General features: G+C 41.9%; 2 protein-coding genes and 1 pseudogene across 2 annotated transcripts; all 3 read right to left on the bottom strand.

Moving 5' to 3' along the window:
- Positions 1-28,583: 28,583 nt before the first annotated feature.
- LOC100195675 (T-box 15) lies at positions 28,584-29,720 on the bottom strand. The gene is given in 1 exon segment (NM_001140704.2): positions 28,584-29,720. A coding segment is annotated over 1 exon segment (369 nt). The 5' UTR covers positions 29,440-29,720; the 3' UTR covers positions 28,584-29,070.
- Positions 29,721-37,733: 8,013 nt separating this feature from the next.
- On the bottom strand, positions 37,734-38,323 carry LOC123729592 (tryptophan--tRNA ligase, mitochondrial-like; annotated as a pseudogene).
- LOC106582036 (tryptophan--tRNA ligase, mitochondrial) lies at positions 38,121-55,866 on the bottom strand. The gene is made up of 6 exons (XM_045704895.1): positions 55,808-55,866; positions 49,971-50,295; positions 40,054-40,135; positions 39,338-39,420; positions 38,327-39,227; positions 38,121-38,219 (listed from the first exon to the last, which is right to left on the bottom strand). Exons 1-4 carry the CDS (start codon positions 55,864-55,866, stop codon positions 39,410-39,412), a joined length of 477 nt encoding a protein of 158 aa, XP_045560851.1. The 3' UTR covers positions 38,121-38,219; positions 38,327-39,227; positions 39,338-39,409.
- Positions 55,867-72,089: the final 16,223 nt, after the last annotated feature.

Consider the following 72,089-nt stretch of genomic DNA (forward strand, 5'->3'; position numbering starts at 1 on the left):
AACACGTTCTCTCCATCCTTCTCCTCTCCTCACCCTCTCCTCCTCCTTCTCCTCTCCTTTCCTCCCCCTCCTCCTCTCCTCCCTGAATGTGGACTAAAAACTAGAAACAGAGAGGAATTATTTTCTCATACTTACCTCGGCAAGAGGTGTCTATCCAGAAAAGTTCTTAAGTCAAATTTGATAGCCGGCTGTAACTTTACATTCCTTAATGAAATGAGATAAAAAGTATTTTAAAGCGTTTAATGTGTCGTTGAATGTGTCGCAGTTGGCAATAAATCAACGTGTTGCTTTAGTTGGACACTCAGTGCTCAGATCTGCATCTTGATGTGTTACTCTCAAAATATATTCAAGATGTAAAATAAAAAAGGTATGCAAGGTATTTGAAGGTATTGGAATCTCAGTTGTGACATACAGGTGATTTAGTTTTGTAATACACTTGTCAGTTGAACAGTAACACACTGAGATAGTGAATCTGCTGACAGTTAGTGACTCATGATGGGCCAGTAACACTTAACAATCCACGGCAAAGAGGAGAATAAACACAAGAGGGCAATAGTTTACCAGAAATCTTAGCATACTGTCTTATATACCCAACCAGCAGTCCGGACTATAAAAAAGAAAAACTATCCTAGTGTCCCCAATCAAAGCGACGTTTTTTTATCCCTTTTTTTGCACAGTTTCAATAATGGTCTTCAGCCAGACTTGCCCAGTAGGGTTCCCTGGGGACAGATTGCACGTTCTGGGAGTATGTAAAATGTCTGAAATCTGCTCTGAGAGAAAGATCAATGACAGCAGAGAGGATTATGGGATACCTTCCAGTCAGCGTGCTGTCACTCAAAAATGGCCTCAAAGCCCAGCAGGCACTGGAACCCTCTCAACTTTGCTAGAGTGTCTCGTAAAATATCCAGCCTGTCAGAAGTGTTTTTGGAATCTTAAATTGTTCCAGTTTCATATTTTACTATATGGCAGGCATACATCTATTAATCAATCAATCAGATTGTTTGCATATTTCACTGCTAATGAAAGAAGCCTAGATGAAAGGATGTGAGGGGGTTGTTATTCAAGCCGTTCTTTTCCACTTCAGAACTGATCTGACATTGGAAGACAATGTTTTGATACGGTAGTGCTGTGCTATAGCAGACTGCGGTGTATTATATCCTATGCTTTGTAGATTTCTACTCTGTGTTCTTCTTACCATGTACGTGCCTTTCCTCTGTAAAGCTAAGGTAAGTTTGCGGTGAAGAGAAGTTGATTTTAAATGCTCCTGGAACCGAGTAGGGGGATATCAGACAAATAACGTAAATAATTATTGCAAATAATATTCAGATACATGGAGTTATGCCAAATTATGAAATCATTGCTGCTCTTCTCTCCAGTACATCTACTCATTACTGTGGTCACGGTTGGAAAACAGGTGTTTCCAATAGAGCCCTGTCTCCACAGTCCCGGACCCCCTTCATTTTCTGATGATGGTTCAGATATGATATTTCATGGGTAGAACCGTACTCATGATAGGAAGTGATTGGGCAGGAACGTTCTCCTCTGAGGACATCCATGTAATGGATGCTGATTGGCCTGCTAAATCACTGTGGTCTGTAAGGCTCTAATGAGGGACAGCACAGATCAAGAATAGAATCATCATAAATACTGTATGGTTTCCTTCTCTCTCTCTCTCTCTCTCTCTCAAACGTTCAAATGATTACGAGCTACTTTTCTCTGGCAGACAGAACCAGCAGGACTGGGCTGTGTTTTTTCAGTTTGATAGATGTGTTGTTGAGTCATTGATTAAAACCAACGAGAGCAGATGTCTGTTTACAGGACCTTAAGCTTGTGAGAATAAGATCATTCTTGAATACTGTTCCTTAAATACATGATATACTGGTTAATCATTTTCTCCATCTTTACTGTTACATTCTTGAATAGTTATATAGCATTGCAGATTTCCAATGTTAAAGCCACAGTTAGTAAGATGTCCTGTTATTTCAACTAATTAAATAAACCTGCTTGATTTTGAATAATATATCATGCTGTATATTCAGTGCCTTCAGAAATTACCCCTTGACTTTTTCCACATTTTGTTGTGTTACAGCCTGAATTTAAAATTGAATAAATTGAGATTTTCTGTCACTGGCCTACACACTATACCCCATAATGTCAAAGTGGAATTACGTTTAAGACATTTTTACAAATTAATTAAAAATGAACAGCTGAAATGTCTTGAGTCAAAATATATCCAAGCCCTTTGTTATGGCAAGCCTAAATAAGTTCAGGAGTACAATTTTGGTCAACAAGTCACTTAGGTTGCATGGACTCACTCTGTGTTCAATAATATTGTTTAACATGATATTACCCCACACTTACAATTATCTGTAAGGTCCCTCAGTCGGGCAGTGAATTTCAAACACAAATTCAACCACAAAGGCCAGGGAGGTTTTCCAATGCCTCGCAAAGAAGAGCACCTATTGGTAGATGGATACAAAAAAAAGAGTAGACAATGAATATCCCTTTGAGCATGGTGAAGTTATTCATTACACTTTGGATGGTGTATTGTGTCAATACACCCAGTCACTACAAAGATAAAGACATACTTCCTAACTCAGTTGCCCATAGAGTAAGGAAACCACTCAGGGATTTCACCATGAGGCCAATGGTGACTTTAAAACAGTTACAGAGTTTAATGGCTGTGAAAGGAAAAACTGAGGATGGATCAACAACATTGTAGTTACTCCACAATACTAACTTACATGACAGAGTGAAAAGAAGGAAGCCTGTACCGATTTTTTTTAAAATCCAAAACATGCATCCTGTTTGCAATAAGGCACTAAAGTAAAACCGCAAAAATGTGGCAAATAAATTTACTTTATGTCCTTTATGTTTGGGGCAAATCCAACACAACAAATCACTGAGTACCACTCTTCATATTTTCAAGCATGGTGGTGGCTGCATCATGTTATGGGTATGCTTGTCATTGGCAAGGACTAGGGAGATGTTGGGGATAAAAAGACATGGAATAGAGCTAAACACAGGCAAAATCCTATAGGAAAACCTGGTTCAGTCTACTTTCCAACAGACACTGGGATTTCAAATTCACCTTCCAGCAAGAAAATAACCAAAAACACAAGGCCAAATATACACTGGAGTTCCTTACCAAGACTATGTTGAATGTTCCTAGGTGACCTAGTTACAGTTTTTACTTAAATCGTCTTGAAAATCTATGGCAAGAATAAAAATGTCTGTCTAGCAATGGTCAACAACCAACTTGACAGAGCTTGAAGAATAAAAAAAAAGAATAATGTGCAAATATTGTACACGTGTGCAAAGTTCTTAGAGACTTACCCAGAAAGACTCACAGCTGTAATTGCTGTCAAATGTGATTCCAACATGTATTGACTCAGGGGTTTGAATACTTATTTAAATGAGATACTGTATTTTTGTATTTCATTTTCAATCATTTGGAATACAAATTATTAAAACATGTTTTCGCTTTGTCATTATGGGGTATTATGTGTAGATGGGTGAGAAAAATATATATTTAATCCATTTTGAATTCAGGCTGTAACACAACAGCATGTGGAATAAGTCAAGGAGTATGAATACTTTCTGAAGGCACTGTATACCATATATATACATATATGGTAGAATATCATAGTAATCAAGTTATATTTGCATGGGAAAATGTCAGGGGATGCATTTACTCTATTGCTTGTGTTTTTGTTAGTGGTCCACTTTTTTAAATATATGCACATCTTACAGAGAGTGACAGCTGTAAATGAATCAAAAACATGTAAATGAATTAAAATGTTTATTGAACTTTTGTGTGCTTGGCACCTGTATTTACAGTTTTTTAAAAGGCCTTTCAAAATAATAATTTTGCTATTTCCATTTTTTCTCACATTTGTTTTCATGATAGATTGGCCCATATAATTGTATTATTGCTTGGCACTTAAATACAATTATCTACAACACACCAAAACATACTATAATTACTCTGTATTCCTATTCTATCTTTATAACCTTTCACACAACAACTTTAAAGCTTATGGTTTTTGCTTGCATTCGCCATCTTATATATGCTTTTAAAAAGGTAATCCACTCAAAAATAGTGAAGCCATTCCAGTCTGTGAGGGAAGGAGTTGATAAGATTGTGGTGATTTCACTGTATTTCACTATATGTTCAGTGTCCACTTGAACAGAGCTTCTCGTCCACCGTGTCCACTGAGAGGTGCAGGGCCAACAACTGGACCCCACTGTCAGACAGACATAGTTCCTCCCTCACCCTGACCTTTAGTTTTTTGACTTCATCCTTCCAGCATGTGCTGTATTATATTATATTCACCCTCTGTGCCTCATCCATCATCCTCCCATCATCCCCGCTGAGTGGCCAGAGGGGAAAACCTTTATAGTGAAGTCCTTCATATTGATCCGGCACTGTCAATGTCCACAACCCTCTCAGTTCTCTCCCAATGTTGCCACAAAGTTATGGCATAATGTTGCATAAATGTCTTGTTAAAACTAGAGCAGTGGAAGTGGAGGTGAAGTTTCTGGATCACACAGAGCCCCTGTCACATCCTGTCCGGGACTGGATAGAGTCCATAGCAACAAGGCTGAGTTACTGTAGAGACTGTCATTACTATTGCACCATAACAGATTCATGGGTTCACTCCTGAGAATCCCTCGACAGTAAGAGTATGTGGTCTCCTCTCTTTCACGTATCCCCCTGTATGTCCCCATGGTTGGGGTTAGTGTTCTAAACAGCCACATGTGCACTGAGAGTACAGTATATGGTTCCACTTCCCCTTTTTAACACTATTGTGGTAATTAAATAACAGTTCCACCTCCTTGTTTAAAGCATGTGAGGTGAAATAAAAAAAATAAAAAACACAATGAGATGAAAAGTCTGTTTTTTGAAAGGTTCACTTTGTACCTCAGTATTACAAACAACACTAAATGTAAAATGACTCATCAATAGCATATCTTAGTAGAAGAGAGAACTTCTTCAAATAACAGGACAGTGAAAATTGGTGTCAGAAGTGGGATCTCAGTTTTTACACCATGTGCATTGACATCTGAGAGGAGGAGCCATACTGACGGCCATCACAGGAGCCAGCCCCCTGCTGGCCAGCGGAGGGGTTGCCAATCATGTGCATGCTGTCCATGCCACCGTTGGACAGGTACTGGCGCTCGGCAAACACCCCGGCAGAGGAGGAGGAGCACAGGAGGCCGCCCTGGGTCTTCTCAGGGCTGGAAGCCAGGCGAGGGGAAGTGGGGAAGTTGTATCCATACAGGTTGTAGGGGTTGTGGAGTGAGAAGGCGTTGTAGGATCCCTGCTGCACATGGTGGTGGCCCCCGCTGAACATGTGGGCAGAAGAGGGGGAGGAGCCTGAGGAGGAGGAGGAGCCAGAGGCAGAGCTAGCTCCACCCTGCATCACATACTGCAGCTGGGAGGCCGGAAATGAGGTCAGCTGACCTCCGTAGGCATCCATCTTCCCGCCACCGCTGCTGCCAGACAGAGGGCCATGGCCACCCCCTTGCATGCCTGCAGCGATCAGGGAGGACGTCCTCTGGGGCAGGAAGGATTCAGACTGCTGGGCGGAGGCCACAGCGCCTCCTGCTGCTTGGAGGCGTCCATAGGAGCTGTCGGCCAGTCCCCCGTAGCCCTGCAGGGCCGCCATGTTGCTGCGGGCGCAGGCCGGATACTCAGACAGGCCCATACTGCACAGCTGGCTCTCCCTGCAGCCCACGTTGAAGGTGTTGGGGGCCAGATGGAAGGTGGGCGGGGAGCAGGAGGGGGACAGGAGGTGGGCCGTGCCAGAAGGGGAGGGGGCTCCTGTGCTGGAGGTGGTGGGAGAGGTGCCCGTACTTCCTCCTGAAAAACACACAGGGACACACACACTCAACGCAAAGACAGTGAGACAGAGCCAACGCTACGGAGTGAAACAACAACAGAAGCATTGGCCAACAATCACACTCAGAGTATCTCTCATTTCAGCCATTCGACCTATCGCCGCCAGAATGTCTCATTCCAGTGACTGCTGCCGTTTGATCTTAACCGGTCAAATATGAGAGCCCTGTTTAAGGCTGGTGCATAAGCCACTTAATTCACATGTATTAAAGATTTTGATATTACACTTACTGGTCAATTTCAGCTGACTTTACCACTTTCATATGCTCAACATCTGATTTTAAGGACTAATTGCATGACATCATTACTTTTTTGAAATAGTAGTATTTATTGGATCCTAAACCCTAAAATAACAGTACTTGTTTCTGAGCATAAATGTGGCTTCAGTTTGATACAGTACATATCTGGTCAACAGAGCTCCGAGCTTGCCCCTTTTCTCAAAGAATCATGCATTCATAATTTAGACATGTATGGATGTAGAAATATATATTTTTTATCTTGGCACAGGTTAACATGCAATAAGTCAAGCTTTTGGAATTGGCGGATAGCTGTGGGATATCACTCACATATTTCTTTATTGATGAGAATTTGGCCCGCATTAATTTTAATGTTAGAGAAATTCAGTTTGAAACCAGCTAAAGAAAAGAAAAACTTCATGACTCTCTCTTGGCCAGGGTTCTGATTCTGACTGCACCATATGCCTTCGATAATGTTCAGCTCAGTTCTGCAGGGTTCTGTTGGCCAGGAGAGGGGGATATCATAGTGATGTCATGTTTTCCTCTCTGGTCGGGCAGGGGTTAGAGCAGCTTCAGCGTTGCTGAGGGGAACTGTTGATTACCCCGCTGGAAGGGCTGTTGATTACCCCGCTGGAAGGGCTGTTGATTACCCCGCTGGAAGGGCTGTTGATTACCCCGCTGGAAGGGCTGTTGATTACCCCGCTTGAAGGGCTGTTAATTACCCCGCTGGAAGGGCTGTTGATTACCCCGCTGGAAGGGCTGTTGATTACCCCGCTGGAAGGGCTGTTGATTACCCCGCTGGAAGGGCTGTTGATTACCCCGCTGGAAGGGCTGTTGATTACCCCGCTGGAAGGGTGTCTGGTGGCGCTGAGGGGAACTGTTGATTACCCCGCTGGAAGGGCTGTTGATTACCCCGCTGGAAGGGCTGTTGATTACCCCACTGGAAGGGTGTCTGTGGCGCTGAGGGGAACTGTTGATTACCCCGCTGGAAGGGCTGTTGATTACCCTGCTGGAAGGGCTGTTGATTACCCCGCTGGAAGGGCTGTTGATTACCCTGCTGGAAGGGCATCTGGTGCCGCTGGGGGGGACAGGAGTGGAGGTGGGGGGACGACACACGCTCTAGCTCCGAGCCCTTACGGAGCGCCCAAAGTTAATCAGCGGCGTGAGGACTCTAATTAACGTCTAATCGGTTTGGAGGAGTTTGTGATAACAAACAGATGTCGACACAGACAAAATACTGAGTGGTGTAACGTCATCATGACCTCGGAGGAAGGAGCGCTGAAGAAATTGGCTTTAATGCATCGGGGCCTGTGATACGAGCCATGACCAAGACGCTGAGCTTTCACTGATTCCACTCATGTCACAAAGCCGTCCAAAAGCAACAGGGTTCATTTAATAAAAAGTTCAGCAGATTCCAAGTTAGGTGCCAAAACAGGTGGTGATGACCAGACTGATGAAGATAATTGATGTGTTGTGAGGTAAAGGAAAGATATGAAGTGACAGTGAAAGAGTGTATATTGTAGAAGATTGTAGAGATTAGGCCATAGTTTAGAGACAGTTGTACACACCTTGCTGTTTCTGCATGTTGGTGAAGTCCTCAAACGTGAGTGTCCTCACAGGCGGTCTCCAGAACGCATAGGTCTCCATGATTGCCTCCAGACCAGTCCTGTGTGAGAGAGAGAACGAGAGACTGAAACAGTGGAGAAAAAAAAAAGAGGGTCAGTGTGAGGGACGGATACATAAAACATAACAAAGGCGGGGTAGGAGAAAGAGGAAGGAAGAGTTGTGATGGCAAAACAGATAGTCGAAGAGAGAGAGAGGGACATAGAGAAAGGAAGGAGTGTAAGTGAGAATGAGAGAGGGGGAGGAAGAGAAGGAGAAGTAGAGTCAGACTGGGAGGAAACTGGAGCCATTAAAATGTGCAGGTTTTTACTGTGATCATAAATCTGAGTGACGTTTCATCTAGAATCTGTACACGGTTCTCCTTACTGCATGATTTACTCTCGTGTGCGCCGCTGGGCCCTGTCCCAGGGAAACGAGGGCCTGTCCCGACCATGTTATTTTAGGGCCAGTAACTCCAGGGCCATTCCAGCTCATTTGCGCGCTACGCTAATCACACTGGCCCTGGCCATCAGTGCGCTCATTCATAGCGCTCAGAACCAAAACCCAACAAATGAGCTCTGCCCTGTTTTACCTCATAAAGTCAAGTGTCACCAGTCAAAAAATCTGATTGACGACAATCATAATTTAATGCCTGAGAGAGCTCTATATTAAGATATAAATTCATAGAGGGGAAACAACTCAGTAGTTAATTAACGAATTAGCTTGTGTCATATGTCCTCGTTTTAATTCATTTCAGTTCGCTATAATGTGGAATAACTGACAGCTTAACAGTGATGTAGTAAATTACTATAATGCATTGGTATGAGTAGTTAGGGGATATGTGTGAGGATAAATACATTTTCTGTCTATAAATATCTTATTTCTACATAATCTTTTCATCTGTAGTTTTCTGCAATGAAATTCTAATGCTAGTTCATAAATCATGCACTGTATTGTTTGAAAAATGAAAAAATATGTCTCAAATAACTGTGCCGATAATGCGCTCCAGATGGGAGGGGAGCTTTCATGTGCTGAGGGTCTGGTTCAGTGTTTCCCCTGTTACATATGATAATCCGGACTGAGAGAGAGAGCGAGAAAGAGAGAGAGAGCTCTCCCCTACCCAGAACCTGTGGTTCTATCTCAGATGTAGTGGGGTTTTCTTGGCTGGGGAGAGAGTGACTAATTTTATATGGAGCAGCATATGGGATTAGGAGGTATCTCCAGGGGATTGTTTCCATATTAAAGGCCACGTTGGACAAAAGGACAGATTTGCGGCACACAGCATGGCGAACACGGAGACAGGTTGTATTACACGGACCTCGGGTTAGTGGAGGAATGTATACCTGTTTCTACCTGAATCCCGAAATCCTTTAGCAAATGGGTTGCGATCAATCTTTAATCTAGTTATCTGCGGGAAAAAAAACATGACAATCAAAACAAATGACATATATATATGACCGATGCACATGTTGGAGAGGGGGAAAATGTATCAATATAAAGATTTCAAAGAAATCAAAGGGGAAATTAAGGAATGTATGAATAAAGGAATTCATGAAAATCTTTTTTTATATAATAATAATAATAATAATTGGTCATTTTCCATTCATAAACTGAATTTAAAGAGGAACTGACACCATTTTAGCACAATACATTTCCTTAAAATATGTTTACATCCTGTACACCCTCGGGAAGAATATGGTGATTTTTTAAAAACATTTTGTGACAAGCGAGCATTTTACATTTTGATACATTCATAGAATGTTTGGGAATTTGTGAAAATTCTATAGTAATATGAGTGGGAAAGCTGCCGTGTATTTGAGCAATTAATAGACACCGCAGTAAATAAAAAGGAATAAAAACTTATCAGTCTTGTCCAGGCCCAGACTCTACACAGACCATAACCAATCAGAGCTACAGTTGGCGTATATGCAAATAATCCATTGCCATACTGGGTTATGCCATTCACTTTTAACGGTATGTTTACAGGCAGCTACAACAACACAACTTTAGAAAGAGCCAGATGAGCTAACATGAAATCTAGTGAGGGATAAATGTACAGACAAAAGAGGAAACCAGTATCTTTGGATAAACTGTCAAATGTTTCAGCATGTAGTTGCGCTGATATGATGGGGAATAGTAGCCTGCTCGCTTGCCCTGTTGCTGCCTGCCTTCCAATACCTGCTAACCTATGTTTTTGACAACTGAATTGGATTTACCAGCTTGCTTGCGTGCCTGCCAATTTGATCGATGACAAATACATTTGATTGACAAATGAGAGTTTCCTGTGGATAACAGTTGTTCATGTTCAGTAGCAAGTCACATTTCTTGTTAGCTAGCTAACCAAATGACACCTGCAACTTAGCTGTAGCCACCTAAGCTGCAAAAATCTTTTGGGGGAAAAAGTCTGTCACTTATACACTCATCCAAATGATGACATTACATCCTCCCAGCAGCTAGCTACATCAAAGCTCTGTGTTTTTAGCTTGCTAAATATTAGCCACGTTATGACTTATGATCATTGCTCATGCTCGTTTGATTGTGTTGAGATATCCACCTAACTTTCACCCACTTGCATCAACCAAATGGCTTCAGGCTCCAAACAATGCATGAAATGTGATTTACAACCTGATAGCAATTTTTATTAGACTGCTAAGCATTGCATTGGTTAATTACAGTTGAAGTCGGAAGTTTACATACACCTTAGCCGAATACATTTAAACTCAGTTTTACAATTCCTGACCTTTAATCCTAGTAAAAAATCTTCCCTGTTTTAGGTCAGTTAGGATCAACACTTTATTTTAAGAATGTGAAATGTCAGAATAATAGTAATGAGAATGATTTATTTCAGCATTTATTTCTTTCATCAGATTCCCAGTGGGTCAGAAGTTTACATACACTCAATTAGTATTTGGTAGCATTGCCTTTAAATTGTTGAACTTGGGTCAAACGTTTCAGGTAGCCTTCCACAAGCTTCCCACAATAAGTTGGGTGAATTTTGGCCCATTCCTCCTGACAGAGCTGGTGTAACTGAATCAGATTTGTAGGCCTCCTTGCTCGCACACGCTTTAACAGTTCTGCCCACAAATTTTCTATAGGACTGAGGTCAGGGCTTTGTGTAGGCCACTCCAATACCTTGACTTTGTTGTCCTTAAGCCATTTTGTCACAACTTTGGAAGTATGCTTGAGGTCATTGTCCATTTGGAAGACCCATTTGCGACCAAGCTTTAACTTCCTGACTGATGTCTGGAGATGTTGCTGCAGTATATCCACATAATTTCCATCCTCATGAAGCCATCTATTTTGTGAAGTGCACCAGTCCATCCTGCAGCAAAGCACCCCCACAACATGATGCTGCCACCCCCATGCTTCACGGTTGGGATGGTGTTCTTCGACTTGCAAGCCTCCCCCTTGTTCCTCCAAATATAACAATGGACAATATGGCCAAACAGCTCTATTTTTGTTTCATCAGACCAGAGGACCAAAGTACAATCTTTGTCCCCATGTGCAGTTGCAAACCGTAGTCTGGCTTTTTTATGGCAGTTTTGGAGCAGTGGCTTCTTCCTTGCTGAGCGGCCTGTCAGATTATGTTGATATAGGACTTGTTTTACTGTGGATATAGATACTTTTGTACCTGTTTCCTCCAGCATCTTCACAAGGTCCTTTGCTTTTGTTCTGGGATTGATTTGCACTTTTCTCACCAAAGTACGTTCATCTCTAGGAGACAGGAGTCTCCTTCCTGAGCGGTATGATGGCTGCGTGGTCCCATGGTGTTTATACTTGCGTACCATTGTTTGTACAGATGAACGTGGTACTTTCAGGTGTTAGGAAAAGAGGCACTGTGTTTAAAGGTAGGCCTTGAAATACATCCACAGGTACACCTCCAATTGACTCAAATTATGTCAATTAGCCTATCAGAAGCTTCTGAAGCCATGACATAATTTTCTGGACTTTTCCAAGCTGTTTAAAGGCACAGTCAACTTAGTGTATGTAAACTTCTGACCCACTTCTGATACAGTGAATTATATGTGAAATAATCTGTCTGTAAATAATTGTTGGAAACATTACTTGTGTCATGCACAAAGTAGATGTCCTAACTGACTTGCCGAAACTATAGTTTCAACTGTGTATTAATCATGCATTGATTGCATCCATCTATTCTGCAAACAATACCTAACTATATGTAATGGAATTTTGAGTCAAATATGACCTTTTTTTTAAAACCTCTTACGATGTATGTTTTGAGGCATAAACTATGAATTTGATATTTTGGACTGATATTATGATTGTCTGTTTATTTCATTCATATCTGCAAAGTAGTTAAAACGGTGTCAGTTCCACTTTAAGTTCACTTCCAAAATTGACTCAAATTAAACTTGAATTGACCCTAAGCCTGGTGCAGATAGACCAATTGAGTGGCAACAGCATCGTAGCAACAAAGAGAAAGGTGTCTGGTCTCAGACCTGTTGGTTCTGGTAGGCGGTGACGGTGGTGAAGACTGTGTCAGGGAAGCTAAAGGTCTTCACTCCCTCTCCGCTGGGAACAGGCTTGGTGGGGGACAGGTCACTGCTGAAGTCCTTCCTGATCACATGGACACGAGGCTGGTACTTATGCATGGAGTGGAGGATGATCTGAAACCACAGAGAGATCGTAATGGTTACATTGTGTGTGTGTGTGTGTGTGTGTGTGTGTGTGTGTGTGTGTGTGTGTGTGTGTGTGTGTGTGTGTGTGTGTGTGTGTGTGTGTGTGTGTGTGTGTGTGTGTGTGTGTGTGTGTGTGTGTGTGTGTGTGTGTATGTGCCTATGCGTGTCTAAGCAAGTCAGGGCTGTATGATTAAGAGGAACACAAGTCCACACTTATGATAAGAGAGGTGGTAAAGTAAGTATTTAACACCAGAGAGCAGAGTGCTTCAGGCTATGACGGCCCAGCCTTCCATCCGGCTCTTTGTCTGCTCTTGATTACAGCCCGAGTGAGAAAGCCTCCCTGGAGCCACAAACAACTAAGGGGGTCATTTCAAACAGTAACGAATAACATTGACAGTAAATGTAATATTCCAGCCCCCCATCCTCTTCCCCTTGCCCCCTGCTCAGTCCAGGGGACCCCAAGTCAGGGCCAGGGTTCTGGGTCAGGTCAAACCCTCCCCAGTCACACATACACACACTGAGCTCACAACAACACAGAGCAGACAAGGGACTTATCTGACGGATCTATTATCAAAGCAATACATCTAGTAGTGTCCTTAAAATAAGAGGCCTACTGTAGCAATAAAGTGATTTCAGTTGCATATTTATTACTTATTTATATGAATAACAAGCAAAAGCCAATCAGCTTGGTTAAAACCTCTTGGGGCTAGGGGGCAGTATTGAGAATTTTGAAAAAAATATGTGCCCATTTTTAACTGCCTCCTACACCAACTCAGAAGCTAGAATATGCATATTATTGTTCAGGTTTGGATAGAAAACACTCTGAATTTTCTAAAACTGTTTGAATGGTGTCTGTAAGTATAATAGAACTCATATGGCAGTCAAAACCCTGAGACAAATTCTGACAGGAAGTGGATACCTGATGTGTTGAATTACCTTTAAGCCTATGCCATTGAAACACACAGGGGCTTATTAATTGTTGAGCACTTCCTATGGCTTCCACTAGATGTCCCCAGTCTTTAGAAAGTGTTTTGAGTCTTATACTGTGAGAACTGAACGAACAAGAGCCTTGGAACGGTGGTGGCCGATTAGACTCTGGCGCGCGAGTTCATTTTGGGTACTCTCGTTCCAAAATGTTTTAAAAGAGAATGCAAACGTCCGCCTTGAATATTATTCATGTTCTGGTTAAAAAAGGCACTAATGATTTATGCTATACAACGTTTGACATGTTTGAACGAACGTAAATATTTTTTATCCCCCTCGTTCATGACGAGAAGTCCGGCTGGCATAGATCATGTGCTAACAACACGGAGCTTTTTGGACATAAATTATGAGATTTTTCGAACAAAACTACATTTGTTATGGACTTGGGATTCCTGGAAGTGACATCTGATGAAGAGAATCAAAGGTAATGCATTATTTACATAGTATTTTCGATTTTAGATCTCTCCAACATGGCGGTTAGTCTGTATCGCAAAGCGTATTTTTCTGGGCGCAGTGCTCAGATTATTGCAAAGTGTGATTTCCCAGTAAGGTTATTTTTAAATCTGGCAATCCGGTTGCGTTCAAGAGATGTAAATCTATAATTCTTTGAATGACAATATAATATTTTACCAATGTTTTCGAATAGTAATTATTTAATTTGTTGTGCTGCTTGACTGGCGGTTATTGGAGGGAAACGATTTCCTCAACATCAACGCCATAGTAAAACGCTGTTTTTGGATATAAATATGAACTTGATAGAACAAAAAATGCATGCATTGTCTAACATAATGTCCTAGGAGTGTCATCTGATGGAGATTGTCAAAGGTTAGTGCATCATTTTAGCTGGTTTTCTGCTTTTGGTGACGCCTGTCTTTGAATTGACAAAACATTACACACAGCTATTGTCAATGTACTCTCCTAACATAATCTAACTTTATGCTTTTGCCGTAAAGCCTTTTTGAAATCGGACAACGTGGTTAGATTAAGGAGATAGTTGTATGTTTGAGAAATTTGAATTATGACATTTAATTGTTTTCAAATTTGTCGCTCTTGATATTTCACCTGTTGTTGATTGGGTGTACCAGGGGTGGGACGCTTGCGTCCCACATAGCCCATAGAGGTTAATCACCTGTGTGTCAATCTAAGTAACATAATAAAAAAATCCCCATCAAATCCGTCAGTTTAAACTAGAGATATCTTTTTGCATGGGCTAGTCTCAATTCACCGCATCCGCCTCCGTCGGCCTTCTGCATCTGCGGTGGAAGGTGGCTGAGCTACAGCGGTGTTTGTCAGACCATGAGACATCCCGAAAATCGGTCTTCTCACGAAAACATCTGTACTATTATGACCACTATATGGAAAGGGGAGACTCTCTCCGTTTTGGTCTACAACCCCCACAAGTGTCACGGGACTCGTCTGAAGGTAACCCATACAAATGAATGGAAGTATGGCGGTAGTTTTGTGACAACAAAAATAAGGGGTTAAACTAAAATATTTCCTGAGCTTTCTTATATCTCTTAGAGACATAGAACAGATGCTTCAAAACCTTATGATACATTTTTTGTCTGTCTTTTTTGCCATTTATTAACATTATTAACATGTGTTTCTATGGGCTATAGCTGTAAAGGGCAAATTCTATATTTTATCCCCAAATAATATATACCTAAAGGTTTCCTAAAGTTCTAAATCAAATATCTAAATGGTCCATGGTATGACCATCTTAAAACAATTCCATATGTTAGTCCCCCCAACGGCTTACACTTTTAGAGTTTTTTAACAACCAATAGCCCTGCTTATGTGATTCAGAGGGGTTGCCTTAAATGTGGAAGACACATTTGAGTTGAATGCATTCAGTTGTACAATTGATTAGGTATCCCCCTTTCCCTTTCCCTTTATTATAGCAACCACTGTTAATGGAGAGGTTTAATAGTATGGCAAGACGGCGGAAGAAGAAAAGAGTGATGGGACAGATACACGCCTATTTGCGGTGAGGTTTCCCACACATGAAGTTCCAAAGTTAATTTCCTCTCACCTCGATGCCTCCAGCGGAACAAAGGCCTTATAACGTGGCTGTGGGAGCGAAAGGAGCCTTGCCTGACTCCCCCAAAAAATACGTGCCCACTGCTGCATCTAGCACCCATCTGTTATTACATTTGTCAGAAGAACGGAGCTGCGATAGCATCAGCTGGCCGGTTGGAAAACAGGCCCATATGAGGACCAGAATGTGCCGGCCCATCAGCGCCTCACTAGGCTACATGAAGTCACTGGCATCCATTTTGAGAGAAGATTCTAAAAATGATGTATCTCTCCGTCATGGCTAGGGAGGTTGGGTCCTTCTTGAGTAATTACATTACCTGGCATCCCTAAATCAGGACCTCTATGGAGAAATGGATTTGCACTGGCTCTTCTGACTGTTTCAACAACGTCAAGGCCCCGTAATAAAAGCAATCTGGCCTGTAACAGCACGGAGTTCATGTCATGAGGAGATCCATCTTGTGCCATAACTACATCAATGCCGATCAACTATTTCAGCATCAGTTGATAAAGGCCGCAGTCTTGTTCTCTATGAATAGTCTTATCTACACATGGGTGGGGTGAAGTAAATTCCCATATTACAATGTAAAACACTTTGAGAAATACTGAAACAGTACAATTACTTATGTCTTTGTATTAGTGTACAGGTGTAAAGGTGTAACAGTGTACAGGTGTAGGAGGGGGGCAAGAGTATGGTATGTCAAGTTAAGCCGGCTCACCGGCTCACTCACATGGCCCTGGTCGTCCAGCTCATTGTTGGTGAGTTTGAGTTTGTCGAAGCTGACCACCTGCCTCATCCAGGTGTCTCCAGAGGCCAGGGAGTCTGGGTGGATGTAGACCCGCGGGGGCACGGGGGAGTCCGCGTTCCCCGCCACCATCCACTTGGAGCTGTGGTACACATACCTAGAGGACAGACACACAGTGACAGACGTATCAGCACCAAACCTTATTTCACATTTGATATTCAGTTTTTTTCCACAGGTTTTGCACATGTTATTGTGAAGCATTGAAGTCAGGGAGTTCATGTGTTGCAGATGCAGAGCTTGCTCACAATAGAGACATCAAATATCCCCACACATACTACATATCCTTTTAACGACATATTCACAACTAAGCTCAGTCATAACATTTTATGTTGCATTGCGAGTTAGGGTACAATATGACTGCCCCGCCCAGCACAGAGCATTCCCCTCACTGACTGACTGAAGCAAGAGAGGGACTCCAATCCACTGTAGCCCCAAGCACAGCTGTTTGCCTTTAGTTCTGGCCATGCGCACAGTTGAAAGTGCTTAGCTGCAACGCCTCTTCCATAGTCATCACTCAGTGGTAAAACATGGACAAAACTCTAATTTGGCCTCTTTGTTATTGTCTAGCAGCGTTACACCACCCTCTCGGTCTCTCTCTCTCACACACACAGCCTTACGCCCCCTGTACACACATGCACACTCTCTCACCTCTTTAGCACACAAGAACACACACACAAACACACACCAGACCAAACACACACACAGAATGCCAGGCGTTTGTGTAATTTCCTGTTTGGAGTGCTGTTTAGGGTTAAGTTCCGTGTAACAGGAAAAGTGTTGAAGAAGAGAGAGACCTTAGCCCCAAACAGGACTGGAAATTTGATTAGCCCCCTTTCATCTTCCATAAATCTGCCATCTGGCTCCAGCACAATCAATAAAGATCTGACTTTATGTGACACCATTCGGACAGATGGGGGTTGCCTAGCCCGCTCACCCAACACTTCACACACTTCACACACACACACACAGACCACAGACAACATATGCATGCATGCAACTCATCAAACAGATATATACTTTTATGGACACAGAAATTCAGACAGACACACGTTAAAATACTCACACACACTTGCCAAACCCAGGGTGTACTGTATATTATGGGGCGGCAGGGTAGCCTAGAGGTTAGAGCGTTGTACTAGTAATCGAAAGGTTGCAAGTTTGAATCCCTGAGCTGACAAGGTACAAATCTGTCGTTCTGCCCCTGAACAAGGCAGTTAACCCACTGTTCCTAGGCTGTCATTGAAAATAAGAATTTGTTCTTAACTGACCTGCCTAGTAAAATAAATATTGGGTTACCTTATTAACTGATAGAGTAAGTATCACCATTACATTTCCCTACAGTAGGGTTCCCCAACTGGTGGTCTGTGGGCCGAATTTGGCCCACAAGTGGTTTTATTTGGCCCCCCAAGTTTTCTGAGCAAAAATAAGTATTATTATTTGTATTTTTTGGGGGACATAAAAGGCTGTAAAAACACCAGGTAATCACCTCCAAGTGATTTTAATGTTTGGAATATTCCCAAATATTCCCTCGCATAATAGCGAGACACGAGATCGTTTACAAATGTAAGCAAGGTTTGAAATTATAATATTTCAGTCAAATGTTATATCTGTTTGGGCTTCTTGCAGTCAATTTGCAGTCTACAAATGATTTATAATTATGTTCTGGCCCCCCGACCATCCGCTCAAAACAAAACGACCCGTGGTTGAATCTACTTGATCATCCCTGCCCTACAGGGTTGACTGGTGTGTGTTCAGAGTGTACATCATTAAGTAAAGTCCTTGTATGTGAACGTGTTTTCGTATGTGTGTGTGTGTGAGTGTTTTCAAATATAGAGGACAAAGTCAATTTGAAGAGCTAGACAGTGCTGGTGTCTGCACTTTTCGTTTGTGATTCAAATTTAGAACATATCAACTGTCCACATAAAAGACAAGTAAAATATGGAGATTTAACGAGCCCAGTATAAATGAGACACTCCTGAAGAGAGGCAGAGAGCCTAAGTAAAGCAAGTAAATTTCAATAAAGACTATTTCCAGACCCCAACTCTATGAGAACTATGAGACATTCCAGTGACAGCTCGGAGCTCAGTTTGCAAAGCCCTGTGGTAAAGTCCCCAGCCAGGAAGAAAATCCTATTTAATTTTACAAGATCTTTTGGCTTCTAAAAATCCTCCATAATATGTTGGTTCTCTAGACCGTCCCCTCGTAGACAAACACTTCAGTCAGTGAGCGAGCCAGGGTTCTACGATCCTTCAATTACACATTTACATAAATAAACAACTGGGGGAAATAATATGAATGCATTGTTAAAGTGGTTCCTCAGTGTTCCATTCAAGAAAGCCAAGTCCAGTTTCTCAAATACAATGCAAACATAGTAAAAATATCTGTAACAATAATATAACATTAATGCATGTTATTGATATATAAACTGAAGATGTACACTGTCAAATTAGAAAATAAATGTAACAAATGTATTGGAACCCATCTGTAGCGCTGCTATAACATTAATGCAACTATGACACTTTGCCATTTGTCTGTCGCTCTGCCACGTCACCAATGTATGACACATTGAACTGCGTCCTTCAGCTGAGGTAGTACATTAAAACAGTATCTTACGACATAAAAATTGTATTCCGCCATGGTCAAAGAACCAGGTTTAGGGTAGAACGATGTTTTGCCATTTCCATAGTGAATAAAGCTATCAATATTATGGTGTCACACACATCATATGATAAATAATTTTCATTCTCCTCTCCTATGGTCTCTTTCTCCCCAGACATTGTGCTCTATGCCAGAAATTCATTCAGATACTTTGGCTGGAGATATCCATCATAAAAACCTATCCCCAAGATGGACAACTGTAAAGGTCATTGTTTCAGGTTCCATTAGATTTATGTGCATATCAGCATACCATTGGAAATTTGCAATGATCTGTGTATGTTTTTTTGGGTTCATGGGGACTACTCTCCATCTTAAAATACACAACAACTATTTATCGGCAATGTTGTCCAAATTGGGGGTAGAGCCTATTTTGGTTTGACTGAATAAGAACATGAATCTCAGACATGGAGAGTGTAATGTTCCAATAGCACATGTTGAGTATATATCTGTACATCACCGTGCACACACGATAGTACACACCCATCTGAATGAGTGACGGGAAGTTAGGAAATGTTAGGAAGCGCTAATAAGTGTGAGCATACCTTAGGAAGATAGGAGCATACCTGTATCTCTTATTGTCCACAGGAACAATGTCCATGGCTATGTAATACTGCTGATGGGGGTCCAGACCCACAATCTTTACTCTCATTGCAGGGAACATCCGCCTGAGAGAGAGCGAGAGAGAGAGATTAGCAATATAGCTTAAGTTTAATATTATATTATGAGTATCAGCATTACAAATGGAACCCTGCACCATGTAGACATTAAGTATAATTCCACTCACGCCACTAGAAATATATTATAGTGCACCACTGGGCATGGCTTAAAGTTTAACCAATGTCTTGCCAGTCATATAGCTAATTTCCACCCCTCATCCACTCATAACTGCGCCTAGACACATCATTTTATGATAATTCCTTAAAATGTCTGTATCAACATTCCATGTCTTCATTAAATAAATATTATTCAGATTAAAGAAAGTAGGTCATTTCATCCTCAAAGAAGATTAAAACTGTTTTAATGCAGGAGCTGGCAACAAACTCACTCTTCCTTGAAAATATGCACCCAATCATGGGAAGTTTTTTGGTAATTCGATGCAAACCAAACCAGGAAAAACAAAAAAAGCCATATTAAAAGTAGGACAGAGACATTTTCAAGTTAATTCCTCGTTTTACACTTCAAAAGCTGCATTTTTCTTTCATTTAAACGTCATAAATCTTTGCCCTCATAATGACAAATGAGTTCTGTTTTCTTACTTTCTTTCTCCTCTGAATTTATAGGCTTATTATTAGCAGAGGCATGAACTACACGCAGCTAGTCGTTTAAACTCTACTGCATTTAAACAGACACTGATTATATATATGGGGCTATTAACAACGTAAATCTGATTCATGAATTTCACGAAAACAACGTTGATCATATATTGTTTAGGTAAGTCAGATGTATAGGTTAACTGTAAAGTTGGTGTACATGTGTTATTAAAACAGAAGAACAAACGCGAAAATACAAACCTACAACTTTACAATACAACTTTAAAATCTTGTTATGTCATTTGATAGAGGCCTACCAAAAGAAAATGAAACACGCAAACAACTTGGCCATTGTCATTTCTCCATAAAAATATGTAGACTAATTGGTCCGCTTCAAATAAATTAAGATACATTGACGAAAATAATCAGTGGATAGCCAATCTAGTCTAACGAAATGGAAAGCATGGTTTTAAAATTAGAAGACTAAGAGAAATATGCCGCATCCCTGTGTTAGGCCATATATAGCCTATACTGCTCTGCCCTCACTCCCTTCTAATGCATGACACATCTACAGAGGAATCATCATAGGCATATGTTTGTTAAATGTGATTAATATCATACTATTTTCTGTTGTTAAACTTCATAATATGTTCTGTTATTAAAGGTAGTAGGCCTATATTAGCCTAAAAGTAATAGTAATAATATATGCCATTTAGCAGACGCTTTTGTCCAAAACGACTTACTGTCATGCGTGCATACATTTTACGTATGGGTGGCCCCGGGAATCGAACTCAGGCCCTAGTGGTGCAAGCGAGATGCTCTATCAACTAAGCAATACAGGACCATAAATGGTTATAAATGTGGAAAAATCAAAAGGCTTGATGCTGATTGACATTAAATGGGAGCTTGAAACATAACTAATATTCCTAATTAATTACAATTATTTTGAAATGGGCAACTGGCTAAGTCGAATTTCACAATCCAGAGTAAAATAAAATGGCCTTTAAAACTAAAACCTGTTAGGATAGATTTAAGATTAACACCTTAACCTATATTAAACCTAGTTTTGAAATAAACAAATGATGCATTATAAACTATAGGCCTACAGAAGACCATATGCTTTCAGATTGTTTTTCGTTTGTTTTATGGAGGAAAACGTCATACCCTCGACCGCTTTATTGCTAGGCCTACTTCGTGAATCAGTCGACTACATAAATTCGTCGTCCGCCTATTCCTTGATCGTTAAATTCAAAATGGACGGGAAATACCTGGTGTTCCTGGCGAGGGGGGGGAAGTCTTCATGAGAACAGTGTAGGTTAAGTTATATGCTCGGTTTGGGTTGTAATTGCTGCCTGTTACGTTTCCCAGTACGTAACACTGCCCAAAAGAGCAAGAACCGAAAACATGTTTCAAAGAGATTAATTAGAAACAGTTCCTTTCTTCCCCGGCTATTCTCTGACATCAGCCATGGAATACCCTCATACGTCATTTATGGCCTGTGATTACAGAGCGGCCCTCGCGCGTCCGGAGCCCTTGCCCCAATGTGCAACACATTAGCACCCCTCAAAAACAAGGGGTAATGCATAGCGCACGGGGGTCTTTTGCGCAAAAGTAGGCTACGTGTGTGTCACCTTAGAAAAAAAAAGTGATATCAAACGTAAAAGGGTTATTCGGCTGTCCCCATAGGAGAACCCTTTGAATAACCCTTTTTACAGGTAGAACCATTTTGGTTCGAGGTAGAACTCCTTTGGGTTTCATGTAGAAACCTTTCCACAGAGGAACTAAAAATGGTTCCACCATGAGCCAAAAATAGTTATCCTATGGGGACAGCCGAATGAGCCCGTTGGAACCCTTTTTTCTAAGAGCATGAACTCCAAGAAAAAAAAATATTAATCAGCGGAGTCCTTTAAATCATAAATATGCAGCAGCTGCTTTACCTTCCGGCTTTAGTGATGATCATCTCCGTGCCAATTTCATGGAAGCGCTTCCAGAGGTCCGCACACTGCAGCTCCACCTGAATCTCCTCCATTGAGGCAGCGGGAGACAGCTCGCAGGCCGCCGGGGCTAGGTCCTCAGGGGAGCCGAAGGAGCACGACGTCCTCTCCGCCAGACCCTCGCCATCTGAACCCGGGCTCGCCTCCGAATCTGTGGAGATTAACAGGATTATGAAATAATGTAGCCGCGGTAAAGCGGGGACCTCAGGAAAATTAGTTGAGTAGTGACCGTTGAGGCCAAATAATCTGTAGCATGAACCCCGAGAAAGCACCGAATCTGACTCACGCAAATCATATGGGTTTGGTTGGATTTCAAATAATAAAAAAGAAATCTGACTCTAAAACTATTCCATTTACGTTTCAAATGCCATAAAGTGTCCACAAGGGTAACGCTGGCATCAAACGAAATGTGCATTTTACATGAAAAAACGCCCACCAACAGAATTCTAAAAGCTATATTTAGCCCAACTGACTGTCATGCCAACTACAAACTATCATTCATATCACTATGTCTACAAATATAATATATTACTATGTCACATAGCTATGAAAAGGGCCCACATCAAAGTTAGGAAAAAGTTATATTTTCCCCAATGGAATCTCTGGCAACACAATAAGAACAACTACTATAGCAAAATAAATGTATAGCCTGCATATAGACATTTTCCAGAATAGCTGTTCCAGATCTTAGCTTCCAAATAAACCTATAGGCTTACATTACTATTAGGCTGCAGCATTTTATATTCGACATTGACAACACTATGTAGTGAAAAAAACATTTTGCCATGTATCAGCTCATAAATATATATTTTTTTATTCTATACAGCACACAGTAAAGTTATGAATTGTATATTTCAATGTCTTATTAATGTGCTTGTCTCCTCTGTTATTATGTGCCAATATGTAATATGATATGATTTATTGAGGGCCCTGACATGAGTAGGCTGCTTTGGCAGGACACACCAGGCAAACAGGCTTTTATGCAGATTCAGGACTGCTGAGAGACTGGAGCGTGGCCCAGGCCTAACCACCATGTGATCACGACCCCAAAACAAGAGACAAGAGCATGGAGTGGAGACATGAAGACACTGCAGGCAGGACAGCTCCACCACAGAGACAGAGAGGGAGATGAGAGAGGTCCAGAGAAGGGGAGCGAAAGTGTGAGAGGAGAAAAGATTATTTGCATAGTCCTCTTGAGAGATCCTTTCAGTATGATGGCAGTGATGACTCTCTCTGTGTGAGGCAAGGAACATGGCAAGACAGTGCAACTGTTGATTGGCCCATACAGCCATCATGCATCCAACAGCCATCAGCCACACAGCGGGCCAGGCCAGAGATCTGGGCCTGCTCAGAGCCATCATGGCTGCTGCTGCTGCTGCTGCTGTTGTCTCAGCACTTCACTGTCATCAAGCTACACCACGTCCATCCACTAGCACTCACTGAGTCACTGTGCTGTCCCTCACATGTCACCAGACCAGTCCCTGTCCTCCACCGCTAACCCACTGTTCCCCTCCACACGTACAGCCTGCTTTCAGTCACACCCACTATAACCAGCAGGAACAGAGCAGAGCTACAAAAGTGTGAGAAGAACTACACACATCTGTACCACATTACACAGGATATTGCTGGGTAGAAAGACGCATGTCTCGAGAGAAGGGGAGAGAATGAGAGAGATGGAGTGAGCGACAAATAAATAAATATATTGAAGGAAGTAGCACCTCATGGCAGCTTACAGATAGAAAGGTGGAAGCAGAGTCAGAAATCTGGTGCTAACCTTAAGTGCATGACTAATGCTGACTAACTAGCCAATCATAGACAGTAGCCAACCTCTGCTAAACTGAGGAGAGCAGCAACCACTTTTTCAAAACCCAAATGAACTATCTTGTGGTTAGGCACAGAGAAATCAACTTGCGGTGAGCCTCAATGGAGAACATAGATCTCCTCAACTGATATGTCTACCAAGTGTAAAAAAATAACAATAATGCCATCTTCTGTTTGTCAAAGCTTGGGTACACACAAGAAATTCAGCTAGATGAATGTGAATAACAACAGCTTGTAGGTGCAAAGAATATGGATTTCAGCTAATTACTCTTACACAAACTTATTCACTATGTGATTATCTAATTTGGACAAAAATGTTACAAATAAAATCGCAAAGACCTTTCTATGGAAACAGGTTTATGAATAGAAAATGCATTTAATACAGTTGTAACAGAGTGGGTAAGTAGCAATCTACCAACCTTGAAATTGCAGAGTAACCCAATCCACAAGAATCAGAACCACCTGTTTCCGCCTGTAATTAATTCAGGCCTATGTTAGGGAGAGGCAATAAAATAAGGATTAAACCCTTTTAATAGTACAAACATCTGTTGGCTTAGAGTTAAGCTTTTCTCAGAGGCATCATTTTAAAAGTTGGGTTTCTAACATACAAAATCATTCAGAGATGATCAGCAGCCATTTACATTTTGTGAAAGAGGAATCATCACCCCAGAAGTACCAAGTGAGAATGTCTATATCATATATTATTATATATCATATATCATATATTAGGCTATATCAGATATTATTATACATCATATATTATTATATATCATATATTAGGCTATATCATATATTATTATATAGAATAGGTTAACAATATTGAAACCTCAGAGCTATATGAAGTACGGACAGAATAAGATGAAACATTCTGTCACTTAAAAATCAGTGTCACTCCATAGACTAAAAATATAAAACAGTCTACATGGTTATCCATAATATAATTACAGATTCCTAGTGAGACAGACTACTGTCCAGGCCATATAGGCCAGTAATAGGTTCAAGAGTGAGATTAAAGATCATCTGTAGTGATATATTTCACAGTCTGGATGTTTACATTTATTTGTAAATCCATAAAAGAAAAGCAGTCTCTCTCTCTCTGACACAAGCAAGAGCGCGCACACACACAAACTGCTGACAGTGCTGATGTTTACATTTAAGGCAGGCAATTTAATATTGGAGGGGTTAATTCTGCAGATAGGCCTACATGTGCTTGTCTGAAACAAAGGTAATGTGTCATACATGCTGTCTCTCTGGGAAACGGAATTGTTATTAATCCAATTGAACTATTGTGTGGTGGTGGTTTTCTTACACCTGATCTTTTTCCCATGAAGGTGTCTTTCAATGAGAATGTTATTTGACCATGTCGGTTTGAAAGCCTCACATGGAGGCAAAATCATTATGTAAAAAATATAAACCGCACAAACTGACCACAAAGACTAGATGTTATCAGTGATGGCTGGTCTATACATGTCAACTGGAGGCGAGTCAAGGTTGGATACTCAAACTACTTGCGACGCTGCCAGGAATATGGCTCCTAAATGACTTGGAGCTCGCGAGACAACGTTCCTTTTCAATCAACGACGACTCTAACTTAATGTGAAACCGTGGAGGATATATAACATTTCCTTAACTGACTGAATCGCAGTCAATGGTAGTACTGAAACCCTGCATCTCAGCTGTGAACAAATTTAGTTCGGTCCTCCGCATTTGTGAGGCATCCCCCAAACGCACAACACTTGCTGCTGCACATCACGCGTCAGACAAGAGCCTCTGTGCATGAGGTTCAAGTCATGTTGCTGAAGGCAAACCACAAAGCTTTCCAGCTTCTAAAATGAACTGTACAATTAGAAAAGAAATGTGTAGGCCTAGATCATTAAGCCATGCACGTGACGCTAAATTAGGTTCTAATGAATCAAATAAGATATATATTTTCTATGTATAGCCATATAGTCTATAATGCGGGTAGGCTATTAGTTTGAGATCCTTTTAGATACCCTTTTTTTAGGCCTATATCCTATTTGATAAAAAGCAGGTGGGACTTCGCGCTTTGTCTATAGCTACTAGGCCTATTGTGAATCCAATTGTAATGGGGATTGTAATATTGAGATGTTGGTTTAGGCGTCTGTTGAAATTCAATGTAGGCTATACTGAGCTGAGAGGAGATATCAATTCATATTCGGATTCTGATTCATATTTGCGGCCTGGGAGGGTTAGAATGGGATATAGAATATATCCATCATCATTCACTGATGTATTTAATAAAGTAAGGATATTCAAACTCAAAGCCTCGAGATTGAGTCATTCATGCTAGCTTTTGACATCAGTCTCTCTTCGATGAGTTCAATGTTCTTAAATTCAAACCTACCCCAAATCCCCCAAGACTTAGAAAAGAAGAGACAGTCAATTGATTTTGTGACATATAGCCTATTAAATAACGTATTAGTTCATTTTAAATTTGTATAAAAATGAAGTCCTAGACGTCTTTGTAAATAATTTGGAAAAATCTAGAATTAAAAATGATAGGATATGCCCATCTTGAATCTAATGTGATTTGCGTCATAGGCATGCAATAACTTTGGCCTATTGAACATCGGGATAGCCCAGGCTACTTATTATTACAACATTTGCAACAAAGAAAAGCGAAAACAAATGGTTTACCTAAATATAATTGCGATTTAGGAATATCAAGTGTTTTGACAGTAATAAAAAGCCTGCGTGGTTCATAGGCCTTAAAGATTAGCCTGAGCCTTTTGATTTTGCGATTTCAGATTACAAAATTAATATTATCAATTTGAATTAAATAAACATTGATATCCAATTTTACTTTACACTATCCTTATAGGTGATTGATTAAATTGTCAAGAATTGGCTGAAAGCTGAGTTGATATTTTCCTTAGCCTTAAAATTTTCCAATGAACCCAGTTTGAGTGGGCTAGGACACAAACACAGGCAGAGGTTGCGTGTCCATTCCATTTCATATAGATAAATAGTTTAGCCTATATTATTGGAAAAATAAAGTACTAAAACATAATTATAAAAATAGTTTGAGCGTAGGTCTACGTTTTTTTGGCCTATTGTTTCCCACATAGGAAAAATTATGGCGTTAGACTATAGGCCTATAGATATGCTTCACGAAATTAGAATAGAAAATACAGGGCACACAGGCCAACCAAGTGAAAACAACAAGCACACAACAGGCCTACCTTCAAACAAACTCTCTTCACACGAAAACACACGCATTGTCTCATATTATATTTGGACTCACACAAAAACAGGTATAAGTAACCCAGGTGTGGCTTGTGAATGCTAATTTCTATATGTTGTGCCATGCTCCAAACATGCATAATTTGCATTGAATCACAGAAACCAATGTAGGCCTTCATAATCTCAGCAAAACATTTCTCCCAATTCAAAACCATCTTAAGTGAATATGAATTACAACTGACCATGTCTCCACTTGAGTCACTGGCATGGCCAATTGTATTGTATCAAGAGAGGCACGCGTGAAAGAGAGACGGGGCAATTTTATGCAGCTAGGCTTCTGCAAATGGAGAAGGGACAATGGCCCCACATGCAGCCTTCATTTTGTACCAATGTGTAGTAATTTGTGAAACAATGGTAATATAACTTTTAACGTAACCGCTTATGATATTTTTGATCATAGGCTGCATCACATCCGGCCGTGATTGGGAGTCCCATAGGGCAGAGCACAATTGGCCCAGCGTCATCCAGGTTTGGCCGGGGAAGGCCGTCATTGTAATTAAGAATATGTTCTTAACTGACTTGCCTAGTAAAATAAAGGATTTTTTTTTAAATTAAGGAATATAACTGCGCAAAAAGAAAATGAACCGTGCTCTGCTGCAATAGGCTACCGCGTTTTTCTGCGTGCGTCATGGTCTAGTGACGCCTCGATCAGACCGACAATGATCTTGCATTCTGATACACCAGAAGAGCATTCAGTTCCATTTATCCAAATATGCATCAAATTGCATGCGTAGATGTGACAGAAGTACACTGAACAAAAATATGAACGCAACATGTAAAGTGTTGGTCCCATGTTTCATGAACCGAAAGAAAATATCCCAGAAATTGTCTATATGCACAAAAAGCTTATTTATCTCAGATTGTGCGCACAAATTTGTTTACATCCCTATTAGTAAGCATTTTCCCTTTGCCAAGATAATCCATCCACCTGACAGGTTTGGCATATCAAAAAGCTGATTATAACAGCATGATCATTACACAGGTGCACCTTGTGCTGGGACAATAAAAGGCCACTCTAACATATGCAGTTTTGTCACACAACACAATGCCATAGATGTCTCAAGTTGAGGGAGCATGCAATTGGCATGCTGGCTACAGGAATGTCCAACAGAGATGTTGTCAGAGAATTTAATGTTAATTTCTCTACCATAAGCCACCTACAACATCGTTTTAGAGAATTTGGCAGTATGCCTAATTGTCCTCACAACCGCAGACCAAGTTTGCTGATGTTAACGTTGTGAACAGAGTGTCCCATTGTGGCGGTGGGGTTATGGTATGGGCAGGCATAAATTCCCAACAATGAACACAATTGCAATTTATTGATGGCAATTTGAATGCACAAAAAATACTGTGATGTGATCCTGAGGACCAATGTGAAGACCTTTTTTTTTTAATTATCTGTGACCAACAGATCTATATCTGTATTCCTAGTCTGTGAAATCCACAGATTAGGGCCTAATGCATTTATTTCCATTGACTGACTTCCTCATATGAACTGTAACTTAGTAAAATCTTTGCAATTCTTGCATGTTGCGTTTATATTTTTGTTTAGTACAGCAGCAAAAGGTGAATGTTGAACTTTTGTTGCTCACATATCCAGTAAAAAATGTGTATTTATGAATAAAGTTTGACTGCAGAATGTATTATGCATTGATGCATTGTCCCTGTCGGTCTGACCGAGGAGTGACAGGCCTATTCGTTTGTTAAAGTGATGGCATTTATACAAAATCAATAATTTGGGGTTGGTTAACTCCTTTGATAATTTATGCAAAGTTAAAACACTACTATTACGGTATAATAGTTACGCCGTTTTAAACTACATCCATATTATTTATGGAAACTATTAGCCTACAGATGTTATTATTCCACATTAGTAGGCCTATCTGAGGAAAACGTTATAACTAGTTATCTTTGAAATGGTGATGAAATAGTAGCCTTTTCTGTATTCCTCTTTTCCGCGAGATAGACCAATCCGTAGTTTTGTTTTGGAAGCATAACAATATTCAAAAAACCCAAAATATGAAGTGATGGTGGTTATGCACTGACCGGGGTCGATATCCAGACAATGCACAGGGTCGTCGCCGTCTCCTAATTGTCCGTTGTTGGCGAGGCTCTCCATAGACAACTCCAGATCCTTTTCCTCCCAGCCCCGGAGCTTTCTCTTCTTGTTTGACCCGATCAGGGCTTCCACCGAAAAGGCGTGCGCTCTTGAGCTCAGAGCAGCAGCAGATCGCCTTCTGTCACTCATTTCTCTCAAGGCAAATCCACCAGAGGGAAAACAAAAACTCCGTCCACGCAGCGAGCACAAGGAAAATGCACACGTCAATGTTTAAAACGGTGCAAAAGTCGCCAATGACGAAAGTAATCCAAAAACTATGACTAGAAATGTTGTTTCAAACCTCTAAAGATATGATACGCCATCCCCTCGGCGCATTTAATTGCTCGAAAGTTAGCATTAAATATATTCCTGGCTATCTATCGCTTTCTGTCTCTCCGTCCTGCTTTCCTGCCTCTTTCTCTTCCCCTTTCTGTCCTTCTCCCCTCTCTCTGATTGATACTCACTTCTGGATAACTTTTTTTTTGAAGCGTTAAGGGCAACCCTTTCGCTCACTGTCAAATCGCACACGTCCAATGAGAAGTTTGGAAAGAGAGAGAACCAAAATGTGTTAACCAATAGCAAATGAGAGAAACACCAACTCCTGAAGCAAGAATCCTAAACCCGACCCTTGTAACTGACCATCCAACACTGAATTAACATCGTCAGGGCTTTATGGGGGAAAAATAGAACTAAACGTATTTTATAAATATTTTTGCTCCCCTGTCCCCGTCCTGCCCCCCCCATCCGGACCTCCTACCCCCTCTACAAATATGTTACTAAGATTTACTTGAACTACCTGTATGAAATCATTGTGCAATGATAAACTGTCACTGAAAGCCTCCATGCACAGCTACTGAATGTGCGAAGACATGCATAAAGGGCCCAGAACAAGTGATGTTTCCAACTAACCACATTTATAATGCGATATTATACAAAGGTTGGCTATGTTTCCGAATTTGTATTAGGGTCCATACAATGTCGGAACACTGTCCACTTACTTCTTATCACCACGTATCATAGTCTACTCTAATGCATAAATAGGGCTTTATTGATTTCAATATTACCAGATTTAATTAAGTTACATTACAGCTTCATGAACAGCTGAAAAACAGAGCGAGCTCAAAGACCGTGACAGGTGGCCTGGTCAGAACCAAGATAAGCCTATTTGATTGAGGGAAAAATATAGACGACAATAATTATCTTTATTGGGTAATTGAAACCGGTGATATGTAGCCTCTAGCTGTGCACTGTGCATTAGATTGTAGAAGACACTGAAGTTTTATTTTTATTTGCCTCGATTGTTTGAATCCTAACGCGTGCATGATGCTGGTGCGGTCAGTGCGCAATCGCTGGTAGCCTAAATATTAAAATCAGTTCAGTAAAGCAACCTAAATAGCTTATCTAATGAATAACGTTTACACACTCACACGTTTAAAACGAAGGATAGCCAATGCTTTGTTATCATATATTTCAACGTGGAGAAGATGTAACAAAACGGAATAGAAAACGTAATTATTGAGTTATACAAGGTTTTTATGGTAGACCTAATCATCTTTTCTATTAATCATTACATGAATAAAGTCAGGATTTTTCAGAAGTGTGCCTCTTTAGAAAAAAGAGAGACTGGGCAAACACCGAAACATATATGTCCTATGATATACATAGGCCATGATCTAAATAAAATGTTGAACTAAGAAGTGATATACATTATCTTTCTCTAGATGTATATACAGCATTTGTGCAAACGTTAAGTATGAAATAAAACCACAGCGCACAAAATTCACCATGAATAAACACTTTTAGATTACTGTTTTTTATTAGGAAAGTTATAGTATTAGACCCCTTGACTTGAATCGAACGAGCGTTCCCTGGGCCAAGTCCGCACTACAGAAAATACAGTCGCTTGGTAAACCATTCATTTTCAAACAAGCATAACCTTTATTTTATTATTCGAATTAATGTAGGACTATATATTTTGTATTTTTCTGCATACAGTAGCCTATTGAGATGCCTCTGCAATGAAAAGTGCTGTAGAAATTAAATTAATTATTCTAAAACTTAGTCTATATCAAAATGTTAACAAAAGTCTTCGAGTCGTGGTAAAACTATGATTTCATATACCTACAAAATTAGCTACTTTTGGCTGCATATTATCGTCTGATTATGAAATCATCCTAGCCTAAATGCAAACCTGGTGCATCAACGAAACAAACCGGACTACTTGTGTCAGGCTAAAGAAACTTAATTTCAATCACCACCTGAGCTTGACGCTTTATTGATGCATGAATATAGCTATTAATTCAGAGTAAATAATAATTAATAAGCAGTCTAAATGATCATTAACGACAACAAGATGGAAACATGTTAATTAATCCTGAAATTCATTAGAAATAAAAGTAGTAAACGAAGATCATTCTAATTCAAGACGTGATTGCTGAATGACTATCAATGTAGAACTTGAAGTTCATAATCCATTAACTTTGAAAAGATTAAAATAATAATGAACAAAAATACCATAAAAACAATCAATCGTCGTGGTCCTTTCGCATCCAAATATGAATTTATCGCATAGGCTACAGTCCTATTGAGCTACACGTGAAATGAAAACGATTTGTCAACCATAATTAAAAACGGGAACGAGGTGAAGTAAATAATAGCTAGCCTAATATTTGCAAGGAAAGGTTTGTAATAAGAGTATAACAAACCGGTGGGTGTAGCAGCATCAATTGTGATGAACATGGTCATATAGGCTAACAATATTGAAATGATACCATCAAACAAACTTTGAGATAGGAATATTAACAACATTAGGCAATGTGCAAACGCTTATACCTAAAATGTGGTAAGCATGTTGCCATCATGCCTGGATTTTTAGTGTCTCCCGCCATACGGTGGCCATGTAGAGTATTTCACACCTATAGCCCTAAAATTGCACAAGGCAAATGTGTGCATTAATGTCCAATATTCCAGGACAAAGAGTGTAAATCCCTCAGAGCCTCAGGGAAGAATTGGGCCTATAATATCAAAATACTCGAGCACTGTTGCCCATTCTAAAACCATTTAGATCCCAATTTCTGTTACTGGAAAATGTAAAATGTCTCACTAGAAAGTGTGCAGGATTTCCATTTCAGATGATCATGAGGGTTTTTCATAGCGGCCCTATTTGAGCTAATCAGCGGAATAAGATATGGGTTACTTTTCAGTTTTCACTGTAGCCGGATATCATTTTGTTGATTATGAAGTGGTTAAAGACTTCAACACCCACCGTTCACATTCAATTTGTGCAAGAAGTCGTTTGACCCCGTGACCTCGGGGAAATAAACCATGCAACAGAGGAAACATGTCCGGGCGCAGTAAACCATCCAAAATGACGACACATCGGCTGTTTAAAAAACGTCCAAATGAACTGGCAGTTCAGGCTATCGGCGACCCGTTAACTGACAGGTCGGGTATTTCCAAACACTGAACGCAAAATTCGGAATTAAGGGACAAATCATAGAAATCACGCAGATCTCTTCAGTGTATTCGGTCTTTACACAGTGAGCTGCTGCAGGGTATAACAAATGAAAACACGATCGGGAGAGGTTCAAGGCTATTATCTGGTTTCGACCTATGCCTTCAGATAACACAACAGAATGACCTATACAAATACTATTTTGAGTTGACCATGCAAGGGAATTTTAGGGAGCGTGGAAATAATCCGTTTATTTTCTGAACGTGATTGTTTGCGCCGACAAATATTTCCGATTGGGAAGAAAATGCAATTGCACGGACGTCAGTTACATATCTAGTTTTGATTTACTTTGATTGAGTCGTCAACTAACGTGAAATACAACAAACAATTTCGCCATGTAATTGCATTTAGGTTAAAAGTTGGGTAAAAAAAATAAATAAAAAATACCTTACCTTGATGACTTTTTGCAAATGCAGTTAGTTTTCCACGTTGATTCAATGTCATCGTTGTTTTTGGATGAAATGACATGGAAACAACGTTGATTCATGCAGTTTTTGCCCAGTGGGTTATTTCAGGGTTATGTTATTTCAAACTTCTGAGTAAATCAACAAATATATTACCAATAGGACTATAGTACAAAAGTCAAACACAAATTCAAACATACATATAAAACCCTCAATGTTTGTTTTTAGTTTAATTGACTAACGTCAAATAAAAATGTACATTAAATTGGCTACATTTCATAAACTTTGTATTCTACTTGCACATCATCATCTGCACATCTATCACTCCAGTGTTAATGCTAAATTGTAATTATTTCGCCTCTATGGCCTATTTATTGCCTTACCTCCCTAATCTTACTACATTTGCACACACTGTACATATACTTTTTCTATTGTGTTATTAACTGTACGTTTGTTTATTCCATGTGTAACTCTGTGTTGTTGTTTTTGTCGCACTGCTTTGCTTTATCTTGGCCAGGTCGCAGTTGTAAATTAGAACTTGTTCTCAACTGGCCTACCTGGTTAAATAAAGGTGAAATAAACATTCATTTTGAAAGTGCATTTGCCTCCGTTACGTTTTTCAATTTAAATTAAATGAATCTAACACTTCATAAAGTATCTGAGTCCGGCTACATGTGTTGCGAATGAAAGTGCCTTATAGTCCAGTCAGAGTACTTCAGCGGCTCTGGGGGTGCAGGCTTTTTCCAAGTTTTGGCCTATGCTCTGATGGAATATAGCCTCCATTGAGATACATGTACAGCTTTTCAGGTGGGCAAATTGGGCATACACTCCATTTCACAGTGTATTATAAATATGCCTATAAACCGGACATATTTCGGCTACATATGAAGTCTGGACAGAATATAAGACCGAGAGGAGAGAGATTCAGCCGAGCCAGGCAAAAAAACAAAAAAGGCCTATATTTTTTTTTAATAAATCAAGTCGACCTGCGTAAAAACATTAGAAATTCGAATCGAGACCTTTTTATGTGTACTCAAGTACGCTCGATCCCATTAGGCCTACATTTATATTCAAATGACCTTGACATATATGAAATGTTTTATAGCCTACTGAAAGATTTTGCAAGTTAATATTCTATAAAAATAGCATATCATACTGTATGTCTTAAAGGTAGAGTCAGCCATGTGATGGAGATCAGGTTTCCTCAATTAGCGGCCCACGTGCTGAATTTGGCCCGCAGGTGTTTTTATTTGGCTCCCCAAGTTCTGAGCAATTTGTTTTTATTATCATCATCATTATTCTTATAATCCTTTTCATTGTTGGACATAAAATACTAAACACCAGGAAATCCGCTCCAATTGATTTACATTTTGAAAATCGTTTCACAAATATTCCCACACACATTAGAGACATACAAATGTAAGCAAGGTTTGAAATGATTGATATAGTCAACTATTACAGTGCCTTCAGAAAGTATTCACACCCCTTTTCCACTGTTGTTGTTACAGCCTGAATTTGAAATTGATTACTTTGAGATTTTGTTGTCACTAGCCTAAACGCAATACCCCAAAATGTCAGTGGAATTATTTTTAAACATTTAAAAAAAACAAATTATAAAAAATAAAAAGCTGAAATCTCTTGAGACAATAAGTATTCAACCCCTTTGGTCATGTCTACACTTGACACTTACATGCGACTTCTGCTATCAGAATATGAAGATATGATTGAAAAGATGAAGATGCGCAAAAGTCGCTTTGCGGTCTGATTGTGTTCAGATCTGGCTGACCACTTCCGGTCAGGGATGCATCGTGTGCAGATTTCTTCTCAGTCTGGACGCAATCAGGCTACTGACACCGCATACTGTGGGTGACATCATCAGCACTCCTCCCACAAGTCTCCAGAAAATGTGTGTTTTGAGACTGAGAGGCACCTTTTCATTATAACGCTGGAGGAAATACATTCCTAGCTTGTGAGGAACGTGTTTGCTGGTCTCATAAATGCTAGCCAGCTAGCTAAAATTTAGAAGAAAAACAATATTTCTTAGGCTCGAGTTATGCTAACCCATTTGCAATCCCTTTAGCAGGCTACAGAGGTAAGCTGGCTAATTAGCTACAGTAGTTAGCTACTGCCACCAGTTGTTGTTGTGTTATCATATTTTGCCTATTCCACCGTTTGTAGATGCATACTGACATTTGAATATAGAGGGGGAAAAGGGAATCCGGACACACTGGGGACACGGTAGACACATTTAACTGTAGGGGTAGACGCATGACGTGTACGGAATTCCATGATCAGAACTCTATGATCAGAATACTAAAGCGGCATGAACTGTCAAGTCTAGACACAGCCTTTGTTATGGCAAGCCAAAATAAGTTCAGGAGTAAGTAAAAATGTATCAAGTCACATAAGTTGCAATAATAGTGTTTAACTCATCTCTGTACGCCACACATACAATTATCTGTAAGGTCCCTCAGTCGAGCAGTGAATTTCAAACACAGATTCAACCACAAAGACCAGAGGTTTTCCAGTGCCTCGCAAAGAAGAGCACCTTTTGGTAGATCGGTAAAAAAAAAGCAGACATCGAATATCCCTTTGAGCATGGTGAAGTTATAAATTACACTTTGGCTGGTGTATCAGTACACCCAGTCACTAAAAATATACAGGTGTCCTTCCTAACTCAGTTGCCGGAGAGAAAGGAAATCGCGCAGGGATTTCACCATAATTTCTTAATTTATTTAACTAGGCAAGTCAGTTAAGAATAAATTATTATTTACAATGACGGCCTACCCCGGCCAAAGCCAAACAACGCTGGGCCAATTGTGCGCCGCCCTATGGGACTCCCAATCATTCCCGGATGTGATGAAGCCTGGATTCGAATCAGGGACTGCAGTGACACCTCTTGCACTGAGATGCAGTGCCTTAGACCGCTGTGCCACTCGGGAGCCCGTTCATGCCACTGTTGACTTTAAAACAGTTAGAGTTTAATGGCTGTGATAGGAGAAAACTGAGGATGGATCAACAACATAGTTACTCCACAATACCAACCTAACTGACAGTGAAAAGGAGAAACCCTGTACAGAATAAAAATATTCCAAAACATACATCCAGTTTGCAATAAGGCACTAAAGTAAAACTGCAAAAAATGTGTCAAAGCAATTCAGTTTTTGTCCTGAATACAAAGTGTTATGTTTAGGGCAAATTTCAATACATCACTGAGTACCACTCATCATATTTTCAAGCATGGTGGTGGCTGTATCATGTTATGGGTATGCTTGTCATCGGCAAGGACTAGGGAGTTTTTTTTAGGGTAAAAAGAAACAGAATGGATCTAAGCACAGGCAAAATCCTACAGGAAAACCTGGTTCAGTCTGCTTTCCAACAGACACTGGGAGACAAATTCACCTTTCAGCAGGACAATAACCTAAAACACAAGGCCAAATTTACACTGGAGTTCCTTACCAAGATGACATTGAATGTTCCTGAGTGGCCTAGTTACAGTTTGGAGTTACATCTGCTTGAAAATCTATGGCAAGATCTGAAAATGTTTGTTCAGCAATGATCAACAACCAAAGCTCTTACACTCACCCAGAAAGACTCACAGCTGTAATCACTGCCAAAGGTGATTCCAACATTTATTGACTCAAGGGGTTGAATAGGCCAACTTATCTAAATGAAGATATTTCCGTTTTATTTTTCATATTTAAAAAAATGTATGTTGGAATTTTTCTTCCATTTTGACATTATTAAGAGGGTTTTGTGTAGATCGTTGACAAAAAAATAAATGCAAAGAAAGTCCTGTGGCTACCATGCTGTAACAGCGTGAAGCGAATCTCTGCACATGCACAGATACTGTGTGAGAGCAAAGTGTTGCATCTCGCTGATCTCAATATCTGCAGTGCTGCTCGTGCCAACGTCATTTCGCTGAGTCTAGAATGAAATTACATTTGGTAGCTTATAGTCCTTAGTCATTGTAGGCTATTATTGGCTCATATGAATAGGCTGTATTTTCAGTCTGCTGCTTATGCCACTGCAAATACTAAAGTTGAAATAAACTGCAGTTGGATGTGATCTGACTAGTTAGTTCCCAGGTAAATATGGATCTGGAAAACTACATCAGAGTCCAGCTCCCACAGATGATCTGCTCCATCACCAGGATTGTGGGAGCGAAGAGGGTGAAAATATTATCCTAAGCAGTCTGGATCCCAGGTTAGTCTATCCAAGTATCACAGTGAGGCTGAGCTCTTCTTTATGTTCCATCTGCAGACAAGAGCCCAGAACTGAACAGGCAGAATGCCTACTATTGACAGGGCATTGGCCTACTCATTACTCACTGCCCACAGACTGTGTCTGGTGACGTGTGTGTGTGTCTGTTTATTGTATTAGAGCTTGAGAGTTCTTATTGGACTTTCCACAGAAAACCCATAGCATATCCTATACATATATTTACTGTTTAAGTAAAAAATATCTTGCCATTCATTTGAAGCAAGGCATAGAGCCGAATAAATGACAACAACAATATACGTAACTCAAGCAAACGTAGTCAAGCACCAGTAGAATCTTCCATTCCCCATACACAGAGTGCCAGTCTCTACTTTTTTAAACAGTTTAACAAGTCGTCCCCCCCCCCCAGCCAGTTCCCTGGCCCTGTGGGCTCCCTGGGCCAGCAGCCTCTCCAGGTGCCTCTTGTCCCCCCTCAGCCTCTCAATCTCCTCCCTGATCGGTGTGAGCCGCACCACCATGGCCTCCGGGACCAGCTGTTTGTACTACCCCGTGTCTAGCCCCACCGCCTCCTCCATCGTGCAACCTGCTGCGTGCATCAGCACCAGGTTGGACACACCCAGGCGCGCCGCAGGGTCAAAGGTCACCACAGAGGTGAAGTCTAACGGTTCAGCGGATTTTGTGGACGATGTCGTACGGGCGAGTCAAGGAGGTTGATGGTGGCCATCTTCTGGGGGTCTGACTTGGACATCTTGGAGGAGGGGTCGCGGAGGGATGTGATCTTCCGTGTGGAGCTTGATTGGGATGAAAAGAGAATAGGCCTTGTTAAGGCTGGGTTGGGTTTGGCAGCGATATGGCTATTATTGTTATTAAGGTGAATGTATGCATGGGATATCATTACATCAGTTAATCATATCCCGATAAGAAGAACCAGGTCCTGGCAGTATGCTGTCAGCAGAGAAGTCAGGGGTGCATGGGGGGTGGCACTGGAGGATGAAGGGAGGAGGGTCTCTTTCCTGATGAGCTCTTTGTTTCAGGGTGATTTAAAAGGGCATCTTTGATTGGGTTTCAAAGTGGCGGCGGATGACTGGCAGTTCTGCCAGAAGCTGTTGCTCTGGTCTCTTTCCAACAAAACGTCCATCGGTAAACAGCCAAAGACAGCACAAAAAGGCAGCATCAATCAGCCTGAGCCAACCACTGTCCCTAACCCGCCCCTGTAATACACACACACTTTTATCTATCCATCTCAACACGCGGGTGCACACACATCTCTGAAGTCGTCTTGAGGACATACCCCCTCCTGCCTCCCCAAATATATTATCACTTTATTTCTCAGATATATGAGGAAGGGAACGGTCCTTTAATCAAAGCTCCATTGCACGCATGGTTGGTTACATCTTGTGCTTTCATGATGGCGATAATGAAGGAGTATAAAACGGAGTATATCAGAGTGGGGTTAAGTATCCATCAGTAGAACATGCTGGCCATGTGTCTTTGTGCATGTGCATCTGGACGTATGTGTATGTATCCATATGGGTATATCTATGTGTTTGAGAGAAAGAAAAAGAGAAAGAGAGAGTTGGATTTTGAGTATGTTTACATTTGAGTGAGTGTCTGAGTAAGAGAAAATGTACTACACTGCCTGCATCCATAGATGTAACCCCTGTGTGGTACACAGTAACTTACTGAGCAGAACGCGTGGCTCAGGGAATAAGTCTCCGTATGTGTTGTTGAAGGCCTATTATCCGCTAGGTCCTGAGCCAACTGCAGATGTTGGACCTGATCTTATCCTATTAGTGGACCTGTCACAACATACAACATAGAAAACCTCACACTCAGTGAATTCATTTTTTAAATATGAATTTAATTTATTTGCTGCAGCACACCCACACTTAATAGAGACTGAGCTCACTTGTAAAGGAGATTATCCGCAGCCTGCAGGACAGGGAAAGACTACAGCCCCACACTCCCCTCATTCTTCTGTTTACTTTTCAGCTGGAGAGAGAGCAAGAGAAATAGGGGAGAGGGGTGTAGCAAGAAGAAAGAGAAAGAAACATTGCAAGGAGAGAAAAGTAGAAAATGAAAGACAAAAAGAAGAAAAAGAAAACAGGTTAGCTTCTCTTTAAGGCGGCATGTTCTCTTTACAAGTGACGAGCACTCGCTCATACAAACTCAACATGGCTGAATCACAGGACATTTTCCACCACGTTTGACGTGAAGTCAGCTGTTGAGTAAACAAAAGGTGTTTTCAGTGTAGAACCAGAACACTGCTGGCCGTCCTTTCCTTCCCTCTGGCCTCCTAGTAAAACTGCATGCGGCCAAGGAAATCATTATGAGAACATTTAAACAGATCTGGCAGGTGAGGTGCTGCTATGAGAAACAAACAGGACTAACAATAGCCAGGATGCTGCACATGAGAAAGGAAATGGAGGAAAATGGAAGGATACCATTGAACTTTCCACCATTTGTAACTTGACTAACAATTTAACTGATCATCAACTCAATTGTGCAGCCATTGATATTAATGCATAATTTACACAAAAAGTCATGATTTGTCCCCATGTAAACTCATTCAGTGGTTGTATCACTGCATTTCAAATCCTACAGTATTCCCAAGCTGTTATGTACCTTTCACTGAGGCAGGTGTCTGAGTCGGGGGAATACTGGTGAGGCAGCCCAGGATCCAGGACAGTTCAGCGTGTTCAGAGACCTGTGGAAGGGAGGGAGACACCACAACCAGTCACGCAACATGGTCCAAGCCTAAATATTATTATTGGTTTTAAACTAAGCCCACGTGTAAAATTAAAAATCAAGTCTCTTCACCACCACCTCAAATTAACATAACTAAAAACCTTTCAGATCCTCACATGGTGGGACTCCTCAGCCCCACCATGTGGCAGAGATAGGAACTATACTGGATCTTCCCTGTGCCCTAACAACCAAGTGCTCTGTTGCCCAGATGCGTAGCCAATAGCCATACTCCATTATACTAAATCAGTGACAAGGCATTAGAGCCATTATATAACTCCAATCTCCTGGACATTAGCAGGGTTGGATTTAACGACTCCCTCTCTGCATCACGCTACAGCCATCCCATACTTCTCTCTCTCTCTCTCTCTCTCTCAACATGGGTCTCTCTAAAACCTATGGGGCTTGCCAACAACTCTCATTGGTGGAAAAAAAGGCGCAAAATCCTTCTGCTTCAGAGACTTAAAGTTTATGGGTGCTGGGGAAGTGACTGCCATCCCTCTCCGCTTAAAACGGATTCTAAAGAGTGTGACGTAAACTCAAGACAGCACGGACATAAACAACATTTTTACACTGAATACATGTAGCTAGAGAGGGGGGGATTTGTTACAGACTATGAACGTGAAATAGGACAGATGTTGATGACAGCAGAGTAAGGAAGGAGACACTGATATAGATCTAGGTGCAATAAAATACATTTTAGAATGAACATCAACTCCATTCATATTGAATGTGATCTTTCTTCATAGTATCTGAAACAAACACACTACTAGTAATGTTATGGATTTTGTGAAACAACACAATCACACATGACGCATTCTCATGATACAAAAATAGAATGTTTTATAGTATGTAACTTTTTAATTAAAAAAAATAGAGTATGCTGTAAATGCTAGGATGTTATACTCATTTTGGCTTTGTAGCTGATCTGTAGCTGCCTGCTGTGCGTTTAACTAGCTAGGCTACTCATGATATTGCTTGTTTGTTTTTGCTTTTGATGCGCTTTGAGATTGTTATGAAAAGCATTATAGAAATACAATTTATTATTATACCAAAGCGACAGCAGTGTGCAGGGTTTCTTTTTACTTTGAACTTCTCTAATTGTTACCATGCACCTGCAACAAGATAGCTGTGAGTGCATTTTTTAATGTTGAAAGTAAAACACACCAACAGTAAATGTACCGGTATCAAATAAATAAAAAATATTACAAACAAGAAACACTTTCAATGAGAACAGAAATCCACTTTGGGTTTTAAAAAAACTAACTTCAGTAAAAAATGAATACATTAACAGCTATAAATAAATTGCATACAAAATACATAAAACGACTTCTTAATCATGGCCTCTAAAATGGCCATAAGGAGTGCCTCACAGGTGGTCACCTTCTCCCACCTCCCCATCTGGACCCTTTGGGGAGAAAGAGGAGCCCACATCTGCAATGTATTTTTGCTTAAGCCTAAGGTTCTCTCACTTCTTTTTCACCCATGCAGGTGACAGCTGCCCCCCCAGCTCACACTCCTTTATCTAGATCCTGAAAAGACATGAGATTAAGTACATTAACCAAAACATGAGTAAAGTAGAGTTGTTTGAACTTTATGTAGCTAGATGGCCACATACTTTATAAAATTGAAGTGCCAAGGTGAAACAGTAATGAGTGCAGCTTACCATTACTTTTACCTTAACAGGGGTGTATACTCCAAACATTTGCAAAACGTTTTGCAACAAAAACTAGCGTTTCTATTGGAAAGGTTCAGCAAACGAGGAGGGAACCTGCCTGAATCTGTCCAATAGAAACACTAGTTTTCATTGCAAAACAGAATATTTTGCAACTGTTTGGGGTAATGATTACACCCATATGTGCAATGAAACTAACCAGCTAGCTAACTAGGCTAAAGTTAAATATGAAGTTGACGGTGAACAGCAAGTAATCATGTAGCTAGCAAACGTTACTGTTCGAACAGTTATAACTTCTAGTCCTAGCTAGCTACTAAAGCACATAGCTATAGTTAGGTCAACCAATAGAGGCCAAGTCTTTGAGTGTATGCATCCTCCAAAGATGGAGAGGGACAGCTCATGGCTTGATCAGAGGAAGGTGGTCAAGGAGACGGGTGATGAAGATGGAGTCTGGTGAGTATCTTGTAGAGGAATAGCTACTCTGTTAACCAGCCTGAGTCATGTAGCCACTAGCATCCTTCACAATGTATGGCACCCACCCAGCTCTGGGCGCCAGAAATCTCAGCACACAGTTCAGAGTAGTAGCCAGTTGTCCTCATTACGAGCACTTTGCCTCACCACTGCATTCCTCTACTGCTTTTCCCATTCCTCTCAAGCTCCAGGTGACTGCAATTGATACATGTGTAGGCCTACGGTACACTCAAGTTCACTCCAAATACGTAATTCCAAATGCTAGCTACTTAGCCCACAACAATAAATCGAAAGGTCACTGGGTTGGGCTACAGACCATCCTTTCCGGTTCATATGTGAAGCCGACACTGATGGACCTTGGAAAAAACCTACTCCGACTGGGAAAAATAGTTTTGAACGGTCATCCAAATAGTCAGAACCTCAGGCACTTCTTCGACCTGAAGGTCACCGACATCCTGATTTTACACAGTCTGAGCTGTGCATTTTGTTGCCGAATTCCTAGTTGTCTTGAATGCACCAAAAGTAAGACGTTTCGGGCGTGGCATACTGCATACTTTTTCTAAACAGTACGTGCTAAATAGTATGTAGTACAATTAGTACACAGTATGCAGTTTAAGTAAGTAGTAGGCAAAACATATTTCAGACAGCCAGTGACACATTCAATACGGCCTTGCACACAAAGTAAGTAGCATACTGTATAGAGGAAATATTTAAAAAGTCAGTTCCACTACCATATTTACATGTGCAGGGATATTGGAGTGATGGAGGTAGATATTGATAGGGGTAAGGGGACTAGGCAACAGGATATAAGATAAACAGAGTAGTAGCAGCTTGTATGTGAATGGGTGTGCGTGTGTATAGAGTACTGACGTGCCCAAAGTAAACTGCCTGTTACTAAGACCCAGAAGCTAGGATATGCATATAATTGGTAGTATTTGATAGAAGACCTCTGAAGTTTCCAAAACTGTTAAAATACTGTCAGTGAGTATAACAGAACTGATATGGCAGGCGAAAACCCGAGGAGAATTCATCCTGAATTTTTTGTTGTTGAGGTCACCACCCATTCAAATACTTGTCTGTAGGATATTCAAAGGAAATTCTCCCAGATTGCAGTTCCTATGGCTTCCACTAGATGTCAACAGTCTTTAGAAAGGCTGTTTTTTGTTTATTGAAAAATGAGCTAGAATTTGTAGTTTTTCAAGGTGGCTCTCATATGGACTGTAGTCTTGTGTCGTGTGTGGATGAGGGCGCGCACTTTGTTATTTATCTCCGGTATTGAACATACTATTCTCCGTCTTAAATTTGATCGTTTATTTACATATTAGGGTACCTGAGGATTGATTAGAAACGTTGTTTGACTTGTTTGGACGAAGTTTATTGGTAACTTTTGGGATTGCTTTGTCTGCATGTTGAACGACTGGAACGGGTGGATTACTGAATCAAACGAGCCAACTAAACTGACTTTTTTGGGATATAAAGAAGGACTTTATCAAACAAAACAACCATTTGTTGTGTAGCTGGAACCCTTGGGATTGCAAACAGAGGAAGATCTTCAAAGGTAAGTGATTTATTTTATTGCTATTTCTGACTTGTGGCGCCTCTGCTGGTTTGGAAAATGTTTTTAATGATTTTGTATGTGAGGCACTGTACTCAGATAATCGCATGGTATGCTTTCGTCGTAAAGCCTTTTTGAAATCTGACAAAGCGGCTGGATTAACAAGAAGTTAAGCTTTTAAATGATGTATGACACTTGTATTTTTTGTATTTTGAATTATGCGCTCTGCAATTTCACCGGATGTTGTCGAGATGGGGCACTAGCGTCCCACCTAGCCTTACGAAGATTTTAAGTTAGTCTCGAGGTATTGCTCGCCTGAGGTAGTGTGGTCTACAGCTTATCATGAGGTACTCTATCTAACAAGAGTTATCTATATTTTTCGTAGCCATCTATTTACGACCACAAACCAACCCTGGCACTACAGGACTGTTTTGCTAGCACAGACTGAAATATGTTCAGGGATTCATCCAATGGCATTGAGGAGTATACCACCTCAGTCACCGGCTTCATCAAGAAGAGCATTGACGACGTTGTCCCCACAGTGACCGTACGCACTTAACCCAACCAGAAGCCATGGATTACAGGCAACATCCACACTGAGCTAAAGGCTACAGCTGCCGCTTTCAAGGAGCAGGACAATAATCTGGACACTTATATCAGACAAACCATCAAACAGCCAAAGCGTCAATACAGGACTAAGATTGAATCCTACTACACCGGCTCTGACGCTCGTCGGATGTGGCAGGGCTTGCAAACTATTATGGACTACAAAGGGAAACCCAGCTGTCCAGTGACGTGAGCCTACTAGATGGGCTAAATGCCTTTTATGCTCGCGTCGAGGCAAGCAACACTGAAGCATGCAGGAGAGCACCAGCTGTTCTGGACAACTGTGTGATCACGCTCTCTGAAGCCAATGTGAGCAAGACCTTTAACCTGTCTGGGCTAGGGGGCAGTATTTTCACGGCCGGATGAAAAAAACGTACCCGATTTAAACTGGTTACGACTCTTGCCCAGACATGAGAATAGGCATATTATTAGTAGATTTGGATAGAAAACACTCTGAAGTTTCTAAAACTGTTTGAATGGTGTCTGTGAGTATAACAGAACTCATATGGCAGGCAAAAACCTGAGAAAAAGTCAACCAGGAAGTGGAGGATCTGAGAATTGTAGTTCTTCTTTCTAGTCCCTTTCGAAACTACAGTATCCGTGGGGTTACGTTGCACTTCCTAAGGCTTCCATTGGCTGTCTGGAGCCTTCAGAAAGTGGTTTGAGCATTCTCCTGTCACTGGGCAGATAATAGGAGCTCAGTTTCTGAGTGGACTGCCTGGCAACAAAGGGATTTGATATGTGCAGTAACGCGAGCACGCTGTTCCTTCTTTTTCTCCTTTAATGAATACGCTATTGTCCGGTTTGAATATTATCGCAATTTTACGTTAAAAATACCATAAAGATTGATTTTAAACAGCGTTTGACATGCTTCTAAGTACGGTAATGGAACATTTGGACTTTTCGTCTCTGGTTCCATGCTCGCGCGTTATGCCTTTGGATAGTGCTCTGAACGCACGAACAAAACAGAGGTATTTGGACATAAATATGGATTATTTGGAACAAAAACAACATTTCTTGTGGAAGTAGCAGTCCTGGGAGTGCATTCTGACGAAGATCTTGGCGGGTGTCTGTATAGCTCGCCGTGATGGCTGAGCTATGTACTCAGAATATTGAAAAATGTGCTTTCTCCGTAAAGCTATTTTAAAATCTGACACAGCGGTTGCATCCAGGAGTAGTCTATCTAATTCTTTAAATAATTGTTATATATTTTGTCAACGTTTATGATGAGTATTTTTGTAAATTGATGTGCACATTCACCGGACGTTTTGCTGGGAATAAATTTTCTGAACATCACGAGCCAATCTAAAATGCAGTTTTTGGATATAAATATGAACTTTATCAAACAAAACATACATGTATTGTGTAACATAATGTCCTAGGGGTGTCATCTGATGAAGATCGTCAAAGGTTAGTGCTTCATTTAGCTGTGTTTTGGGTTTTATTGACACATGTCCTTGCTTGGAAAATGGCTGTGTGGTTATTTTGGTATATGTACTCTCCTAACATAATCTAATGTTTTGCTTTCGCTGTAAAGCCTTTTTGAAATCGGACAATGTGGTTGGATTAAGGAGAAGTGTATCTTTAAAATGGTGTAAAATAGTCGTATGTTAGAGAAATTGAAATTATTGGACTTTTGAGGTTTGTTATTTCGCAACACGCTGTTCCATTGGATATTGGCTAGGCATTCCGCTAGCGGAACGTCTGTCCTCAATAGGTTTTAATCAAATGGCCAGCCAGGCGATTTCCCCCCACCCCCCGTTTTTACACTGCTGCTACTCGCTGTTTATTATTTATGCATAGTCACTTTACCCCTACATACATGTACAAATTACCTTGTTTAACCTGTACCCCAGCACATTGGCTCAGTACCGGTACCCACCCTGTACATAGCCTTATTATTGCAACTTTTTTATTTTTGTAAATATTTTCTTAACTCTATTTCTTGAACTGCATTGTTGGTTAAGGGCATGTAAGTAAGCATTTCACGGTGAGTTCTACACCTGTTGTATTCGGCGCATGTGACAATTACAATTTCATTTGATTGAGTATAAATATATGTGCATATTATGTGTGAGTGAGCAAATTATGGAGTGAGTGTTTGTATGTGTGTTGGAGTGACAGTGTGTGTGAGTGAGTAAGACCATCTGAGTATGCATAACAACAGTGCAAAGATTGAAATAAAAGGTCAATAAAGATGCAAGGTTAACGCAGATAGTCCGTGAAGCTATTTTGGTAGTTATTTAACAGTCATATTGCTTCGGGATAGAAGCTGTTTAAGAGACTGTTGGTGTCAGACTTGATGACCGGTATGTCTTGCCGTGCGGCACCGCTACCTCTTGCCTGCATCTAGTTGATCTGGGGAGTAATCATTAGTCCAAAATGTGTTTATTTTGGACAAATTCAGGTAGGTCCATCCATAATCGGCAGAATGAATACACTCCTGATCACCAGTCACACACAGTTCACTTTCATAGCAGCCACGTACAGCATCATCACTTTGCTCATTGTATAATTTCTTATCGCATCTGCGCGCTCTCCTCCTCTCACCTTTTCCCTTAGCTGTTGTGTTGTGCAGTGAAGTCCACAAGCAATCTGTGACAAGGCACAAAAACCTCTCCATCGTTGTAACCATAATTAGCTAACGTCAGAGTCAACAAACTCAAAATCAAATAAATTGTATTTGTCACATGCGCCGAATATAACAGGTGTAGACTTACAAACCCTTAACCAACAATGCAGTTTTAAGAAAAAAAAGAAATGTTAAGAAAGTATTTACCAAAATAAACTGAAGTAAAACTAACGCTTTAGTAAACCCACAATCAAATCCATGTGCACAATCAGGCATAACAGTGTACAGTAAGCAGTTTGCAATTACACCGGTGGCAATACATTTATAAAACCAAAAGCTTACTTTGACTTGGAAGAGATATAGTGTTGGATGGCCTCAGCCAGCTAGCTAACAGAAATAGCATTCCTCTCTGTTTGAGTCAAGTTGTTGAGTAGGCTAAATTAGCTGCATTAGCTAAGTAAGTGAAAGGTTAACTAAGAAGAAGAACAAATATATATACACTGCTCAAAAAATAAAGGGAACACTTAAACAACACAATGTAACTCCAAGTCAATCACACTTCTGTGAAATCAAACTGTCCACTTAGGAAGCAACACTGATTGACAATACATTTCACATGTTGTTGTGCAAATGGAATAGACAACAGGGGGAAATTATAGGCAATTAGCAAGACACCCCCAATAAAGGAGTGGTTCTGCAGGTGGGGACCACAGACCACTTCTCAGTTCCTATGCTTCCTGGCTGATGTTTTGGTCACTTTTGAATGCTGGCGGTGCTTTCACACTAGTGGTAGCATGAGACGGAGTCTACAACCCACACAAGTGGCTCAGATAGTGCAGCTCATCCAGGATGGCACATCAATGCGAGCTGTGGCAAGAAGGTTTGCTGTGTCTGTCAGCGTAGTGTCCAGAGCATGGAGGCGCTACCAGGAGACAGGCCAGTACATCAGGAGACGTGGAGGAGGCCGTAGGAGGGCAACAACCCAGCAGCAGGACCGCTACCTCCGCCTTTGTGCAAGGAGGAGCAGGAGAAGCACTGCCAGAGCCCTGCAAAATGACCTCCAGCAGGCCACAAATGTGCATGTGTCTGCTCAAACGGTCAGAAACAGACTCCATGAGGGTGGTATGAGGGCCCGACGTCCACAGGTGGGGGTTGTGCTTACAGCCCAACACCGTGCAGGACGTTTGGCATTTGCCAGAGAACACCAAGATTGGCAAATTTGCCACTGGCGCCCTGTGCCCTTCACAGATGAAAGCAGGTTCACACTGAGCACATGACAGATGTGACAGAGTCTGGAGACGCCGTGGAGAACGTTCTGCTGCCTGCAACATCCTCCAGCATGACCAGTTTGGCGGTGGGTCATCTATCTATCTATCTATCTATCTATCTATCTATCTATCTATCTATCTATCTATCTATCTATCTATCTATCTATCTATCTATCTATCTATCTATCTATCTATCTATCTATCTATCTATCTATCTATCTATCTATCTATCTATCTATCTATCTATCTATCTATCTATCTATCTATCTATCTATCTATCTATCTATCTATCTATCTATCTATCTATCTATCTATCTATAGCATAACATTTGGTCAACTACTCACCAAATGTTATGCACTGCAGTGCTAGCTAGCTGCAGCTTATGCATTCAGTACTATATTGATGCTCTGATCCTTTGATTGGATGAACAACATGTCAGTTCATGCTGCAAGAGCTCTGATGGGTCGGAGGGTGTCCTCTGGAAGTCGTCATAATTACTGTGTAAGTCTATGGAAGTGGGTGAGAACCATGAGCCTCCTAGGTTTTGTATTGAAGTCAATGCACCCAGAGGACGGAAAATAGCTGTCCTGTAGGGTAGCACTCTGTGCACACTGTGCTACCCTACAGGGTGCTGTTGAGGCTACTGTAGACCTTCATTGCAAAACATTGTGTTTTAATTAATTATTTGGTGACGTGAATATATTTAGTCTAGTTTTATCTAAAAAGGATAACAGACGTTTCACTATTTTTATATTTTATGAAGTTCACTGAGTAGGATGGTTTTCCCCTTCCTCCTCTGAGGAGCTTCCACTGGTGTAACTTTACTATGGTCTTTCTCTCGGACACACATATGCCCACGCACACACACTCACACAATCTTTTCAAGCTGAAGGCCCTTCAATTAAGACACTATTGATTTCAACTGGTTACCATTTTTTCAATGAAGTCAAGTGTTTTCTTTGGGCGGTAGTGGTATTCGTACATGTGGAACAGACTCTGGTTAGTTTGTTCAATAGGAGATCCCCTTTGCTGCCAATATATGTGGCATGAATGGGAATAAAAATAGGCCTCGGCGCGTGTGTGAGAGAAATATCACAGATGGACCACACTATCAAAACACATATGTCACTTGCAGAGATATTCTGACACACACATACAAACACACATTTTAAGTGTCCAGGGAGAAGAAAATGTCTATTCGGATTACACTTCCTTTCCTAACTCAGGAGTTTACCAAAGAAAATGTATCCCCTTCATGTGGCTTCCTCTGAAGTAAATGGTGGTATGTGTTTTCATAATCCCTGTGAATTTACAGAGCACACAGTGAAGATAAGGATTGGAGTGATAAAAGAAGCGTTTTAAACTGCCTGCATTAGGTAACCATTCAGAGCTTGCCATGATAAAATAAACATTCCAATATGGCCGCCACTTCAGCTGACTTTCTTGATGACATGCTGGGAAACAGATCCAAAGCAGCCTGCTCAGACCGCCAAGTCACAAACACACTCTCAGCTTTTCCAACTGTTTGCAACACCACATTAGAAAATGCTCAAACTCTTTTAATAGAGCAGTGATTATGTGTGTGTGTGTGTGTGTGTGTGTGTGTGTATGCATGAGTGTGTACCTGCCTGGATGTGTGTCTGACTAACCTGTGACTGCTGGAAGAGGATAGATGTCTCTGGGTCGATGCCACAGGCCAGCAGTCTGGCAACCATGACCAGTATGTTGACCCGCAGAAGGGCGGGGTCCTGGGACTGGGTGATGGAGTACAGGTCCACTATGCTGTAGAGCACTGAGGGGTACTGGCTCTGTAGGGACACCCAGCTCTCCAGAGCCCCAAGGTAATTCCCTAGGTGGGGCACAGACGTGGGCTGGATCCCAGAGAACACACACCCTCTTGGAGGCTCCTGTTGAGAAGCGGAGGAAAGAGAAGAGTTTGAAAAGAGATGGAACTTGAGAGGGAGAAGCAACTTCCTGATGGGCCGCCCCCAGGTGGTAAGGGTAGGCAACAACACGTCTGCCACACTGATCCTCAACATCGGGGCCCCTCAGGGGTGTGTACTTAGTCCCCTCCTGTACTCCCTGTTCACCCACGACTGCGTGGCCAAGCACGACTCCAACACCATCATTAAGTTTGCTGACGACACAACAGTGGTAGGCCTGATCACCGACAACGATGAGACAGCCTATAGGGAGGAGGTCAGAGAACTGGCAGTGTGGTACCAGGGCAACAACCTTTCCCTCAATGTGAGCAAGACAAAGGAGCTGATCGTGGACCACAGGAAAAGGCAGGCTGAACAGGCCCCCATTAACATCAACGGGGATGTAGTGGAGCGGATCGAGAGTTTCAAGTTCCTTGGTGTCCACATCACCAATGAACTATCATGGTCCAAACACACCAAGAAAGTCATGAAGAGGTCACGACAAAACCTTTTCCCCCTCAGGAGACTGAAAAGATTTGGCATGGGTCCCCAGATCCTCAAAAGTTATACAGCTGCACCATCGAGAGCATCATGACCAGTTGCATCACCGCCTGGTATGGCAACTGCTCAGCATCTGACCGTAAGGCGCTACAGAGGGTAGTGCGTACGGCCCAGTACATCACTGGGGCCAAGCTTCCTGCACTCCAGGACCTATATAATAGGTGGTGTCAGAGGAAAGCCCATAAAATTGTCAGAGACTCCAGTCACCCAAGTCATAGACTGTTTTCTCTGCTACCGCACAGCAAGCGTTACCGGAGTGCCAAGTCTAGGTCCAAAAGGCTCCTTAACAGCTTCTACCTCCAAGCCATAAGACTGCTGAACAATTAATGAAATGGCCACCGGACAATTACATTGACCCCCCCTTCCATTTGTTGTGTATACTGCTGCTACTCACTGTTTATTATCTATGCATAGTCACTTCACTCCCTACATGTACAAATTACCTCAACTAACCTGTAGCCCCACACACTGACTCGGTACCGGTACCCCCTATACATAGCCTCGTTATTGTTATGTTATTGTGTTACTTTTTATTTTCATTTTATTTTTACTTTAGTTTATTTGGTAAATATTTTCTTAACTCTTCTTGAACTGCACAGTTGGTTAGGGCTTGTAAGTAAGCATTTCACGGTAAGGTCTACACTTGTTTTATTCGGTGCATGTGACAAATAAAGTTTGCCTTGATTTGAACAAGAGTAATAAAAGTAACAGACTTCAAGACAACATCAAGAGAAAGAAAATACGAAATTAAGGAGAGAAAGAAAACGTGAAGTCATCTGCAGAGGTGTTTGTACTGTATGCTGCCAACTGGCAGATTGGGAGGCAGTGGTCATGGTTGTATTGCTGTTATGGAGATGCTTAATAAAATCCATACCTAGCACCTCTGTAACAGTCAATGGGAGAACGTAACCCCCATATGTCCAATAAAAATATAGAACACTCTCCAGACAGCCAATGAAGCCAGAGCAACAACTACAAATGGCCAATGAAAGCAGGGCAGAATGGAAAATAAACCAATAAGAGTTGAAAAAAAATGTAGGTTTAGGTATATAGTCAGAGCAGAAATCAAGTGTGTGGGGTGTGTGTGAGTGAGAGTCTATACTCAAGAGCATCATAAACCACAGCTATCAGAAAAAATTACATGAAGACCTTATTTTAAAGCCTTGGTGGGAGTTGAGGAATAGGTGCTTTTTAAAATTGGGATCCTTTAACGTTAAGAAAAATCCCTAACCGATTTCAATTGTTGTTGTTTTTTTTAACTGCACTGTGATTTAAAATTTTGTTATCACAAAACATTATTCTCCGTGTTACAGCCTACTTAGACAGGAGGCTATAAAGGCCAGGGGAAAGTTGTGTAATTAAATTAAACCAAGAGAAAAAGGCTAACTTTAGGCTACTTTGCTAGGCATACAAAACAAGACGTTGCGATACAGATTACCAAGACATTCTTTCTGTCTGCCCCTCTTCTCTCTCCCTCACGCTTGCTCGCCTGCCCTTGCGCATCGCTAATGACGCGAGCATGTTCAGACTTCAGTCTGTTGCGTGTAGAATATCCTAGCCTATTCATTGATGACAGGCCCTGCTTTACAGAAATTGCGAGACATTGCAAGCCAATAAATTGCAATATACAACATTCCATTGTAAGATACAGCTTTTGATTGCCGATAGATAGGCCTAGTGCACAGTTTTGACTCCCTCTGCCTGGTGGCTGAACCTGCCCTTTCTGTGCCCCTCCGCTCTCTCTCTGTCCCTTGCTAGCTCACTATGAAAGATGCGAGTGTTTGTGTTCTCGGAAGTACGGCAACTAAATCAGTCTCCTCCGTTTCAAAAACACTGAATCTTAGGAGGCGATTATTAGCGGAATGTACATATACATACTACCTCAATTGACCCGACCATCCAGTGCTCCCGCACATTGGCTAACCGGGCTATCTGCATTGTGTCCCACCACCCGTTTTTCACTGTCTTTTTACTGTTGTTTTTATTTCTTTACTTACCTATTGTTCACCTAATACCTTTTTTGCACTATTGGTTAGAGCCTGTCAGTAAGCATTTCACTGTAAGATCTACACCTGTTGTATTCGGCGCACGTGACAAATAAACTTTGATTTGATTTGAATTTAATCCTGACTCCAGAGAAGAAGAGGTGAAGCGAGAGGTTTCACTCTCGCCAAAATAAGCCCAATGTATTTCTATGGACTTGTTTCGGACCTAAGCTTGTCACCTGCCTTCCCTCCTTTAGGACGACTCCCATTGTTAGGGCGGAGACATGAGCATCTCGTCATCATATACAGATCTCTGTTGACACTCAGAAATGGCAGTGGACATGCAAGTCGAGGAGTCGAGGAATCAATTATTTTGCAGTCGACTCTCAATCACCAAGTCATCGTCAGTAACTTTGGAAAAATGCAAGCGACAGCACCAACATCCTGTATGGTAATACTTTTGAGAAGTTAAAGGAGAAGGAAATGCAAACATTGCGAGGTCGATTTGGGGTACAGTAATGGCAGTACAGGTGCAGTGCTTAACCATCTGAAAAGGGACACATCGTGAGACCCAAACCATTGCTGGCAGCAGAATTGTGAATTCACATGGAATTTTAACGGAAAACCGATATAAAAATGGTTGTTTAAATGTTACATCCCTATGCCCTTTGACTAAAACCTAAAGAAATGTAGGCCTAACATATTGGAACCAAAATTCAAATTCTATCAGGCAGATGGAGTTATACGTATGGTTGTGACCAAGGTGATTCCAATATTGTTTGATAAAAAGTAGAGAACTTTACAGACCATGAGTGGTCTTGTTGCACTACATGTAATGAGGACATGAATAAGGGGTCCTTATGGTATAGCTGACCCTGCTCATTCCTGATTAATTTAGGATTTTATAAAAATCTGACATCTTTTAGGAATCACAGTTTTGAGATAAATATTATTTAAAGTCACAGAGGGCTATTGCAAGAAACTACATAATATAATTTTTCTTATAATATCCATTATTGTCATTTTTTGGAGAGTTTGAAATGTAGATCATTTGCTCCGGACAAGGGCATGTCCAGGCATAGAGCCTATTAAATTCATCATATTTAAAACATTTAGAAAATTCCCAAAACAAATATTTTCTCCAAATCTTTTCCTTTAAATTCCCCAAAATATAAATTGTTAACTCAAATAATGCATCAAAATCGAATTAAAAATAAAAGTTTCCTTGCCGGACAAGGATTGTGTCACGTCCTGACCAGTATAAGGGTTATTTGTGATTGTAGTTTGGTCAGTACGTGGCAGAGGGTATTTGTTTTATGTGGTTCGGGGTGGTGGTTTGTTTAGAAGGGTGTTTGATTTATTATTTCCGGGTTTTGGGTTATGTTCTATGTTTTTGTATTTCTATGTTCTTTCTAGTTTAGTATTTTCTGTGTTAGGTAATTGGGTGTTGGACTCTCAATTGAAGGCAGGTGTTTGTAGTTGCCTTTGATTGAGAGTCCTATATATAGGGATGTGTTTTGTTTGTTAATTGTGGGTAGTTGTTTTTTTTTGCATTGTGTTGGTGTAGCCTGCAAAACTGTTTCCTGTTGTTGTTTATTGTTTTTTTGGTGTTCACATTCAATAAATATAATGATGAGCACGCAACCCGCTGCGCCTTGGTCCTCTCTTCACGAAGACAGCCGTTACAGATTGTCCCAACTTTCATGAATCCCTGAGCTGTTTTAAAGCTAATTCCCTGTTATTCAAAATATATTTTCATGGCTTATGACGTGTTCATATGCTATCTGGGGGGCCCAACCTCTGGGGGGACCCCAACCCCAATTTTAAAAAAATAATACCATTGTGATTATTATATTTTTTTCTTGGGATCAGGGCTCCCAAAACTCATGGGCCCCCCATCTTGAAGGGGTTGCAGGAGTGTGTGCTACGCCAGTGGTGCCACGTACAAGGCAACTCAGAAACTCAGAGGTAAACTGTACATACTTGTTTTTGCATAGAGCTTTCTATTGGTTGATTCTGATACTTTCCAAGTGGGAAACTCGTACCTCATCTTTCTACAAGTTTCCAAGTCGGACATATGCGAGTTTCCGAGTTGTCTTGAAGGTGGGACGATCTCTTGCATGTCTTCACTCACAAACTTGATACTCTTAAAGAAACCGTGTACGATTTCCAATGTAATGCATCTCAGTAGGTAGTGCTTTTACACAATGTAGAAACCTAATATTTCAACAAATAACTTTGTAATACAGGTTTTTGTATCACTATTTTAGCTTTTTATAATAAACAAATGTCTTTACACTGTTAAATATTAGGGTTTAGGTTTCTAGTGCACAACATGTGCTTCAGAAATAGCTATAATTCATATAGGCTAGGCCCAATATAGGCTATATCTCAATCAATTCAAAAAACATATTTTCTGGTGCTCCTACATTTTATGTTGTGTTTGTAACTTTTAAGTTGGGAGCACCAGTGCTACATATGAAAAGTGTTCATTTAGAGCCCTGCTTGCAACCAAGAAAATCATTTTGAAATCCCTGCTGTGTAACTTGTGCTGCCATCTTTGAAATTCTTTATCTTTACAAATCTTTAGAAACTTAATCTCAAAGTTTGTGCAGGAAATTGTACAGTATTTTCTTTTTTAGGTTATCATAACTAATTACAAAACACTCAGAGGATACTCTCGCTCTTGTAAATCTGGCAAACAGCAATAGTACTCTGAATCACAATCAGTTTATCTGAGGAACCAACAGCCTTCCACGGCCTCTGGGATCAGATAACCACTGTTCTGAGAACAGTCCTGTCTGTCTCGTTCTTTTGGGCCTAAAGGATCAGATAACTACCGTCTGGTATCAGATTTCAGGTCAGTAAAAGGCGATGGCAGGAAGGAACTGGGTGCTTATGTCATTATTACTGAGGGGGTAATTGTAGCAGAGAGCCATTGATGCTGAGGGCCCCTTCAGAGGTGTCAGGAGTGATTTGGGTGCGGACGGCCTGAATCTGGCTCATGTGTGTTCTCACCTCGTGTTGACACGCCAAACGCATGTTCCCCCCTTGCCCCGGGGGAGGCTTTTAGCCATGCAGACATGGTAATGGTGTCATTTGAGACAATAACAGGCTAACTGAGTCAGTGCTAACTCTTAACTAGCCACTGGGTAATCAGGCTATCACACGTCACAGCGCCTGCCTGACACATCTGCTCTGCGTTGCATTTGGTCAGAGAAAATAAACTTATTTTTAACTTGTGCCACTACAGTTATGAGGAAAGAGACAGAGAATTTGGAAAATCTGATAAATGTTGACAGCACAACAGTATTGGTGTAAGTTTAAGGTAAACATTATTTGAGGGTTCGCCGTTGCGATTAACTGAAAAGAAAAGATTAAAAGACGATGCAGAATCTCTTCCATTCATAACCAAACCCCCTCAACCTGTCCAACTGTTTCTCACTCCCCCACTCGCTCTTCCTGCACTCTCTCCTTACTCATTTGTGTCTCTCCATTTTCCCTTACTCCATCTCTCCCACCAAATGTGGCCCTGTTGATGACACGTAGCAGCAGCGGTAACTTTGGGTGTTCTCTCCTCATATTTTACTCTGACAGGTGCGTCGCGGTCCTACCACAGTGTAGCCTAGGTGACGAAAGGTTTCTTCATCCACATCTAGCATACGGTGAATACATTACACACTGTGTGCGAGTGTGACATTAACGCCAACAGCTAGAAGGGTTACGTACACTTTCAGGCCGTGTTTTCACACTTGCAGACACTTTCCGGGAATGTGTGTTCATATAATGTGTGTTCATATGTGTGTGTGTATATTTATGTGTCCTTACGTGTAGGAGGGTATGCAGGAGTGTGTGTGTGTGTCTGATCAACCTGAGTGAAGCAGGAATGACAGAACTCATCACAGGTGGGAAAGGCAGTCACATCTGTCATGAAAACAGCACTAATGACATTACACAGGAATGTAATGCAAGGCTTCTATTAAGCATACATTTAAAAAATAATGGTCATTTAGCAGACGCTCTTCTACAGCGCGGCTTAAAAACAAACAATCGTTGATTGGACATTTTGAAACTGATTCAGTTAGTTGAGAAAACAACAGTTTTTTCTTTATTATGAGAAGACCTCAGGCCAAAATTCCATGAAGGAGCACAAGTCTCTTCTCTTTCCGCACTCTCCCAGATCTTTGAAACACATGTGGATCATAGCATATGGATGAAGAGGAATGCCAGAAATCTTTAACTCAGTGCAAAGTAAAGTCCTGTGACATCTTTCCACTAGAATGTGTAAAGATGTCAAATACATTGCTATACAATGGGAGGATCTGCCAGGACAGAGAGTGAAAAAATGTCTCACTAACCAGATTTCCATCCAACTTTTTATGCGAGTAAAGTACATCTCAGATAAAAATAAAGTAATGACAGGCCTGATGGAAACCAAAAATGTGTTGGTAAACTTACCAAATATTGACTAAACATATTACGCTAGACAAGGTGGGATCTTTTTGTGTCTGTAAAATTAATTATGCGAGAAATGTCGGTGGTAACGCTTTCATGTGCAAATATTGATATAACCATCATATCGACGTAAACTTGGAGTCACGCGATGACTCGCCTCCACCCACGGCTCGTCTGGATAGCAGTTTATTAGACTACAGATTAAATAAGTTATGATGAATTCACAGGGTGGTTAAAGTGCACGGTGATGATGCTCCTTCTTTCCAATAAATATTTTGGGTCTTATTTTGGTGACATGATCATCGACGGTTGGCTGCAGTTTGACAAATTAAAATAATCTTGCTCTTTTGTCCATAATTGTCACGTCCTGACCAATATTTAGGTATTATTTGTATTATATTTGGTCAGGACGTGGCAGAGGTATATTTGTTTTGTATTGTGGGGTTTTGTGTGTGGTGTAGTGGGGTGTGTTAGTTTTGGTATAGGTTCTAGGTTTGTTTTTCTATGTGTAGTTTTGGGTGCTGGACTCTCAATTGGAGGCAGGTGTTTCTAGTTGCCTCTGATTGGGAGTCCTATAAGTAGGTGTGTGTTTGTTTGGTAGGTTGTGGGTAGTTGTATTTGCACTGCGTTTATTCTGCCTGTAAAACTGTCACTAGTCTTTATTCGTTTTCTTGTTTTTTTCTCTGTGTTCTCTTTATTCTATTAAATGAAGATGAGCATTCACATCCCGGCTGCGTTTTGGTCTGTACAACCCAACGAACTCTGTGACAGAACTACCCACCATACCAGGACCAAGCAGCGGAAGAAGGAGCAGGTCACGTATTACATGGACTATGGCGAAGAATGGACTTGGGAGGAGATTCTGGACGGGGCTGGACCTTGGCATCAGGCTGGGGAATACCGTCGCCCACGGGAAGAGATCGAGGAGGCGAAGGCTGAGAGGCGGCGGTATGAGGCTATGTACGCGCTGGCGAGGAAGCCGGAGAGGCACCCCCAATAATTTTTTGGGGGGGGGCACACGGGTAGTTTGGCTAGGCCAAGGAAGAGCCATAAGCCAGCTACCCGTGATTATGTGGAGGAGCGTAAGGAGTGGAGGGCGCCATGTTTCGCTGAGGTGCGCACTCTCTCGCCCATACGCACGCACAGCCCAGTCCGCCCTGTACCAGCACCCCGCTCGTGCAGGGCTACTAGTTCCATCCAGCCAGGACGGGTTGTGCAGGCGGTGCGATCACGGCCACCTGCGCGCCTCCATGGCCCAGTCTTTCCGGTTCCTGCCTCTCGTGCTATTCCGGAAGTGAGTACCTCCAGTCTGGCACGACCAGTACCAGCAACCCAGACCAAGCTTCCCAGTAGTCAGCCTAGTCCTGTTCAGCCTGTTCCCGCTCCCTGCACTAGCCCTAAGGTGCGTGTCTCCAGGCTGGCACGTCCAGTACCAGCCCCACGCATCAGGCTTCTAGTGCGTCAGCCCAGCCTCGCCAGTCTGGTGCCGCCAGAGCCGCCCGCCAGTCAGGTGCTGCCAGAGCCGCCCGCCAGTCAGGAGTCGCCACAGCCGCCCGCCAGTCCGGAGTCGCAAGAGCCGCCCGCCAGTCAGGAGTCGCCAGAGCCGCCCGCCAGTCAGGAGTCGCCAGAGCCGCCCGCCAGTCAGGAGTCGCCAGAGCCGCCCGCCAGTCAGGAGTCGCCAGAGCCGCCCGCCAGTCAGGAGTCGCCAGAGCCGCCCGCCAGTCAGGAGTCGCCAGAGCCGCCCGCCAGTCAGGAGTCGCCAGAGCCGCCCGCCAGTCAGGAGTCGCCAGAGCCGCCCGCCAGTCAGGAGCCGCCAGAGCCGCCCGCCAGTCAGGAGCCGCCAGAGCCGCCCGCCAGTCAGGAGCCGCCAGAGCCGCCCGCCAGTCAGGAGCCGCCAGAGCCGCCCGCCAGTCAGGAGCCGCCAGAGCCACCCGCTAGTCAGGAGCTGCTAGAGCCGCCCGTCTGCCCGGAGCTGCCAGAGTGGCCCGTCTGCCCGGAGCGGCCTGCCGCGCCGGATCTGTGGCCCGCCGCGCCGGATCTGCCAGAGTGGCCCGCCGCGCCGGATCTGCCAGAGTGGCCCGCCGCGCCGGATCTGCCAGAGTGGCCCGCCAGAGTGGCCCGCCTGTCCGGAGCTGCCAGAGTGGCCCGCCTGTCCGGAGTCTGCCTGTGACCCGGAACCGAAGGGGTCTGCCTGCGACCCGGAACCGAAGGGGTCTGCCTGCGACCCGGAACAGAAGGGGTTTACCTGTGACCCGGAACTGAGGGAATCTGCCTGTGACCCAGAACCGGGTGAGTCTGGCTACGATCCCAAAATAGAATTAATTAACTGTGAATGTAATGAGTCTGCCTACAGCCCGGGACCGAAGGAGTCGGCCTACGACCTGGAACCGAAGGAGTCTGCCTACTGTCCAAAGCCAAGCAAGTCTATCTACGGTCTGTAGGGCAGTAGGCCAGACCCGGAGCCACCTCCAATATAGGTGGGTTGGGGAGGGGGGGGTGTAGCACAGTGCCGTCGTTGACGGCAGCCACCCACCCTCCCTTCCTTCCCTTTAGTTTAGGGGGTTTATTTTTGTATTGGGTTTTCTTTATGTTGGTGCATTCGGTGTATGCACCTTTAGGGGGGGGGGTGATATCACGTCCTGACCAATATTTAGGTATTATTTGTATTATATTTGGTCAGGACGTGGCAGAGGTATATTTGTTTTGTATTGTGGGGTTTTGTGTGTGGTGTAGTGGGGTGTGTTAGTTTTGGTATAGGTTCTAGGTTTGTTTTTCTATGTGTAGTTTTGGGTGCTGGACTCTCAATTGGAGGCAGGTGTTTCTAGTTGCCTCTGATTGGGAGTCCTATAAGTAGGTGTGTGTTTGTTTGGTAGGTTGTGGGTAGTTGTATTTGCACTGCGTTTATTCTGCCTGTAAAACTGTCACTAGTCTTTATTCGTTTTCTTGTTTTTTTCTCTGTGTTCTCTTTATTCTATTAAATGAAGATGAGCATTCACATCCCGGCTGCGTTTTGGTCTGTACAACCCAACGAACTCTGTGACAATAATAATCTCATCCTGTAGACAATACCCGCATTGTATCTGTAAACTGTTGGCTAGAGTGCACATGCCTATATCAGAATGGGCACACTTGCTATATAACGCAATTTATTTTGTGAGTTAAAAATGCGATAGAAACCCATTTAACTTGTATTTTTTATTGGGTACATGGGAATTTAACCACAAAAGGTATTTTTTATGTGCACTACGTCATCATGCACAGCCTTTTATCCGCAACAAGTCAATTTGATGGAAACACATCACTGGTGGGAAAATGTACATATTGTTTTAATGCAGATTTTAGAATAATCACATGAAATTCGGGTCGCCAGTTGGTTGGAAACCTAGCTACTGAATGATGGATATTGTGCTCTTGTAACGACCGTCGCAATGAGTGGACCAAGGTGCAGCGTGGTAAGTGTTCATCTTGATATTTATTTTTACTCAGAACACTTAAAAGAAAATAATCAACAATGGAAACGAAAGCACACAGTTCTGTCAGGTAAACACAAAACAGAAAACAACTACCCACAAAACACAGGTGGGAAAAGGCTGCCTAAGTATGATTCCTAATCAGAGACAACGATAGACAGCTGCCTCTGATTAGGAACCATACTTGGCCCAACACAAAGAAATACAACACATAGAATGCCCACCCCACACCCTGACCTAACAAAATAGAGAAATAAACCATCTCTCTCAGGTCAGGGCGTGACAGCTCTCAAGTTACCACAAAAATATAAGTCTGCTTTCTTAACAGTTTTCCAAGTATGTTGTGTAGGCCTACATTGCAAGATCTAGACTTCCAATGTCATTTGAGTTGACTGGCTGCTTGTCAGGAGAATTTTCAATCCCAATGATAATAACTAACAATCAATAAGCTTTGACCAATCCCCGAGGTTTGTAAGACCCTGGGTTTAATAATAATTAGGCAAAGACTCAGCTTATGCAAAAGGTTCGTACAGTTTATTCACGAGAGCGCTCTGAAGTCCATAATACAAAGACATCCATTTTATAGTTCACTCTCTACTTACGCACATACATACACACGAACAGTAGATATCCTACGCACATACATACACACGAACAGTAGGTGAGTTGTATCCACTCTTTATCACTACCAAGCTGGCAGTTCCATTCCCCCGAGATTAGAGGAACCTTGAAAGGACTCCCTGTCCTATCATAAGTTTCTCAGAGTTCTAGCCAGGTCAGGTCATGCATAGTTCAATGGTACCCGGTCTCTCCTTAGTCACACTGAAGCTTACCATTCTAATTCATTATACATGTTACAGAATCGAATGATTACTAATAGTTACATTTGTCTAATTATTCATTATATCTGTTACATCATGTCATAATTACGTTTCAGGGTGGAATTTGTTTAGTCATTACCTTTAAGCATATAATTCCCTTATCACTGCTGTCCAGCCAGCCAACACCATACATCACCTAATTGGTCATTGGATTAGGCAAGAGGCAGTTTCTCTTCTCAGGGATTTTCTCCTCATACATCATATCAGAGTGGCTCACTGACATCCCCCTCACAGGGCTTCCAGAAGACCGGCCGCTGCAGGGGCCACCACTCCAGTATGCCAATTTCAACACTTCTCAGAGTCGCCACCGGGGGCACCGGCCACCCTTGCAGGGTACCATCAGCCTCTCGTGAGCCCAGGGAAGCTATCCAGATCAGACCCAGCATGGGGAGCACTGAGCTGGGCCTAAGCAGAGGGGATTAGGCCCTCTCTGGTTCTTGTGTCCGTCTGCCTGGGTCTCTCTCTCTCTCACTCTCTCTCTCTCTCCAACTGATACACACACACACACACACACAGGGTCCAGTGTTCCCCCTCAAACCCGCACACCCCATTAAAACACAGACACCATGCTGAACCAACCCCTAAAACAGGCCTTGTTCTAGCCGCTTCTGCAGCTATCACTACTGCCTTCCTCATCTCCCCCCTCCATCCCTCTTTCTCTCTATCGCGCATCGGGACCTGTTAAGGCAGGCGATCAACAGAGCCCCACTTCAGTGAGCTATTGAGCAGGAAATGGTGTTTAATGTACATCCTCCCTTTTAGAGGGTGATAGAGCAGTGTGTGTGTGTGTGTGTGTGTGTGTGTGTGTGTGTGTGTGTGTAGCCTGTTTCAGATCACACCCCAGCTTGAAACAAAGTGTGAATGACCACAGAGAAAACACAGGGGCAAAATGAAAGGGAGCAATGGAGAAGCTAGAGGGAAAGAAAGAGTGAGTAGGTCAGGGTGAGCGAGAGAGAGAGAGAGTTTATTTTTCTCTGAAAAGTTGGTGTGACTGGTATGGATGCAGGAGCGGGGGGCCCAAACGGAGCGTTTGATTAAATCTGTGGTTGACGTGTGAGACAGGTGAGATTGATGAGGTTCCTCTGTGCTTCACACTGTGCGGAGAGCGGGGGGGAGGGGGAGGGGTAGGAACAGAACGTGGCAGTGTGGCGAGCCAGGGAACAGGGCCCACTCACGCCGTGGGGTCCCCTGGCTGATTAATGAGACTGGAGGCCCTTCAAAAACAGTACTCCCTGCAGACAGACTGACAGCACTCCAAAAATAACCAGGAGGCAGCCCAGCCCGGGCCTAGCTAACCCAATACAGAGCTATAATGCAAAAGCCCAGGCCCAGGACAACCCCAAATACATCTACTGCTAAAGCCTAGGCCCAGGACTACCCCAATATTCATCTACAGCTACTGCTAAAGCCTAGGCCCAGGACTACCCCAATATATATCTACAGCTACGGCTAAAGCCCAGGCCCAGGACTACCCCATTATACAGTTTAAGTCGGAAGTTTACACACACGTAGGTTGGAGTCATTAAAACAAATTTTCAACCATTCCACAAATTTCTTGTTAACAAAATATAGTTTTGGCAACTCGGTTAGGACATTACTTTGTGCATGACACAAGTAATTTTTCCAACAATTGTTTACAGACAGATTATTTCACTTATAATTCACTGTGTCACAATTCAAGTGGGTCAGAAGTTTACATACACTAAGTTGACTGTCCCTTTAAACAGCTTGGAAAATTCCAGAAAATGATGTCATGGCTTTAGAAGCTTCTGATAGGCTAATTGACATCATTTGAGTCAATTGGAGGTGTACCTGTGGATGTATTTCAAGGCCTAGCTTCAAACTCAGTGCCTCTTTGCTTGACATCATGGGAAAATCCAAAGAAATAAGTCAATACCTCAGAAAAAAATTGTAAACCTCCACAAGTCTGGTTCATCCTTGAAAACAATTTACAAATGGCTGAAGGTACCACGTTCATCTGTACAAACAATAGTACGCAAGTATAAAGACTATGGGGACCACACAGCCGTCATAACGCTCAGGAAGGAGATGCGTTCTGTCTCCTAGAGATGAACGTACTTTGGTCCGAAAAGTGCAAATCAATCCCAGAACAACAGCAAAGGACCTTGTGAAGATGGTACAAAAGTATCTATATCCACAGTAAAACGAGTCCAATATCGACATAACCTGAAAGGCTGCTCAGCAAGGAAGAAGCCACTGCTCAAAAACCGCCATAAAAAAGCCAGACTATGGTTTTCAACTGCACATGAGGACAAATATCGTACTTTTTGGAGAAATGTCCTCTGGTCTGATGAAACAAAAATAGAACTGTTTGGCCATAATGACCATCCTTATGTTTGGAGGAAAAAGGGGGAGGCTTGCAAGCCGAAGAACTCCATCCCAACTGGAAAGCACGGGGGTGGCAGCATCATGTTGTGGGGGTGCTTTGCTGCAGGAGAGACTGGTGCACTTCACAAAATAGATGGCATCATGAGGAGGAAAATTATGTGGATATATTGAAGCAACATCTCAAGACATCAGTCAGGAAGTTAAAGCTTGGTCACAAATGGGTCTTCCAAATGGACAATGATCCCAAGCATACTTCCAAAGTTGTGGCAAAATGGCTTAAGGACAACAAAGTCAAGGTATTGGAGTGGCCATCTCAAAGCCCTGACCTCAATCCTATAGAAAATGTGTGGACAGAACTGAAAAAGCATGTGCAAGCAAGGAGGCCTACTAACCTGACTCAATATTCACCCAACTTATTGTGGGAAGCTACCTGAAACGTTTGACCCAAGTTAACCTGTTAGGGCTAGGGGGCAGTATTGACACGGCCGGATAAAAAACGTACCCGATTTAATCTGGTTACTACTCCTGCCCAGTAACTAGAATATGCATATAATTTGGATAGAAAACATCCTGAAGTTTCTAAAACTGTTTGAATGTTGTCTGTGAGAATAACAGAACTCATATGGCAGGCAAAAACCTGAGAAGATTCTGAACAGGAAGTGGCCTGTCTGACAAGTTGTTGTTCATCTTGGCTCTTTTTATTGAAGACTGAGGATCTTTGCTGTAACGTGACACTTCCTACGGCTCCCATAGGCTCTCAGAGCCCGGGAAAAAGCTGAATGATATCGAGGCAGCCTCTGGCTGAAACACATTATCGCGTTTGGCAAGTGGCCGATCAGAGTACAATGGGCTTAGGCGCGTGCACGAGTCGACCCCGTGCTTTATTTTCTTTCCTCTTTCTACCTAAACGCAGATTCCTGACATGCTTCGAAGTACAGTAATGGAATATTTAGATTTTTTTTGTCACGAAATGCGCCATGCTCGTCACCCTTATTTACCCTTTTGGATAGTGTCTTGAACGCACGAACAAAACGCCGCTATTTGGATATAACAATGGATTATTTGGGACCAAACCAACATTTGTTATTGAAGTAGAAGTCCTGGGAGTGCATTCTGACGAAGAACAGCAAAGGTAATAACATTTTTCTTATAGTAAATCTGACTTTGGTGAGTACTAAACTTGCTGGGTGTCTAAATAGCTAGCCCTGTGATGCCGGGCTATCTACTGAGAATATTGCAAAATGTGCTTTCACCGAAAAGCTATTTTAAAATCGGACATATCGAGTGCATAGAGGAGTTCTGTATCTATAATTCTTAAAATAATTGTTATGCTTTTTTGTGAACGTTTATCGTGAGTAATTTAGTAAATTCACCGGCAGTGTTCGGTGGGAATGCTAGTCACATGCTAGTCACATGCTAATGTAAAAAGCTGGTTTTTGATTTAAATATGAACTTGATTGAACAAAATATGCATGTATTGTATAACATAATGTCCTAGGGTTGTCATCTGATGAAGATCATCAAAGGTTAGTGCTGCATTTAGCTGTGGTTTGGGTTTATGTGACATTATATGCTAGCTTGAAAAATGGGTTTCTGATTATTTCTGGCTGGGTACTCTGCTGACGTAATCTAATGTTTTGCTTTCATTGTAAAGCCTTTTTGAAATCGGACAGTGTGGTTAGATTAACGAGAGTCTTTTCTTTAAAATTGTGTAAAATAGTCATATGTTTGAAAAATTGAAGTTTTTGCATTTTTGAGGTATTTGAATATCGCGCCACGGGATTACACTGGCTGTTGAGTAGGTGGGACGCAAGCGTCCCACCTAGCCCATAGAGGTTAAACAATTTAAAGGCAATGCTACCAAATACTAATTCAGTGTATGTAAACTTCTGACCCACTAGGAATGTGATGAAAGAAATAAAAGCTGAAATAAGTCATTCTCTCTTCTATTATTCTGACATTTCACATTCTTAAAATAAAGTGGTGATCCTAACTGACCTAAGACAGGGAATCTTTTACTAGGATTAAATGTCAGAAATTGTGAACTGAGTTTAAATGTTTTTGGCTATGGTGTATGTAAACTTCCGACTTCAACTGTATATCGACAGCTACTGCTAAAGCCCGGGCCCAGGACTGCCCGAATATACAGACAGCTACTGCTAATGCCTAGGCCCAGGACTACCCCAATATATATTTACGGCTAAAGCCTAGACCCAAGACTACCGCGATACAAAGCTATAGATACAGTCTGAGCTCAGTCCTAACCGAATGCCTACCCAATACTGCCAGAACTAGAGCCCTGGTCTAACAAACCCAATACCGCTACGGCCCAGGCCTAGCTAACCCACTACAGCTACAGCCCAGGCCTAGCTAACCTGCTACAACTATGGCCCAGGCCTAGCTAACCTTATACAGCTACAGCCCAGGTCTAGCTAACATGATACAGCCCAGGCCTAGCTAACCTGATACAGCCCAGGCCTAGCTAACCTGATACAGCCCAGGCCTAGCTAACCTTATACAGCTACAGCCTATGCCTAGCTAACCTAATACAGCCCAGGCCTAGCTAACTTGATACAGCCCAGGCCTAGCTAACCTGTTACAGTCCAGGCCTAGTTTACCTGGTACAGCTACAGCCCAGGCCTAGCTAACCCGATACAGCCCAGGCCTAGCTAACCTTATACGGCTACAGCTTTGTTGGGCACAACGTGTCCAAATCAAGACATTGGACAAATTAAGTCCTTTCCAATAGCATTTGGTAACATTAATAGGCCTTTGCATTAAATAATGAGGGTTTAGAATTTCTCTATAAAAATATTTCCTCCCTCAATGACTTAATGATGGAGTTGTTTAATTTTACTCCACAGACTGTAGGGAAAACGAAAGTGGAACTAATAATACCATAAGCACATAAGTCAAAACACAGCAAAAATAACCTTCACACACTTCATAAATTATTCAATCTATAATTATGGTAACACTCAGGCCAGGGCCAACCACTGTCAGCTGTCTCTCTCTCTCCATCCCTCTCTCTTTCTAATAATTTCCTCCTGCACAGGCAGCATCTGTTGACTTGAGCTCGACCCAAAAGTGCGATACAAGATACTTGGTACATTTTAATTAAAAGTGTCAGACCTTCTGTCCAATCTCTGGGTCTCCACAGTGTAAAACATGGGATTGGGAAACGTGTAAGGCTCCCTTGGTATTAAGATGGACATATTACAGAGACAGACTTATTCTGTAATTCAGCTTAGGTATGTCAAAAAACGAAATTTGGACAAATGGTTAATGTGCAAAGCATTCGTGGGCCTAGCAGGACTGTGACATACCTAATTATCCTGTATGGAGGGGACTGGTGAGAATTAGTGGGCTTTTCTGACAGTTTAAAATAAATAGGGCAATTAATGAATATACTCAACCTAAAGTCCATGATGTTTCCCTGTTCCCCTCTCCCTCCCATGTGGGGCTGGGGAGCTGTTCTAATGGTTTTTGCTGACACCACAGTGAGTGAACATGGAAATGAGCGGAGCACAGAGATGAATTAGAAGTCACTCCCTCCTTCCTGGAGCATTGGGTTGAGATGACTGATATCAGCCACTGGGACCACAGTCAAGTTAAGGAGCGGACAGAGAGGAATGGATGGAGCACCATGTTACACAGAGCTGTAAGGAATCATGTCTACCCAAAGCTGCTGCAAGTCTGCACTCAGGTTAGTCTCTCTGCCCCTATCAACTGATTTAATATCAGTTCTGTCTACATCACATCCTGACCCAAAATAGATTCACCATTATGGCTCTCTCAGACCAGTAATATATTCAAGTCCATCAACTGCCCACAATCTCATGCTGTAATATACTTAATGAAAACATGCTTACACACTAACATGTTGAGGTAAAAATCGACAGATACAAAAACTGTCACTGCGTTTTAACATCAACCTTAGGGATGAGGATGACTGTTCTATGCACAGGTTCCATGCTTTTCCACGTTGACTGAAAATAGCTCTACAATATTCCTTACTATAAGCACAAAAAGAGACTCACTATAAGTTGTGTTTTTCAATGAAATGGTTATCAAGACAATATGGCTACAAAATGTGCTAAAGTCCGATTTATGAAGGTCATGTTAAAAGGTCTGGTCTGCTCTAGATCCGTCATACAGGTTATAGTTCATCTCTCTATTGGTCTGCTGAGGTTCAGTGACTATTTCCAGCTCAATGTCTTGACACACATCACACCTCGGGCATTGTGTATCTGTGTGGAGAACATTTTAACAAATGTTATTTCTGGACATGAAGCAGTGCTGTGATGCTTTCAGTTCCTCCACTTCCATCTAGCCTCCCGCCTCGGCATACACCTCTCAACATCTCAAGAGATATCGCCTTAACAAAACACAGACACAGACGGCGGTGAGCGCGCATTCCGTTCCTCGGCACCACCAGGCAGTCATTAAGGCGGGCAGCTCGTACATCACCGAGTGAGAAGTGGATCCTGTTGTAGGCTTATTATTCGGTATACGGGGGTTTTAACTGGGTCGTAGTAATTAGCGTCCTTGCTGTGCCAAAACGCTCTAACTATTGTTACCTGCAACGAGGTACTAGCTATCGGATTTAACACTCCATTAGCTTGTCCCGGGGGCTCGTTCCATGGCCGGAAACCCTGGGTTGAGGAGGTCAGTATTTACAGGTATTGCCTTCACTCTACTGAGTCAAGGTTGGCCACTCTAGGTAATATTCTAGTGACCTGAAATTAATGACAAAATGTATTATCAAAAATGTCATATTTTCTGAGGACATGTCCTTATGCAACAACAGTCCAAATCATTACTATATAAGCAGTTTGAGCATACCAACACAAGCTAAGTGAGTTAAGTGGGCCATGCTGTTCAAAACTCCATACTCCAGTGTGCAGGATTTTGTTCCAGCCTAGTACTAATACACATACACCTGAGGGTTTGCATCAGGTGTGGTACTGGTAGGTTAGAAGCATGCATGACCAGTACCAGGGTTGATGACTGACCACTGTTCAAGCAAATACACTAAAATTGAAGACATGTTCCGGAACGTTGGCGACTACTATGTATTTTTTTAAACCTCCCGCTTTGGGATGGATGTGTCAATGTGTAGCTTAGTTCATACATGCATAATCTATGAGCAGAATTATTCTCGTACCTCAAGTAGCCATGAAATCCCTAGTTTGAAAGCAACTTTTTCTGGAAGCTACGCTGCACCATTTCCCCAAAATTTTCCCCCACATGGACCAGTCCCTTAGCAATTCGATTTCAATCAATTAACTTCAGCCCCTCACCATATAAGTGAGGGGCTGACCATATGAAATCTTGCACCCACAACAGAGCGAGAGAGAGAGCAAAAGACGTGCTGCACAAATCTGCATATACAGTATTAAACGTAGTTGGCAATTTTTGGGGACCACTTTTGGCTCGTGAGTGCTACTTTCAGAACTACTGGCTAAAAAGTATACAAAAGAACCAGAGAATCCCTTTACTTAACATGATCATATATTATGAAGGGTTTATTTATAAGTAGCCTAGTTTATAAATTACATTATAGATTCTAAGTGCTGGTTTCCCAGACACTGATTAGGCCTAGTCCTGGACTGTAAAGTGGTTTCAATGAAACCCCTTTTTTTTATGGTCCAGAACTAAGATTAGGTCCCATGAGGCTCAGTTGGTAGAGCATGGCACTTGCAACGCCAGATTTGTGGGTTCAATTCTCACAGGGGTCCAGTATGAAAAAGTATGACAATGTATGCACTTATGACTTTAAATGGGGTTTATGTACAACCAAATGTAAATGTTATGTTATAGAAGGGAACAGACACCTTTTTTGTGATTTCACTTGTTCTTGATAAACTTAGGCCAACAGCAAATCACTTCCTCATCCTCATTGTGTAGAATGGGGGCCCTGAAAAAACATGAACAAATGGTCAAAAAACACCCAAATACGTCATTTTAGAAATGGAAAAGCTCTCAGTATAGCGATACAGGTCTTCAGATGTTGTACACATTAAAGTGTAATTCCGAATTTATAAATTCACAACGTTATATTCCCTTTTGAATTGGCAGATGGGAGTAGGGTGAAGTTGCGCCTAGATGCTAATCTTGAGTGAGTCAGTTTTGCATTTTCCCCATGTTAAGGTTAAGCTTGGAGGAGGGGAACCTTATCCTAAAGATGTGGGGGGGGGCTTGAAGATGTAGCCAAGGCAGCCAATAGTAGGTGCTAGATCTGCACATTTGTCTAGGATTTGTGCCCAGCCGGTAATACACTCGTGTCCCCTATGGACTGGCTTGTACATTCAAGCTGCAAAGGCATCAACTAGCTTTAAAGGCGGGCCTTCAGAAAACAAAACTGGTGGTAGAAAATTGTGTTTTATTAAGACAGTAGACACTAAAGTGGCAGGTTCGGATAATTAGCGTGGCAGGCTCAAATCAAAAATCAATGCGCCGAATACAACAAGTGTAGACTTTACTGTGAAATGCTTACTTACAAGCCCTTAAACAACAGTGCAGTTCAAGAAGAAGGAAATATTTACCAAGTAGGCTAAAACAAAAAGTAATAATAAAAAGTAACACAATAAGAATAACAGTAACATAAGACCGGATGCTGGAGTGAGTAGTCGTGCTGTACTTCGCTCCGCGGGTAATATTACATTACATTTCATTACATTACATTACAACTGAATGATTTGATTAGTGTAATGTTAGCTAGCTAGCTACATAGTTGTCTTTGCATCAAGGATAAAGGTGTAGCTAAAGGTGTAGGTGTAGCTTTGAGAAACTAACAAGGTTAGCTAGCCAGCTGTATTCGTTCGTTCGCGCCGTTTTCCAAATGGCGTCAACACCACAACACCACAGCCACTGCTAGCTAGCCAACTTTACCAACTAGCAGTACTGTAGAAACTAAATACATTACAACGGAACGATTTGATTAGTGTAATGTTAGCTAGCTACATAGTTGTCTATGTATCAAAGATAAAAGATAAAGGTAAACGCAGCCACTGCTAGCTAGCCAACTCTAGCAGCTAGCATTACTGTATCATTTTTAGTCAATAAGATTTTTGCAACGTAAGCTTAACTTTCTGAACATTCGAGTTGTGTAGTCCACTTGTGTAGCTAGCAGGACTGACTTTGTGTTAGCTAGCCAACGTTTAATTACTTCTGCGTTATGAAAGGAACTAGACACGGACACGAATGATCCATTGGTAGTTTGTTGAAACCAAGTATTGGTGCTAACCGTGTGTTATTGGATGCTAGGATGCTAGTTAGCTACGGCGTCATAGGACACGGTGCACTGGGTGGGTTTCACGGAAGAATACTGTACCAAGTTATCTAGCTGAATAAACTAAGTTTGAGCCTATTCCTGGAAACATTGAACCACTGTAGTTTACATCAATTATAATTTCTAAAGTGGAAGTTGGAAAAGTTATATTTGAGTGTTTCAGTGAATGGTTAGTGAGGGAGGCCCTGCTCTCTCGCTTCCCCAGTTGTTTAGTTAATTTTCATTCCAATCTCCTTTGCATTAGCGTAGCCTCTCCTGTAGCCTGTCAACTATGTGTCTGTCTATCCCTGTTCTCTCCTCTCTGCACATGCCACACAAACGCTTCACACCGCATGGCCGCTGCCACTCTAACCTGGTGGTCCCAGCGCGCACGACCCACATGGAATTCCAGGTCTCCGGCAGCCTCTGGAACTGCCGGTCTGCGGCCAACAAGGCAGAGTTCATCTCAGCCTATGCTACCCTCCAGTCTCTTGACTTCTTGGCGCTGACGGAAACATGGATTACCACAGAAACACTGCTACTCCTACCGCTCTCTCCTCGTCTGACCACGTGTTCTCGCATACCCTGAGAGCATCTGGTCAGCGGGGTGGTGGCACTGGAATCCTCATCTCTCCCAAGTGGACATTCTCTCTTTCTCCCCTGACCCATCTGTCTATCTCCTCCTTTGAATTCCATGCTGTCACAGTCACTAGCCCATTCAAGCTTAACATCCTTATCATTTATCGCCCTCCAGGTTCCCTTGGAGAGTTCATCAATGAGCTTGACGCCTTGATAAGTTCCTTTCCTGAGAGCCCCACCTGTTTTGAGTAACACATTTTTTGCAAAAATAAATAAAATGCATGTTGTTTTGT

The sequence above is a fragment of the Salmo salar genome, chromosome ssa21 (assembly GCF_905237065.1).
Source record: "Salmo salar chromosome ssa21, Ssal_v3.1, whole genome shotgun sequence".
NCBI classification, from domain to species: Eukaryota; Metazoa; Chordata; class Actinopteri; order Salmoniformes; family Salmonidae; genus Salmo; species Salmo salar.

Bases quoted from the DNA above. Each gene is read 5' to 3' on its own strand.
- LOC106582036 (XM_045704895.1), bottom strand. From the start codon at position 55,866: ATGGCTAAAAGCCTCCCCCGGGGCAAGGGGGGAACATGCGTTTGGCGT. The intron at 50,296-55,807 runs GTGAGAACACAC...GCGGCCCATCAG, and splicing joins GTTTGGCGTGTCAACACGAG to GAAGTTGCTTCTCCCTCTCA. The intron at 40,136-49,970 runs GTTAGTCAGACA...TCCCTTCCACAG, and splicing joins TCCTCTTCCAGCAGTCACAG to GTCTCTGAACACGCTGAACT.